The sequence below is a fragment of the Pantherophis guttatus genome, chromosome 6 (assembly GCF_059756535.1).
Source record: "Pantherophis guttatus breed Tessera chromosome 6, ASM5975653v1, whole genome shotgun sequence".
Lineage (NCBI taxonomy): Eukaryota > Metazoa > Chordata > Lepidosauria > Squamata > Colubridae > Pantherophis > Pantherophis guttatus.
This window is the reverse complement of record NC_142068.1, coordinates 103,880,856-103,952,944: the sequence shown is the minus strand read 5'-3', so window position 1 is coordinate 103,952,944 and position 72,089 is coordinate 103,880,856. Positions and strand designations below refer to the sequence as shown.

At 43.7% G+C, this 72,089-nt stretch overlaps 1 long non-coding RNA gene and 1 pseudogene across 1 annotated transcript; one reads left to right on the top strand and one right to left on the bottom strand.

The window, feature by feature from the left end:
• Positions 1 to 39,850: 39,850 nt before the first annotated feature.
• LOC148113220 (uncharacterized) lies at positions 39,851 to 45,326 on the bottom strand. Its single transcript, XR_015728387.1, has 2 exons — positions 44,710 to 45,326; positions 39,851 to 40,237 (listed from the first exon to the last, which is right to left on the bottom strand). It is a non-coding gene; the product is annotated as an uncharacterized LOC148113220 (long non-coding RNA).
• Positions 45,327 to 61,025: 15,699 nt separating this feature from the next.
• On the top strand, positions 61,026 to 61,628 carry LOC148113219 (uncharacterized; annotated as a pseudogene).
• Positions 61,629 to 72,089: the final 10,461 nt, after the last annotated feature.

Genomic DNA, 72,089 nt, shown 5'->3' with positions numbered 1-72,089 from the left:
TTTTCAAAAATTCTGCATTAAGAACAGACAAAAACATGCATATTGTCCCCCCAGTTGAATACAATACAGCAATAATAGTTTCTCCCCTTTGCAAAATAGGCCCCCAGATGTGTAGTTATAAACTACACATCTATTTGCAACTACTTGACTTGTCATCTATCTGCTGTATATAAAAAATGTAGTTAACAGACAATTCAACAATAAAGTTAAATTTCATAACTTCAAAATTGTCTGTTATCTGCTATTGTATTTCACTCACAAAAAATTTACAGGGACTTCTTATCTACCACAGACCACCACAATCATTATCTCTGATCCATCCAGAATCTGTCTAGGATTAAACATCTTTGTTTGATTCTTAATAATAATACATTTCCTTAAAATTTTAATTAGGAACTTTCCCAACAACTGCTTCCCATTCCCCAAAGTCATAGGACTTCCTGTAAATTGAAACACAATGACTCTTAAGACTTATTTTTCAGTTAAATATTGCAGGTTCATTCCCCAATCTCCCTCAATCTTCTTGATATAATCCATTTTATCAGTCTTCCATTCTGTCCACTTTGAGTCTTCAGGGTCCATGGCCTCTCCAGCCATCTCCAAGCAGCAGACTCCTTCTTCAGGGATGCCAGCAGCAAATTAAGTTCCAGTCCATCCATCCAATTCAACATTTGTTGCATCGCCTTTAAGTTGATTTAAAACCTTGGTTATTTTATCAAACTTTTTAAATAAGGCTTGTAAATTGAAAGACTTTATATTCATTAAATCACATCAACTTAGCTCACTCTAAGATTGTATTAATTCCCATATTAATGACAACATTAAAAAATTGATGAGCAATGGCAAATTGTTATCCATCACCTTCAGGTTTCATAGGAAATATTAAAATAGGTTAAAAATTATTTGAGTATCATTTTGAAGACAGTTTTTATCCACTTAGTTATACCATCCACCCCTCAGGTTTCTAATCACATCACACAATTGCTTGTGAATCCTTTGCTGAAATCCAGTGATATCACCAGAGTTCCCGTAATCTCTTTAGGAAGTGCAATGATGTGTGAGAATGACTTTTGGGATGAGGGGAAGAGAGGCTGCCTAGGGAAGGATCAGAGAAGAGGGGAGAATCTTGCAACTGCATAATGGGAGAGAAAGAAACTCAGAAAGGATCTTCGCTAACTTTTCAGGCTGAGAAAAAAGTTGGTGGGAGATTTGTTCTTTCAGATTTGCAACATTTTGTTAATGTCGCATTACAATCAAGTAGAATTAGAACATTTGGAGGTGTTTTCCATCAGGATGACCAGGGAGAAGATTAGCCTGACAATTTTCTTCTTGATAAGCATGATAAACCATGCTTTCTGGCAATCAACCTGTTCTTTTCAAAGTGTTTATGAATAATCTTTTTTTTTCTCTGTTCATTTTATTTGTCATCTGCTCTAGAATGTTCCCTATAATTGACCAATTGCATCAATTATATTTTCTCTATATTTTGTCAAAGTATTGTAGGAAGTTAGCACCCACCCCTCTCCTGGAAGAGTGAAATATTTTAGGAAATATGAAAAAGGCAGAATATTATATTTCCCTGGGATAAGCATGTTTTGAAGCAGCTCCCATCTTCCTGCCCCCCCCACCCTTTGTCAATGGGCCATTAAGGCTTGGGCCAGTCTATTCTACATAACAAAGATCTACCTCCTTTAGGCAGAGCCATAGTAGGAATTGCGAAAGATAGGATTAGCCCTCTACACAATAGCAACAGAAACTAACACAATGGGACCCATCTAGACGAGGCTCACCACATGGCACCTGGGAAGATTGCATCAGCCAGCAAGACCCCCACCCCCTGGGAGTCTGACAACCAATCAGGATACTCTTTCGTGGCCCCAAGAAATGCAGAGCCAGCAAGAGCATAAAAACCCGAAGATTTACTGTATCACCCCTTTTTCTGTTCAGGAACTCAAGCCATGTGATCCTGTCCACCATTAAACCATCTTTCCAAGCAGTCTCCATGTTTCCAGTGTCTGTTTTCCCCACTTGGAGCAGAACCTAGAAGGATGTTTCTTCCAACAATTGGCGACCCAGATGGGTCTCCAAGCTAACCTAACCAATGGACCAGGCCCAGGTAAGCCTCCCTTGCTAGCAGCAGACCCATTGAGTCTGTGGGTAAGTTTTCCTGGACCTTGGCCATTTGGAACTAGGTTTTAAAGGGGTTTTGAGTTTGAGCTCAAAGGCTGCTTGGAAAGAAGGTGAGTACCTCTAAATTTTAATTTTAAAGTATGGAAAAGCATGGGAAATTTGTGTATGCCTGCATGTGTGTGAGTGAAGGCCCTTCTCCCAATCACAGTTGGATCTTGCTTTCTCTGTGCATTTCCTAGCCGCAGAAAGACTAACAGTCTGGAGAGCATGGGGGTTTTGCCAGAGCACAGGACCTTCTGTTAGGGAAGGAGGAAGTGTGTGTGTGGGATTCCACCTGGAAAACAGTCTGATTTCACCTCTTTGAGTGACCTCTAGCCACCCCTCTGCCTACTGCTAGTTCCACCGAGCCATGACCAGTAGGATAGAGAAAGCAAGGGGGGGTTGCCAAATGTGGAACTTTGTGTTTAAAAGGAATGGAAGCCGAGCGAAAGCCAAGCGTGTGAAGGGGGGGTAATAAATTGTGAAAGGAAATCCCGGTGTGTCCAGCCCAGACACGGAGATAGTGTGAGGAGGGACCAGTACTCACTGCTGGGGTCAGCAGGTCCTCCCGGATCCCCTTTTTGGATCCGAAAACTGTGGCGAGTTCCCTACGGAAGGGGCCCGTACTTCGTAGGGGAATCGAAGTCCTTCCCAGAGCTTTTTCTCTGCAAACTTGAGGCGGGCCACCCGGCTAAGCTGAAGTGATCCTTCAGGCGAAAAGACAGGGTCATGGGTAGCGGTAGTTCGCGGGTGGCAGGAACCCCGATTGGAAAAAGTGCTCGAGGCCTGGGACGCCAGGCGGATGCCATTTTAAATGGCATGGATCGGAAACGAGCAGGAAAATTGTGTCAAAAGTGGGCTTTGCTAAGAGATAACACCGGGAGACAAATTTGGCTAAATAAAGGTACTTAAAAGAAAAGGGAAATATATAAATAGGAATGTTGGGGGTTTTGTTTGTTTTGTTTGTTTGTTTTGTTTGTTTGTTTGTCTCTGTCTTCTATGCAACCACGTGGTATGTTTAAGATTTGTGCCTTCCCTAATTTAACTGAGATTTATGTGGGAATGATCAGTGTGTGTGAAATCTCAGAGTTCTGTTTTCTTCTCTTTGTCTTCCTTGTTTTATGTGTGTGTGTCTAAGTCTTTGTGCACCCTCGAGGTAATTGTAACTGTAAAATGTATCTGATCTCTAGAGACAAGAATTTTAAATTGTTAGAAAAGAAAAAAAAAAGTTGAAGCAATGAATATGGGGGAGAGAGAGAAAAAAAAGAAAGAAAGAGCCTTTGCCCTGTGTTTGTCTGGCCAACAAACACAGATTAAAGAGAGCATTTCATTTCATTTCTGTTTTTTTTCTCCTCTCTCTGTATCTTAAAGTAACAACTCAAGTTTATGAGGAAACATTTTAAGTTTGTTTACAAGAAAAAAATCAGTCTTCCATTTACTGTATGTGTTTAAATGAGTTTACCTGTTCATCTCTTTCCTGAAGCATGTGAATCCAGTTTTTTCTTATCTGGTGTCTCCATTTTGTTGAAACTGTATCATCTGTTTAGTAACTGCAATACTGTTGTGTTCTTTCTTTTCAAACTCTGCAAGCTATCTACCCCCCCCCATCTTTAATCCTGTTACAATGCCTTTCCTGTGAAGATTACCCACAAAAGGTGGGAGGGGACCCTGTTCTAATGTCTTTCAGCCCTGCACAAAGGACTCTGCAACCTGTGGAAGCAGAGCACATGGATCCAGATGCTGCCTCCAGAGGAGACCCTCCATCTGTTTGAACCAGGAATTGGGTTTGAATCCAGCCTCCACTGAAAGTCAGCACAGCAACCAGAGTGGAGCAGACCTTTCCAAGCCTGACTGACCAGCCTTACCACCAAGCATGCTACCCAGCAGACATGAAAGAAAAGACCCTGAGATGTACAAGTAAAGACCAAAAGATTCTTTTCAATTCCCAGAAGACAGCTGGAAAGACTATGGGGGAGGGTGGAAATTCATTGTAAGGTTTTCTTTCTTGTCTCATTTATATTGTAATCAGTTTATTGTAAGAATTGTATTTGAGAGTGATTGCCACAGCAAGTTATGTACACTCTAGATTTCTGTCTGGTGGAGAGGAGAAATATGTCCAAAATGTTTGTATTGCCTGTATTATAAAAGTAGCTGCATACACATGCACACACAGAGACACACACACTATTCAGAATTAGATTGAAACTATTTCCTTCACTTACCTCCACACAAAGCTTCTCCTAGATTGATTTTTGCTCTGTAGCACTAAAAGCCCAAGTAGTCTTACCTCCCTGCTAATTCCATGGGGAAGGAAGCAATACCCCTCAGGCAATTCCCTCACTTGAAGAGATAGCAGAAAAGTGATCTCCAAAACCCAAGCCCTGACTGTGACTTACAAATGATGCTGCCCAGTTGCCCAGTAAAGGAAGATATATTGCACTGGTGGTCTCATGAGTAGAAATCCCAGGGCTCATTATGTGTAACACCAAAAAAAAAAAAAAAGAATGGATATTGTACACTGGCTAACCTCAATTTGGACTCACAAATCCTGGATGCACTAAACTAAGAGCTAGGACAGGTTCAGTAACCAACCCTTGGAAATGGGCAGCCTGCAATTTAAAGGAAAATCATGGCTGTGAAAAATTTTGGGACATGTGTTTGCTTGAAACCTGACTGGAAGCTCACAGAAAGTAATATCTGAAGTCTGAAATTAATTGGCATGGAAAATTGGATACTGTAAAATTCTTACCAGAATTTTTTTCCTGGCTGCTAGACCTTCATGGTTGAAAGCTTTCAAGAGCCTGAAGGAATCCTTTTCTGTTGCCTCTATCAATGCCTCCCCTTTGCATTAGAAAAATTAAAAGCACCCATTAAGGCTCCCTGATCTGATCAATTTTAATCTTTTGCCAAGAACTTGTTTCAAAACTCACGTTTTGAAAAAAAAAAGAGTAGGGATTGTAGGAAGTTAGCACCCACCCCTCTCCTGGAAGAGTGAAATATTTTAGGAAATATGAAAAAGGCAGAATATTATATTTCCCTGGGATAAGCATGTTTTGAAGCAGCTCCCATCTTCCTGCCCCCCCACCCTTTGTCAATGGGCCATTAAGGCTTGGGCCAGTCTATTCTACATAACAAAGATCTACCTCCTTCAGGCAGAGCCATAGTAGGAATTGCGAAAGATAGGATTAGCCCTCTACACAATAGCAACAGAAACTAACACAATGGGACCCATCTAGACGAGGCTCACCACATGGCACCTGGGAAGATTGCATCAGCCAGCAAGACCCCCACCCCCTGGGAGTCTGACAACCAATCAGGATACTCTTTCGTGGCCCCAAGAAATGCAGAGCCAGCAAGAGCATAAAAACCCGAAGATTTACTGTATCACCCCTTTTTCTGTTCAGGAACTCAAGCCATGTGATCCTGTCCACCATTAAACCATCTTTCCAAGCAGTCTCCATGTTTCCAGTGTCTGTTTTCCCCACTTGGAGCAGAACCTAGAAGGATGTTTCTTCCAACAGTATGATGGATAAATTTTTCTCAAACTTTTCCATTCACTTATGAAAATAATGGCAGTATTTGTATCCTATTTAACCATATTTGGAGATTAGGCAATTGTAGAAGAAAGATACAATGTGGGGTAAGAAACAAAGTTCTCTGTTTTTCAAATTCCTGGATGTTCCCATTCTAGTTTCATCCCTTTCTGAAGAAGAACGAGTTTTTCAATATTTCTGACAGAAAACTGTACTTGGACCAAAATGGAGAGATAGCAGCAGATCTGAGCATTGAAAGCTGGTTGGTTCTCCCCAAGGAGGATCCCAAGAAAGAGATTCTGGTGTATTTTGAAAGACAGAGACTTTTTATCAACCAAGATGCTCTTTCACGGCTAAAGTTGCTCAATAAGGTGAGAGAAATTTTTGGTATCTTTTCTGTTTTCCAAAGCCCAAGGTCCCATTTCAAGTGGGCAAAGCCTATAGTCTCCAGGGTGGTTGGCCTTCCATGCCAGTTGGTGTCATCTAATAGTATTTCTTCAACAAACAGGACCTAAGTGGAGTGGCTTTACAATGTTTTATGGAAATCTTTCAAGATCTTACTGGTCAGAGGTTTCTTTCTTCATCACAGTTTAATTTCATATTAAAAATCTAATGGAATAAAAGTTTCCTAAATCGTTTACAGTAAACTTTATTCTTAGTTTTAAGATGAATATATCATCATACTTAAATCTTTTTTCAATTCCATCCCTCCTGACTTTATTAAATAGAAAAGTACTTTATTGTAATATTAAATTCCAAAAGCAAAAGGGAGGAACTAAATGAAGAATCTGCCAATTGTTGCACTTCCTGCATCTGTTTAGAAGTAGTCAGAGATTTCATATTTACCTCAGTGAAGACCACAGATTGCTTGTCTCCATCCATTTCTACCTCCATTTTCCATGGACGGAGAGTTCTAACACATTTTCTTTGCCATTCCTTGTTTTTCTGCTTAGTCCCTGCCTCAGTCCAAATGTGTGGAAAGTTGTCATCCTGGGTTTGTCAAGAGGGCTCGAGAAGGAGAGCCAGTTTGCTGCTATGACTGCGTTCCTTGTCCGGAGGGGACCTTCTCCACTCAGGAAGGTGGGTCACACTGAGGAAAATGGGAGGCTTTGTGGACCTTGATCCATCCAGAACCTTTTCATGAAAGTGGAAGTTGAAAGACAGATTGAAGCTCACCTGGTTTTTTTATTTTTAACCTGCACAATTTCTTATCTAAAAGGAAGTAAATCAAAAATACTTTGAAGGAGGCACTGGGAAAAGATGAAAGGGGTGGGGGGCAGACTGGTCAGGGTTTACTAACAGAAGGGGAAATATCTTTTCTGCTTTTTAGTTTGGATATCTGTTGCCAAGTTCATCTTTCTAGGAACACCTGAGTTCTTTGAAACTTGAGGAATTGTTTTAGGTCCACCTTCTGAAAGACCTTGCAATTCACTGTATATTGGATCCTCCCCTTGAGGATCACTGAGAAGGTGTCACTGGTCCATAATGTGGTGCGGTGAATAGTTATGGGGGGAACTCATTACACAAATACTCTGCCAGTCATGTAGATCAATCAATCAATCAATCAATCAATCAATCAGAAGAGAGCTGGAAGGGACCTTGGAGGTCTTCTAGTCCTACCCCCTGCTCAAGCAGGAGAACCTATTCCATTTCAGACAAGTGACTGTCCAGTCTCTTCTTAAAAATCTCAGATTTTGAAGCACCTACAACTTCTATTCCACTGGTTAATTGCTTTCACTATTAGGAATTGTTTCCTTAATTCCAGATTGTTCCAGATGTTACAGGATACTGTAGGTATCCCCCAAGTCCAGGATATTAACTGCCATGTGGCAGGACTCAGGATGTTTGCCGAAAAAGATTATATGATTCATTATTAACAGCTAATTATGTAGGTTTCTATGAAGATTCTACACATTACACCAGAAACAATTAATATCCTAGGACTTCCCTCAACTTCATATACCTAGCTCCATTTTTAACAAAATTATATGATTCTTATGCTCTTTTTAATGAAATCATTAAGTAATACTTCTTGGAAAATGCCCATGGTATCAGCTGTAATCCAAAGAAAGTATTTCTTGTAAATTAAAAGGACAGAATGTTAAAAGGAATATTGTTTTGGGGTTTTTCAGATACGGAAAAATGCACCAAGTGTCCAGATGAAAAATATCCAAATGACAAACGAGTCCAATGTATCCCCAAAATTATAACCTTCCTGTCTTATGAAGAACATCTGGGCATCATCCTGGTCTCTTTTGCCCTACTCTTGTTCTTAATCACAGACCTTGTTTTAATCATCTTCATTAAATACCGAGAAACTCCCCTTGTCAAAGCCAACAACCGGGACCTCTCCTACATCCTCCTGGTCTCCCTCCTGCTTTGCTTCTTGTCTCCTTTTCTCTTCATTGGTCAACCAAGGAAAGCCACCTGCCTTCTCCGACAAACGATTTTCAGCATCATCTTCTCAGTTGCCGTTTCTTCTCTCTTGGCCAAAACCATCACGGTGGTGCTGGCCTTCCTGGCCACAAAACCAGGAAACCGAGTGAAGAGATGGTTGGGGAAGAGCTTGGCCAACTCCATCATCCTTTCTTCTTCTGCTGTCCAAATTGTCAACTGCTCCATCTGGCTGGGAGTTTCTGCCCCCTTCCCTGACTCTGACCTCCACTCCCAGCCTGGAGAGATCATCCTGCAATGCAACGAAGGGGCCCTTGTCATGTTCTACGTCACCCTCAGCTACATGGGCTTCCTGGCTGCCATCTGCTTCACGGTGGCTTTCCTGGCCAGGAATCTGCCTGGGGCCTTCAACGAAGCCAAGCTGATCACCTTCAGCATGCTGGTCTTCTGCAGTGTCTGGGTGACTTTTGTGCCCACCTACCTGAGCACCAAAGGGAAATCCATGGTGGCTGTGCAGGTCTTCTCCATCCTGGCCTCCAGTGCTGGTCTGCTGGGCTGCATCTTCATCCCCAAGTGCTACATTATCCTTCTGAGGCCAGACCTGAACACAAAGGAGCAGCTTACAGCCAGAACAAATGTAAAAACATGAGACATAACACAAATATGATATTGGAAGAATTGTTAAAGTTTCTTTTATTTGAAAGGAGATATTCTTTCTATTTAGATAGTATGCAGGAATCAAAGAAAATCATATCTGTGCGTTTCAAAATAGGAAATTGTTGAATGACTGGAATTCTTGTAGCTCCCTTTCCTTTCAGCTCAATAAACCTTGAGAAAGAGAATTCTGTGGAAGTCATTCAGAGGAATTTACTGTTCAGCAACAGCTTCTGAATGTGACACCTTATAAAAGATAATTCTGGCACTTGTTCCTACTGACAGCAGCTAAAAGTGTTTGTGTTTGAGAAAGTGAGCAGGAAAAGAGGTCAGAAGGAAGCTGTGAGAACCAAACACCAGCCTGGTTGCCTGATCATCTCCAGGAGAATGCCAGAATGATGTGAAATGCTGTGTTTGACTGGCTTTCAGCTGGGGAGAGAAATCTTCATCACACTTATATAGTTCTTTCTTGATTTCTTGATAAAACCTTTGCAAACGGTGTTCAGCAGAACAGCTCCTTGGATTTCAGTTTGGGATTGTTTTTATTTTGGTATGTAATTCACACAAAAATAAAAAAAATAAAGTAAATAAAAAAACTAAAGTGTATAAGAAATTTCCACTTTATATTTTTTCTTTCCTCAACTGGAGAAACAACATAGATGTATTCAGGCCCTTTAACTTTCTACTCTACAATTTGTACCTAAAGCAATTTCTCTGCTCCTCTTCCAAGCTTGTCTTGTCTGTGAAAGGCTGGAGAAGACGTCCAGAGAAAAGGGACCTTGAGACTCTCCTCAGGAGGAGGTTGAGGGGATCCTGTCTAAAAGCAGCTGCATCACTGACCAGGTCACAAACCTTCAATGCTGCATAATATTCATCCAGGTCCAAGAAGGGGGTGAATAGAGGAGGGGGGGACTTCCTGGTTTCTAGGAAGAGGCACCCATGGAAGCTGTTCTGCTCTCCAACCACACAGATTGCTGATCAATTGGGAATCAATTTTTATCTCTTATAATGGCTCCTAATTGCAAACAGGATCCCTTTGCAAATTCCATTTTAAAGAGCTAAGGAAAGCTCTGATGGATCAGACCAAGGTCAGTCTAAGATTCACAGTGACCACACAAATATCTCTGGTTCTCCCACAAGCAGAAGGCAGAGACTTACGGCTTTGCCCAACATGGAAGAGGCATTTTCCCACAATTTCACTTTCCTCCATTCCACCACACAGTATTGGACAGTTGGCCATCTCACATTCTAGGAATTCCCAATTCTGGCATCCCACATTAATCTGAGAATTTTTTTTGCAGGTTTCACATCCCCAATGAAATAGCACTAAGGCGGGAGTGGAACTCAAGGGTCTCCTGGTGATTGGCCCAAAGTCACTCAGGAAGTTTTCATTCCTAAGGGAGGATTAGAACTCATGTCCCCTGATGATTGGCTGCAAGTCGTCCATTTGGCTTTTATTTATTTTTTTCATATTTTATTTATACATTTTTTAAAATCAACATAAGTGCTTAATGAACAGTGCATTGTCCGAGTCATTTTGCTTATAGTCTAATAATAATGCTAATATTAATAATGGTAATGCTAATGATGATAATAATAATTGTATATTGTTTACTTATTATCACTATTATTATCATTATTATTGTTAATATTTGACTGCATAAGCAAAATGACTGAGATAATGCACTGTTGATTTAAGCATTTGACTTTTATTTGAAGGTGGGATTAAAACTCCAGTGATTGGCAGAAGGTCCCTCAGCTGGCTTTGATCCCCAGAATCTCCCCGGGTACTCCTTCCCCCCCCCCCACACACACTAAAGTCTCTTTCTGTAGTTGCGCCTCCCATCTCCCCTCCCTCCTCGCCCAAACAGGCAGCTGTCAATTAAGCCCCTGGCCTACCCCAGTCTCTCGCGGCCAGGTCGGGCAGGGCCACCACCACCGGCAGGCGGCCTGCCTGAGCTTCCTCCCCTCCCTCCCGCTGCAGTTGCGCTGAGGCCCCCCAGGGTCCCCAGCCCCCTCTTTTGTTTCTTGGGAAGTTGCAGGTGGGGACAGTGATTGAAACAGCCTCCCCCAATTCTAGGCAGCCACATCTGGCGAAGGAGAGGTTCCGTCTGACTTGGGGGAGAGAGGACAAAGACAGGAGACCTGATCCAGTTGGGCCGAAACTCCCCTTTTGTTTGGGTTGAGGTGGAGCCGGTTCCTCCCCCTCCAGACCTTCCTAGCCTCCAGGCACTGTGGAGGCCCCTGAATAGCCCTGACTGCTGGGATGAAACCTTTGGCTGAGGATACCAAGAAAAGAGCAGGAAGACCCCAATGGCGGATCCTCCCCACACAGCCCTCCATTCCCAGGCCTGGTCTGTCAGGCAAGGCCACTCAGGCAATCCCCCTGTGTCCAAAGGCTGGGGAGGGGGGTCTGGATGGAGGGGAAGCAGCTCCCCATTGCTTTCAACACAAGGGAGAGGATGAGGCCGGGAGACTTGTGAGACCTCCTTTCTCTGAGGGTCCCTGCCCATCACTCCAAGCCAGAAGGGGGTGTGTAGGATGCCTCCAGGCCTCTCCTTCCAATATTGCTATAGGTGAGATCAAGCTGCCGCCCCTTTTCTATAGCAGTCCCGCCTCTCCCCCCATTATTCCACCAAGGGATTCAGCAGCCCCCGCCTGCCCCCATTATGTAGAGCTCTCTGCCCGTCTCAATGCTGTTTGTGGTCAGATGAGATTATGAAAAGAAAGTGTGTTTTTCTAGACGTGAAGCGTGGGAACCAATAAAGGAGAATATTTGTAGCTCAGGGTTGACATGAGACTCCTTGGGGCTCGCTGAGCTTCCTTGTTGTCTTACAGACATTTCATGACCCAACTAGGGAACATCAGTGCTACAACTGTGGAAAGTTGGGGGTGAAAAGTTAATTGGCGGTGGAGTGTGGTGTGTCCCCCGAGGTGGGAGGGTGAAGGGGTGACGGCAGGTGAAGGTTCCGTGCCATGGCTCCTTTAAAATCAGTGATGGCAGTTTTTTGTGGGACGAGGCTTCAGGGTCGGTGAAGAGGGTACGTGGCTGGGATGGCTTGTTCCTGCTGCCCCCATGTGCGACAGCTGTATGTCCAGGCAGGGCGAGGGGGGAGCAGGGAGATGCAGTGGCAGGAGAGTTTTGTGGCGAGGGACAAGTGTGCGTGGCGAGGGTGCGCGATGTTTGTTTGGTAGTGACAGAGTGTTTGGGCTGGAGGCGTTTGTGTCTGGGTGTTTGGTGGGGGAGTTGGGCATAGGTGGGATGCTGGTTGTAGGATGTTGTTTTTGTGGACGCATGTTGCGTGTGGGTGAAGGAGAGCAGTTGGAGGAGGAGGAGGGGAGGGTGCTTAAAGCCAGGGAAGGAACAAGAGGGAAAGGGAGAGGAGCGGGCAAAGCGCCCGAGAAAGGTGGCAGAGGAGCTGCATGAGAAGCGAGTTAAAGAGGCCAAAGATCCACCATTCTCCCGGAGCGTCTCCGGTGCTAAGCAGGGATGTTGAGGGTCTCTTTTACTTCCCCACTACTCTGCCAGAATCCCAGCTCCTCCTTTCCCTTCGCTCTGCCCAACAGTTCCCAAACTCCCTCACTAGGACAGCTCCCACTTGCTTTCCCAGCCCACCCCGCTCATTCAGCTAGACCGCTGCCTTGCCTTCCCCAGAGGGACTCGTCAGTCTCAGAGTCCTTTGTCAGGGGCATCGGTGGCAGCTCGCAAGTCTTCTGGTCCCGGTCTCTCCCCAGCCCACTAAGACAACTCCCACTTGCCCCTCCACAGCCAACCTCCCCCTTTTAGCCAGAGCGCTGCCCTGCCCTCCCCAGAGAGACTCCTCGGTCTCAAAGGTTAGAGAGTCCTTTGTTGGGAGCATCCGTGGCAGCTCCAAGTCTCCTGGTCCCGGTCTCTTCCCAGCGTTCCAAGAGACGGGCAGCTGGTTCCTCTCCATCTGGACCCTCCCAGCCTTCATGTTAGATCGGCGCAGGGAAGCAAGATGCGACCAGCTCTGGTCCAATTCAGTACTTTATTTAAGCACAAGAAAAAGACGAGCGGCTGGGCTCTTTAAATACGCTCCGGCAGGCTCAGCCGCCCAATGACAGCTCTTTGAATTTCCCGCCGGAGGATTAGCCAATCCCCGGCGGATGCCCTTATAAGGACATAACACTCCTCCCACCTTAGTCCGAAAAATGTCCATCACAATCGATGTACGTGACGAAGTCACGCAAGTAGGCGGGATGCCTGCTTGCCCGAGATGACCTGCGCAGTTCAGTCTGAGCTTCGCTGCCGGCCTGTGCAGGCGAAGCTCCTGTCTCTCCCGGCTCCCCGGTAGGGGTGGCCGGGGCGCCGGCCGTCGAGTGTGCGGGATCCGTCCCAGCACCTCCGGCCGCAACATCTGGAAGTTCGTGCTGGAGTCGCTGGTCCTTCCCTCGCCCGGAATCTCTGGAACCTCGCGGCTGGACATCGCTGCTGTCCGGTGGGTGCCGTCCGAAGCCCGGTAAATCCGTTGGTGTTTCTTTGGACTTCTGTGGCTCCCATCGCTGTCGCTGTCTGGTGTGGTCAACCTCGCCGGGGTGGTGTTCGTCTCCGCGGCTGGGTTTGTGCCGGTCGGCTTCGCAGGGTTGGTGCTGGCCGACCTCGCCGGGGTGGTGCTGTTCGACCTGGTCTGGGTGGTGCACGCCTCCCCTGCCAGAGTGGTACTGGCCGACCTTGCAGGGTTGGTGCTGGTCGACCCGGCCCGGATGCTGGTTGGGGTCTCCCTTGCTGGTCGGTCGCTGGCCGGCTCGGGTTGCGTGTTGTGCACCTCCCTCGTTTGGTTGTCCCCGGTCTACTTGCCTGGAGTGGAGGTCTCCCTGGCAGGGTTGTCGTTGGTCGCCTTTGCTGGAGGGGTGCGATTCTTCCTCCCTGGGTAGGCTCCAGTCTACCCCTTGCCTGTTGTGGCGGTCCCTCTCCCTGGAGTGACGGGTGCCCACCTCGCTGGGTTGGTGTTGCCATCCCTCATGCTGCAGGTCCCGGTCTACCGCTCTGAATCGCCGATGGGTTAGCGCATGGTAATGTGCTTGGCCGGCCTCGTCGGGGTGTCGGTGGTCTGCCTCGCCTGGGTGTGGTAGGCCTACCTCGTCGGGGTGTCACAGGCCTACCTCGCTGGGGTGTTGTAGGCCTGCCTCGCCGGGGTGTTGCAGGCCTACCTCGTCGGGGTGTTGCAGGCCTACCTCGTCAGGCTGGTTTCCTTTCGATCCCCTCCACCTTTTCCGGAGCTGGTCGATGTGACGTCTACAGACCTGTCCATCTTCCAGCTCGACTCAGTAGGACTTCGGGCCGGTTGTGCTCTCTATTCTCCCCTTTAGCCACTTCGGAGAGCCATTGAAGTTTAGCGCAAACACCGGGTCTCCTATGGCGAAGGCGCGGAGTGGCTGGCTGGCCGTTGCTGTCACCTCGGGGTTGTACTGGGGGTGCAGCCAGTCCAGGAGTGACCTCAGGCGTCTGCCCATCAGTAGCTCAGCTGGACTCTTCCTGGTGGTGGCATGCGGGGTGATGTGCTGTGTTAGGAGGAAGTTGTCGATCCTCTCTTGCCAGTCGCCCGGACCCATCTTGGTGAGCGTCTCCTTGGTGAGTCTCACCATGCGTTCCGCTTGACCATTTCCAGCTGGCCTGTAAAATGCGGTGAGGGCATGGCGGATGCCCTGTCCTGCCAGGAACTCTTCCATGGCCTTGGAAGTTAGTTGTGGGCCATTGTCTGAGACCAGGACATCTGGCAGCCCGTGTGTTGCGAATAGGCGCCTGAGTGCCTTGATGGTGGCTTCGGAAGTGGTAGATGCCATGGGGATGACCTCTAGCCACTTGGAGAAGGCGTCCATGACAATTAGGAGGTAGTGCCCCTGCATCGGACCCGCGAAGTCAATGTGGATCCATGCCCATGGGCTGCTGGGCATCTCCCACTCTGACACTGGGGCTTGGGAGGGGGCAGGACGTACCTCTTGGCACGGGTCACATCTGGCGACCCACTCTTCAATGTCCTTGTCCAGGGATGGCCACCAGACGTAACTCCGTGCCAGTCCTTTCATTCTTATGATGCCAGGGTGTCCGTTGTGGAGCGTTTCGAGCGTCTTCTTCTGTAAGGCGCTGGGAATCAGCACCCGGTCTCCCCATAGGATACAGCCTTTCATGGTGGACAGCTCCTGCTGCTTCCGTGCGAAAGGGCTGAACTTTTCTGCTGGTTTCTCTGCTGGCCAGCCTCGCAGGACCCAGGATCTCACTTGCCTGAGTATGGGGTCCCTCTGGGTGTGGGTGGCCACGTCTGCTGACGTCACTGGGCAGTCTTTGTCGATGTCGATGTGGAGGAGACTGATGGTGGGTGCGGGGTCTTCCACTGGCTCCTTGGATGGGCATCTGCTCAGAGCGTCCGCGTTCCCGATGGTTTTGCCAGGTTTGTGAATCAGTTTGTAGGAATACCTGGCAAGGAAGATGGCCCAGCGTGTCATCCTGGGCGACATGTAACCGGGTGTGGGCTTGTCACCCACTAATAGTCCCAATAGTGGCTTATGGTCTGTGATGACCGTGAAGCTTCGGCCATACAGGTATTCGTGGAAGCGCTTGATGCCAGCCACAATGGCCAAGGCTTCCTTGTCCAGCTGGCTGTAGTTCCTTTCGGTGCTGGACATCGTTTTGGAAAAGTAGGCAATGGGTGCCTCTGATCCGTTGGGGAGCTGGTGGCTGAGGACTGCTCCGATCCCGTAGGGTGATGCATCGCAGGTCAGCAGCAGTGGAAGTGTCTCATGATATTGTATGAGCACACTGTCTGAGGAGAGGAGCCCTTTGATGGTCTTAAAGGCCGTTTCTTCCTCTGTACCCCATCTCCACGGGACCGCTTTCCCCAGCAAGCGATGGAGTGGCTCAGCAGCTGTAGCCTTCTGTTTAAGGAATACAGCATAAAAATTCAGTAAGCCCAAAAAGGCTTGAAGCTCTGCTTTGTTTTGGGGGGCTGGAGCTTCATGGATTGTCCTAACCTTTGCTTTGGTGGGGTGTATGCCAGTGCCATCTATGAGATAGCCCAGGAACTCGACCTCCTGGACCCCAATGATGCATTTGTCTCTCCTGACTCTCAAACCCTTCTCCTTGAAATGCTGCAAAACCTGTTTTAATCGCTCAAGTAGTTGGGTTTTAGAGTGCCCGGAGATCAATACATCATCAAAATACGGCACCACCCCTGGAATGCCTTGGAGAAGGCGTTCCATCATCGATTGAAAAATGCCTGGGGCTGCGCTGACTCCAAATTGGAGACGGTTGCACATGCGCCTCTATGGGTGACAATAGTTTGCGCCTCCACAGTTTTTTCATCCACTGGCAATTGCTGGTAAGCCTGGGCCAGGTCCAGTTTTGCAAATATTGTCCCACTCCCAAGTGAATGCAGCAGATGTTGCACCACTGGAACTGGGTATGCGCTCTGCGATAGGGCCTTATTGATCGAACATTTATAGTCGGCGCAGATGCGCACAGATCCATCATGCTTCATGGGGGTCACAATGGGCGTCTCCCATGCAGCATGATCGATTGGTTCCAACACGCCCTGGGCTATCAGCTTATCTAGCTGAGCATCTACTTTGGGCCTCAGGGCAAACGGAACTCTGCAGGGCTTAAGTCTAATGGGGGTAATTGCCTTATCAAGATTAAAGGAGATGGGCTTTCCCACAAATTTCCCCAGCTTACCGTCGAAGACTTCCTTGAACTCTTCGAGGAGGGTGTCGAGTTCGTCCTGACGAATTTGGTTAACCCCTACTATCCCGAGCCCTAGTGGCTTGAACCACTCCATGCCTAACAGGGTCGGGCAGCTGTGCTCGATGACAGTGATGGGGAGGTCGCCTTGGAATTCTTGGTAGGAGACGTGGAGTGAGACTCTTCCCAGGACTCCGATGTGGTTCCCTCCGAAATCCACCAGCCTGGAGTGCAGGGGTTTCAGGTCCTTCTTGCGGACGTCTGGCTTGATGCGCTTTAAGTTTTTCCAGTCCGTGATGGAGTAGATGGAGCCAGAATCTACTTCCATGGAACATGGGGTTCCCTCCAGCAGCACGGTCACGTGGCACTTGGTGGCAGTGTCGTCGTCATCGGAGAGGTGTATTGTAGTTTGGTGCACTGCTCTCCTCCGGTTTCCATCGCTCTCACCCGTCTGGATTGGTAGGAGGACCGTTTGGATGTCCTCACGTTGTCCTCCCGATTTTTGCGAGGTCGGTGGCTGGAGGGCTCTGGGGCTGGTTCCTCGGCTCTGCACGCCTCTGCCATGTGCCCCCTTCTGTTACAACGCCTGCAGGTTGCGTCTCTCCATTTGCAGCTGGCTCTGGCGTGGTCCCCTCTGCAGCTGGCGCAGCGCTCTCCCCGATCGCTTTTCCGAGCAGTGTCTCACTTGGGAGGCCTGGAGACCTTGTGCACAGCCGACTCTTCCTCGGATTCCGATCCAGCTGTGGAACCCTCGGATGATGATTGGGCAGCTCTGTGAATCTTATGGATTCCTTTGGCCCGGATCACTGTGGCTGCTGCTTTTTCCGAAATTTTGGATGCTGTAGCTTCCTCCACCACATCCTTGAGCACGAGCTTTTTTCGGCTCAGGAACTTCTTCTGCAGGCCTCTGTCCCTCATGCCGAAAACCACGCGGTCAGTGATGGTGTTGTCCACATGGTCAAACTTGCAGCTGGCTGCGATTTGGCGCAGGGCGGCCACGAACTCCTTGATGGTCTCCCCTTCCATCTGGTCTCTCTGGTGGAAGGTGAACCGGTTTGCCACTGGTGTTCCCGTCAGGGCGTAGTGGTCCTGCAGGATCTGCAGCAGATCGGTCCATGGCACTTCCTCGATGTCCCGTGGAGCCACCAGGTCGATGGCCATGTCGAGGACTTCTGAGCCACAGTTGGCCAGGAAAATGCCCTTCTTGCAGTCATCGTCGGCATCCCTGATGTTGTTGCCTCTCAGGTATTGCCGGAATTTGACCACGTAGGATTTCCACTTGTCCTTCCCTGGGCAGAAAGGAGCAAGGGCTGGCAATGTGACTTCAGCTGTTGCCATGCCTCTGGAAATTCCTACAAAAGTGACTCAGCTGCTAAGTGACTTAGCTCTTGAGGTTGGCTTCGCGCCACGAGGTTCGTTGCTTGGTTCTAGTCCTTCGTCGCCAGTGTTAGATTGGCGCAGGGAAGCAAGACGCGACCAGCTCTGGTCCAATTCAGTACTTTATTTAAGCACAAGAAAAAGACGAGCGGCTGGGCTGTCGAAGGTCTAGTTTGGTGAAAACTTTTCCTTTAGCTAGGTGGGCTAGCATGTCCTTCATGATGGGGAGGGGGTATAAGTTGTGTACGCAAACTGCGTTGAAACTTCGAAAATCGACCACCAGTCTCATAGAGCTGTCCTTTTTCTCTTTAAACAGGACTGGCGCCGCTACCCTTGGTTTTACTGGCTCAATAAATCCCCTTCGTAAGTTCTTGTCTATGTAGTCCCGCATTTCCTGCATTTCATGGGGCGTCATGGCATACATTTTAGGTTTGGGTAGTTTCGCTCCCGGGATAATCTCGATGGCACAATTGGTCTCACGGGGGGGGTAGAATGTCACACTCGGCCTCGCTGAATACCTCTGCAAGGTCTTGGTACTCCCCTGGGATCTGATCTGCATTACAAGCGCTGGCGGGTGCGGCTGCCAATTGCTTCGCTGTACCTTTTGGGAGGGACCCTTGTGTTGGTGGTGTTTTCTTCTGCAGTGGCAGGCGGCTTTGGGGTCTCAGCGTGGGAGGGAATTCTTCTGGTCAGGGCGGCAGGGGTTGGGGGCCCTTTGCTATCCTCAGCCTGCGGGTCCCCTCTTGCCACCAAATGATTGGGCCCCATTTGTCCAACCATGAGAGTCCCAATATGACTGGGTCTGTCATCTTGGGGGCTATTATGAAGCGGATCATTTCCCAGTGATCTGCTAGTTCCAGTCACACGGGTTCAGTCAAGTGTGTGGCGTACGCTCCCCCCACTAGGAACCCATCAACTTGCTCAAAGCGAATTGGTTGTTTGAGCTTTTTAGCTCGGATCCCCAATTTTAGAACTGTGGGTAGGTTAATTAGGCACCTTGTACTACCAGAGTCTATTAGAGCTTGGAAAGTCCCTTGGGCCCCTGTTTCGGGGGCTGTTAGGCGTATGGGGAAAAGAAAAGGATGGACAGGTCCACTCACCATCGGGTCGTCCTTGCCTTCGTCCTCCATGTCATAGGGTTCGGGGACTGATCTCCCTCATCTGGGATTCCTCTGGTTTCAGTCAGGTGAGCGAAAAACTCCGGGATTTGGGGAGCTTTCCGTGGTACATGGGTGGCGCGCTTGGGCCCTTGTTCCGGTCATGCTTTGGGCAGTGGAGCTGGTCCCAGTCTAGGGGTTCCACATCTTGCTGCTATGTGGCCACTTCCCCCACATCTGTAGCATTTCAGTGGGTTCCGTGGGACAGTTGGCCTCTGGGTGGGCTGTGATGTTGGGGTTTCTCGTCTGTTGAGTGGCCCCTGGTCCGGTCGGCCCCTCTCCTTTCCATCTGGTGGTTTCGACATGTCGTTCGCCCGTAGCCCTCTGTCGACTTTTATCGCTACCCGGAACCATTCAGAGAGTCGGTTTGGGATGTCCCGATAAGCAGTCACTTGGGAAATTATCTTATCTAGGCTTGTTCTAAAAAAATACACCAGCAATCGCTTTGGTAGGGGAGGCAGTGTCCCAATGACTCTCCTGAATTCACGGATATGCTCTCTGATAGGCTTCCCCTTCTGTATTAGGTTTCTTAGCTTGTCTTCCACATAGGGGACCTCCTCCTCCTCCTCATAATGGGCTCTCAATAGTTGCAAGAACCCATCTGCATCTTGCAGCTGGGGGGCCCTGTTTTTGTAGAGGGATGCTGACCACCTCTTTGCTTCTCCCTCCAGCCCTTCCAAGATAGCATTCACTAGGGCTCTGGGGAAAGGGTAGAGGTGTCCGAACCACTCTATGTATATCTTAGCTGAATCGAGGAATTGGGCGAGATTGTCTGGGTCACCATCGAACTTCCCTCTGAACTGGGGTGGTTCCTCTCTCTCTACCCTCTCCTCTCTGTGCTGAGCTCTGTAGGGCCGGCCTTGGTGTTGATAGTCCTCTGCCTCATCTCTCATCCTGGGGTAGGGAGGTGCTGCCTCATCTAGGCTTTGCTGCTTGCTGGGAAGGGGAGACCCATGGATGCGTCGTTGGGCTCCTCTTCCTCCTGCTGTGGAGGGGGGAAGGGCTGGGCCTTGGCCTACAGCTTCTTGGATCAACAGCCCAGACTGGTTCTCTCTTTTCTTTGGGTCTGCAAGATGGCCCCTCCCCCTGAAGGGTGGCACGGTCAAATTTCTCATTCAACTCATCTTTGGGGCTTTCGAGTGGCTTCTTTAGAATTTCTTGGTGCTTAGTTTGTTTTCTGGCTTGCTCCCATTCCCATAGCCAGTTCGCCCTTCCCAATTCACTTAGGGGTTTCCCTTTATCTTTCACATTTGGAAAGGGAAATTCAGCCTCAGAGGCTTTTGGCACAGTCCCCGGGTACTTATCTGGCTCACGTTTCTTTGCTTAAGGTTCTGCCGAGGGGGAAGGCAGGGAGAGTTGAGCCTTCGTATTTTCCAAACTGGCTGGGATCACGGCCAGTTCTCCTCCTCCCGTTGCTTGAAGCAGGCTTTCCTCTGAGAGCTTGGCTTCAGCCATAGTGTCCGGAGATAACCTCCAGTCCGACCACACGTCTGGGAGGGAGCGGGATGATTTAAAATCAGACAGCCTGGCTGTCACTGCGTTATTTTATTTGCCAGCTGAGCTCATTATTTCTGGACTGTCAGACTCTCCGTAGCTTGCCAACTTCTTATCAGTAAGCTACGTGTTTCCGTATCCACCCACATTCCTTTCACTTCCTTCACACTTTTTCCTTTGTTCTCTTTCCAGCAAGGTCTGGCTGAGATAGCCGGCAAGAATTACTTTCAAAAATGTAGCAATTAACTTTTCTTAGTTAGTGAGGTGTTTTATTTTCTTTATAACAAATAAATGAGTTTTATTAGAAACCTTCCTTCGCGTTTCTTTTTTGGAATATTGCAACAAGGAATAAGCCTCGATTCATCTCCTCTAATTAAACCAGGGTGATTAGTCCCAGAGCCAAACATAGGATTAATAAATGCCCTGACATCTGGTAGCAGAGGATGGTTTCGATCCATCGACCTCTGCTACCAGATGTCAGGGCATTTATTAATGATCCTGGAGTTTATTTTCCCAGAGATGATACTGCTGATGCCACGCAGATTGATGATCAAGATTCCACTGGTTCTTCTCAACCCGATGTTCCGTCTTCGCAAGCCACGGATGCTGACACTAGCGACGAAAGTGAGGACGAGGACGAAGCAGAAGAAGACTGGACAGTTGTTCCGAGATGTTCCACGAGGGCCACAAAAGGAATCCCTCCACAATGATATTCTTGGCAACTGACAAAAGCACCCTTGCCTTTGATTTGCAATGTTACACTTCCACCTGATAATTTCACGCAAATCAAGCAGCTCCCTGATTCAGAGCAAGACAAATGGTATGAAGCAATGCAGGTTGAAATGGACAGTCTAAAGAAACTCAAAGTATTTACACCTGCAAAACCTCCAGCAAACAAAAAGGTCATTGGTACTCAATGGGTCTACAGAATCAAAAAGAAACCAAATGGTGAGTCACTGTACAAGGCCAGACTTGTAGCTCAGGGTTTCGCTCAACATTATCCTGAGGACTACACAAATACTTACTCACCGACAGTCAGAACTGAGAGTGTAAAAATTGCTTTAGCAACTGCAACTATCCTTGGTTTAGAAGTTTTCCAGTTTGATGTTGACACGGCTTATCTACATGCAGACCTAGATGAAGAGATCTACGTGAGAAGTCCTCCAGGATTCCGACAGCAAGAAGGGGATACCTGGTTCCTAAACAAAAGTCTCTATGGTCTGAAACAATCTGGTTTAATGTGGTATTTATGTCTTACTGACAAACTAAATTCAATGGGCTTTATTAAGTCTGAAACTGATGAGTGCGTGTTCACAAAAAGATCTAACAATGCATATGAGACAGTTCTTGTTTATGTTGATGATATTGTTTATATTGGTCCAAATAAGCAAATGAGTGAAATTTTTGCCAAAGCTTTGCAGAGATACTTCACATTGAAATCATTGGGTCACATTAGCACTTATTTAGGTGTTCAGATTGAAAAAACACAGAAGGGGTTTAGTCTTTCACAAGAGGATAAAATTGAACAAATTTTGCATCATTGCAACATGAAAGATGCTAACACAACAAAGACACCCATGCAAACAGATTTTCACAACTTGACACAAGAAGCAAGTCCTGAGTTCGAAGATCAAACACTTTATCGTTCAGTCATTGGGTCACTGTTATACATTAGTAGTTGGACTAGACCCGACATTGCACTTAGTGTTAATCTCTTATCTCGACACGTAGGTAAGGCAAAACAGTTTCATTGGACATGTATTAAGAAATTACTGAGATACTTAAAATACACTAAACACATGAAATTATTGTTAGAACCAACACATACTGATTATGCAGAATTATGTTGTTATGCAGATTCTGATTGGGCAAGTGATAAGAAATCACGTAAAAGTACTTCAGGTTATATGATGTTCTTAAATGGATGTCCTGTTTATTGGCAAGTACGTAAACAGAATTTTGTTTCTTGTTCATCTACTGAAGCTGAATATGCTTGTGTTTCAGATGCATGTAATTCCCTAACTTGGTTTGATGCTTTAGTCACAGATATCTGGACACACCCGATCCGACCGATCACCGTGATGGAAGACAATGAATCGGTGGTTTATATTTCTGAATCTCATTTCACAGGTTCTAGGTCCAGACACATTGACATCCGTTATCAAAACATAAAACATTTAGTGAAAAAAGGTTTTGTCAAAATGCAATATGTATCTACACATGATCAAATTGCTGATATGCTCAACAAACCACTTCCAGCAGCTCAACACGAGTATCTGCGTATGAAGATGTGCCTTATTTGATGATGTACTGATATTCGCTCAACTGGCAAAGAAAGGGAATGTCACTGCATTATTTTATTTGCCAGCTGAGCTCATTATTTCTGGACTGTCAGACTCTTGGACTTGTCAACTTCTTATCAGTAAGCTACGTGTTTCCGTATCCACCCACATTCCTTTCACTTCCTTCACACTTTTTCCTTTGTTCTCTTTCCAGCAAGGTCCGGCTGAGATAGCCGGCAAGAATTACTTTCAAAAATGTAGCAATTAACTTTTCTTAGTTAGTGAGGTGTTTTATTTTCTTTATAACAAATAAATGAGTTTTATTAGAAACCTTCCTTCGCGTTTCTTTTTCGGAATATTGCAACAAGGAATAAGCCTCGATTCATCTCCTCTAATTAAACCAGGGTGATTAGTCCCAGAGCCAAACATGGGATTAATAAATGCCCTGACATCTGGTAGCAGAGGATGGTTTCGATCCATCGACCTCTGCTACCAGATGTCAGGGCATTTATTAATGATCCTGGAGTTTATTTTCCCAGAGATGATACTGCTGATGCCACGCAGATTGATGATCAAGATTCCACTGGTTCTTCTCAACCCGATGTTCCGTCTTCGCAAGCCACGGATGCTGACACTAGCGACGAAAGTGAGGACGAGGACGAAGCAGAAGAAGACTGGACAGTTGTTCCGAGATGTTCCACGAGGGCCACAAAAGGAATCCCTCCACAATGATATTCTTGGCAACTGACAAAAGCACCCTTGCCTTTGATTTGCAATGTTACACTTCCACCTGATAATTTCACGCAAATCAAGCAGCTCCCTGATTCAGAGCAAGACAAATGGTATGAAGCAATGCAGGTTGAAATGGACAGTCTAAAGAAACTCAAAGTATTTACACCTGCAAAACCTCCAGCAAACAAAAAGGTCATTGGTACTCAATGGGTCTACAGAATCAAAAAGAAACCAAATGGTGAGTCACTGTACAAGGCCAGACTTGTAGCTCAGGGTTTCGCTCAACGTTATCCTGAGGACTACACAAATACTTACTCACCGACAGTCAGAACTGAGAGTGTAAAAATTGCTTTAGCAACTGCAACTATCCTTGGTTTAGAAGTTTTCCAGTTTGATGTTGACACGGCTTATCTACATGCAGACCTAGATGAAGAGATCTACGTGAGAAGTCCTCCAGGATTCCGACAGCAAGAAGGGGATACCTGGTTCCTAAACAAAAGTCTCTATGGTCTGAAACAATCTGGTTTAATGTGGTATTTATGTCTTACTGACAAACTAAATTCAATGGGCTTTATTAAGTCTGAAACTGATGAGTGCGTGTTCACAAAAAGATCTAACAATGCATATGAGACAGTTCTTGTTTATGTTGATGATATTGTTTATATTGGTCCAAATAAGCAAATGAGTGAAATTTTTGCCAAAGCTTTGCAGAGATACTTCACATTGAAATCATTGGGTCACATTAGCACTTATTTAGGTGTTCAGATTGAAAAAACACAGAAGGGGTTTAGTCTTTCACAAGAGGATAAAATTGAACAAATTTTGCATCATTGCAACATGAAAGATGCTAACACAACAAAGACACCCATGCAAACAGATTTTCACAACTTGACACAAGAAGCAAGTCCTGAGTTCGAAGATCAAACACTTTATCGTTCAGTCATTGGGTCACTGTTATACATTAGTAGTTGGACTAGACCCGACATTGCACTTAGTGTTAATCTCTTATCTCGACACGTAGGTAAGGCAAAACAGTTTCATTGGACATGTATTAAGAAATTACTGAGATACTTAAAATACACTAAACACATGAAATTATTGTTAGAACCAACACATACTGATTATGCAGAATTATGTTGTTATGCAGATTCTGATTGGGCAAGTGATAAGAAATCATGTAAAAGTACTTCAGGTTATATGATGTTCTTAAATGGATGTCCTGTTTATTGGCAAGTACGTAAACAGAATTTTGTTTCTTGTTCATCTACTGAAGCTGAATATGCTTGTGTTTCAGATGCATGTAATTCCCTAACTTGGTTTGATGCTTTAGTCACAGATATCTGGACACACCCGATCCGACCGATCACCGTGATGGAAGACAATGAATCGGTGGTTTATATTTCTGAATCTCATTTCACAGGTTCTAGGTCCAGACACATTGACATCCGTTATCAAAACATAAAACATTTAGTGAAAAAAGGTTTTGTCAAAATGCAATATGTATCTACACATGATCAAATTGCTGATATGCTCAACAAACCACTTCCAGCAGCTCAACACGAGTATCTGCGTATGAAGATGTGCCTTATTTGATGATGTACTGATATTCGCTCAACTGGCAAAGAAAGGGAATGTCACTGCATTATTTTATTTGCCAGCTGAGCTCATTATTTCTGGACTGTCAGACTCTTGGACTTGTCAACTTCTTATCAGTAAGCTACGTGTTTCCGTATCCACCCACATTCCTTTCACTTCCTTCACACTTTTTCCTTTGTTCTCTTTCCAGCAAGGTCCGGCTGAGATAGCCGGCAAGAATTACTTTCAAAAATGTAGCAATTAACTTTTCTTAGTTAGTGAGGTGTTTTATTTTCTTTATAACAAATAAATGAGTTTTATTAGAAACCTTCCTTCGCGTTTCTTTTTCGGAATATTGCAACAAGGAATAAGCCTCGATTCATCTCCTCTAATTAAACCAGGGTGATTAGTCCCAGAGCCAAACATGGGATTAATAAATGCCCTGACATCTGGTAGCAGAGGATGGTTTCGATCCATCGACCTCTGCTACCAGATGTCAGGGCATTTATTAATGATCCTGGAGTTTATTTTCCCAGAGATGATACTGCTGATGCCACGCAGATTGATGATCAAGATTCCACTGGTTCTTCTCAACCCGATGTTCCGTCTTCGCAAGCCACGGATGCTGACACTAGCGACGAAAGTGAGGACGAGGACGAAGCAGAAGAAGACTGGACAGTTGTTCCGAGATGTTCCACGAGGGCCACAAAAGGAATCCCTCCACAATGATATTCTTGGCAACTGACAAAAGCACCCTTGCCTTTGATTTGCAATGTTACACTTCCACCTGATAATTTCACGCAAATCAAGCAGCTCCCTGATTCAGAGCAAGACAAATGGTATGAAGCAATGCAGGTTGAAATGGACAGTCTAAAGAAACTCAAAGTATTTACACCTGCAAAACCTCCAGCAAACAAAAAGGTCATTGGTACTCAATGGGTCTACAGAATCAAAAAGAAACCAAATGGTGAGTCACTGTACAAGGCCAGACTTGTAGCTCAGGGTTTCGCTCAACGTTATCCTGAGGACTACACAAATACTTACTCACCGACAGTCAGAACTGAGAGTGTAAAAATTGCTTTAGCAACTGCAACTATCCTTGGTTTAGAAGTTTTCCAGTTTGATGTTGACACGGCTTATCTACATGCAGACCTAGATGAAGAGATCTACGTGAGAAGTCCTCCAGGATTCCGACAGCAAGAAGGGGATACCTGGTTCCTAAACAAAAGTCTCTATGGTCTGAAACAATCTGGTTTAATGTGGTATTTATGTCTTACTGACAAACTAAATTCAATGGGCTTTATTAAGTCTGAAACTGATGAGTGCGTGTTCACAAAAAGATCTAACAATGCATATGAGACAGTTCTTGTTTATGTTGATGATATTGTTTATATTGGTCCAAATAAGCAAATGAGTGAAATTTTTGCCAAAGCTTTGCAGAGATACTTCACATTGAAATCATTGGGTCACATTAGCACTTATTTAGGTGTTCAGATTGAAAAAACACAGAAGGGGTTTAGTCTTTCACAAGAGGATAAAATTGAACAAATTTTGCATCATTGCAACATGAAAGATGCTAACACAACAAAGACACCCATGCAAACAGATTTTCACAACTTGACACAAGAAGCAAGTCCTGAGTTCGAAGATCAAACACTTTATCGTTCAGTCATTGGGTCACTGTTATACATTAGTAGTTGGACTAGACCCGACATTGCACTTAGTGTTAATCTCTTATCTCGACACGTAGGTAAGGCAAAACAGTTTCATTGGACATGTATTAAGAAATTACTGAGATACTTAAAATACACTAAACACATGAAATTATTGTTAGAACCAACACATACTGATTATGCAGAATTATGTTGTTATGCAGATTCTGATTGGGCAAGTGATAAGAAATCACGTAAAAGTACTTCAGGTTATATGATGTTCTTAAATGGATGTCCTGTTTATTGGCAAGTACGTAAACAGAATTTTGTTTCTTGTTCATCTACTGAAGCTGAATATGCTTGTGTTTCAGATGCATGTAATTCCCTAACTTGGTTTGATGCTTTAGTCACAGATATCTGGACACACCCGATCCGACCGATCACCGTGATGGAAGACAATGAATCGGTGGTTTATATTTCTGAATCTCATTTCACAGGTTCTAGGTCAAGACACATTGACATCCGTTATCAAAACATAAAACATTTAGTGAAAAAAGGTTTTGTCAAAATGCAATATGTATCTACACATGATCAAATTGCTGATATGCTCAACAAACCACTTCCAGCAGCTCAACACAAGTATCTGCGTATGAAGATGTGCCTTATTTGATGATGTACTGATATTCGCTCAACTGGCAAAGAAAGGGAATGTCACTGCATTATTTTATTTGCCAGCTGAGCTCATTATTTCTGGACTGTCAGACTCTTGGACTTGTCAACTTCTTATCAGTAAGCTACGTGTTTCCGTATCCACCCACATTCCTTTCACTTCCTTCACACTTTTTCCTTTGTTCTCTTTCCAGCAAGGTCCGGCTGAGATAGCCGGCAAGAATTACTTTCAAAAATGTAGCAATTAACTTTTCTTAGTTAGTGAGGTGTTTTATTTTCTTTATAACAAATAAATGAGTTTTATTAGAAACCTTCCTTCGCGTTTCTTTTTCGGAATATTGCAACAAGGAATAAGCCTCGATTCATCTCCTCTAATTAAACCAGGGTGATTAGTCCCAGAGCCAAACATGGGATTAATAAATGCCCTGACACTGGCTTTGAAGGAGTTTTGGCTGTCTGTCAGGTTTCGTTGCTATCTTAAATAAACTTCATTCTCAAACGCAAGGTCTCTAATGAATCTTTTTTTTTTATTTAAGAATAGGAGAACAACATCCCTGAACTCGGTGTGCAGCCAAAACTGGCACCTCCTTCCAAACCCCTCCCTTTCCGTTCCTCAACCCCAATATCTCATTGGCCATCATGCAGATCCATCTCTTCATCCCAAGCACTTTCTTTTCACAGGAATTTCCCCCCTCCCTCTATCACCCAGGTAACATTATCTACTGAAGAGCAGGGAACTAGGTAAAAGTTTATCTCAGCATTAAAGCAAAGCTTCTCCCTCTTTTTTTTTTTTTTTTTTTTAATATACTTTATTGAGTTTTTTAAAAAGGTTTTTTTTAAAAAAGAAAATATCAAATCTCAGGTAACATCTGAGGTATCGTGCAATTACATATATACAGTATATACACAGCAAGTATCTTCAAACCAATCATTGTTATTAATCGTTATTAGAAATAAGTATATCCTTATAATCATATTCTATTATTCCACCATTTGTACCACCTTTGCCATACTGCCTTGAATTTTGAATTTTCCTCATCTTTAAGCATACTGGTTAATTTCGCCATTTCTGCACATTCCAAAATTTTATTTATTATTATCATCTCTGGAGGAACTTGTTTATCCTTCCAATATTTTGCGAAGGTTAATCTGGCCGCTGTTATGATATGTATTATTAGTTGTGCCTTATCCTTAGAGAGCCCGTCTCCTGTCATTCCCAGTAGGAAAATTTCTGGAGAGAATTTTATATCTTCTTCCACTATTTCCTGCAGCCAAGTTCGTATTTTTGTCCAGAACTTCTTTGTCTCTGAGCAAGACCACCACATATGAAAGAAGGTGCCAATCTCCTTTCCACACTTCCAACAAATTCCTGAGGCATTAGGAAATATTTTTGCTAATCTAGCTGGGGCTAGATACCATCTGTGAAGTAGTTTGTAGTGGTTCTCCCTATAAGTAGCTGATTTAGTAAAATTATAATTTCTATTCCAAGCCTCCTCCCAATCATTAAAATTTAGTCTGTGGCCAATATTTTTTTCCCAAATGTTTAGTTGGTTTCTCGCTATCCCTTCTGCTCTGTCTTCGCCTAATAAGAGGTTATAGAATCTGGTTAACATTTTCTTTTCAATCCCCAGCATAATTTTATCTAAATTATTGTGCTTCGTCTCTATCCCAAATTGATCCCTATCTTTTTGATATCTAGAGCTTATCTGCATGTAACTCCACCAGTCCAAATTAAAGCCTTGATTGTTTAGTGTTTCTCGAGATCTAAGAGTACCATTTCCATCTAATATGTCTTTATACGTGCCAAATTTTCCAATGTCTCTTTTATTAGCAGCAAGCAGCGCCTCCATAATTGAGAGCCAAATCGGAATTTTGGTATAAAATCTTTGTCTGATTTCTTCCCATGTTTGGACCAGAGTCTCCCTTAATTTGTGTCTGTGAAAATGAAGTTTCTTTTTGTTCTTTGGGCCCCATAGATAAGCATGCCAGCCTGCCTGTAGATCGTGGCCTTCTAATGTCAGAATTCTTTTATTTTGTAATGTGACCCAATCTTTAATCCATACTAATTTGGCCGCGTTCTGATATAATTGCCAATCCGGTAGTCCGAAACCGCCCATGTTTCTTTTCCCTTGCAGCGTTTTATATGCAATTCTTGCCTTCTTCCCTTCCCACAGAAAATCTCGCACCTTCCTTTCCAAATCTAAAAAATATTTTTTATCCAGGTTCACCAGAATGGTTTGAAACAGAAATATGATTTTGGGAAGAATATTCATTTTAATAATTAATTTACCTGTAAGGGATAGTTTTAGTTTCTTCCATTTATCTATATCCTGCTTTATTTTCTGTAGTAATGGACTGTAATTGTCCTCTTTTAAGGAGGAATACCTTACAGTGATCCAGATTCCTAAATATTTTATCTTCTTTGCTATTTGCAGTTCCAGGGACTTTTCTAACCGCTTCTTGTTCATCTCCTCCATATTTCTTACTAAGATTTTGGTTTTAGTTTTGTTAAGTTTAAAACCAGCTACTTCACCATATTGTTGTATTTCCTGGAGTACCTTGGGACCAGATTCTAAGGGATCTTCCATTATTAAGGCCACGTCATCCGCGAAGGCTTGTATTTTAAAAATTTCTTTCTTAATTTGTAATCCTTTAATTTCTTTGTTGTCTCTAATCTTTCTTAATAGAATTTCCAGCGCCATTATAAAGAGTAAGGGGGACAGGGGGCATCCCTGTCTGACTCCCTTTTGTATCCAGAATGTCCGTGTCTTATCCCCGTTTATTAATATACTTGCTCTCTGTGTGTTATATATATTTTCAATCATCTTTCTAAAATTTGTGCCGAATCCCATCAAATCAATTTGGTTAATTATGAATTTCCAATTTAAATTGTCGAACGCCTTTTGGGCGTCCAAAAATGCTAGCGCCAGCTGTTTTTCCGGGTGCTGTTCATAGTATTCTATAACATCTATTATTGTCCTCACATTATCCCTCATTTGCCTCCCTGGGAGGAATCCTTTCTGATCGCTATGAATCCAGCCATTTAAAAAAAATTTTAGTCTCTCCGCAATTATACTAGTAAATAATTTATAATCTGAATTTAACAGAGAAATCGGCCTGTAATTTGCTATCTGTTTTGGGTCAGCACCTTCTTTCAAAATGAGGGTAATATAGGTTTCCTTCCAGGAGTCTGGGATTCTTGTACCGACTAGTACCTCGTTGAATATGTCCAACAATTCTAATAGTAGTTCTTCCTCAAATTTTGTGTATATTTCCCCCGGGAGTCCGTCTGGACTGGTGTTTTATTTTTCTTTATTTTAGCAAGCGCAGATTTAAGTTCTTCCATTGTGATTTTATTATTTAACATTTCTCTCTCTTCTTCTGCTATCTGTGGCAAGTTAGCTTCCATCAAATATTGTGCAATTTTGTCTGGGTCAATCACTTCCTCTTTATATAAGGCTTCATAGAATTTTCTCGCTCTTTCTAGCTTATCCATTTCTTTTGTCAGAATGTCCCCATTGATGTCTTCTAATATAAGAATCTGATTTTTTTCCTGTTCTTTTTTTAATCTATATGCTAGCCATCTTCCCGACTTATTGGCGTTTTCAAAGTGATAGTGTTTTATCCTCTTGATTTTTTGTGCCAACTCTTTCTGATCCAGAACATTCAGGTTATGTCTTGCCATCATCCATTTTTGTTTGGCCATCTCGTCTCCCGGGTTTTGTTGTAATTTGCTATCTGCTTCCTCTAAATTCTTATTATATTCGTCTCTAACTTTTCTTTCTTCCTTATTTTTAAATGCCGTATATGAAATCGCTACTCCTCTCAAATACGCCTTCATGGTATCCCATACAATTTCCTTCGCCGTATCTTGCCTGCCGTTCTCAATGAAAAAGTGCTTAATTTCTTCATTTAATTTTATTATGAAATCTTTTTCATTCAAGAGGTTAGATCTTAGACTCCATCTTTGTTGTCTCCTCTTGTTAACGTAATGCCAATGTATTTCCAGAAGTTTATGGTCTGTCCCAGAATTTATACTTATATCTGCTTTCTTAATTTCTAAACCTAATTTTCTAGTAGTCCATACCATGTCAATTCTAGACCAGGAATTCTGTGGGTTTGAGAAGAAGGTATATTGAGAGTCGTAAGGATGTAAAGTACGCCATATATCAATTAAATTGAGTTCATCTCCCTCTTTCATTCATTCATGTCAGCGCTGAAGGAGATCATAATTTGGAACGCTGACAATAGAAACATGAGCGCAGCCCTTGCCATCCAGAATGAATGGTGCTGTTGTGGCGGTGGGGGAGGGGGCGGCAGAAGCGGGAAGAAGTGGTGTTTGCGATGGCTGGAAGCTGTGGGAGTGAAGCACTACTTTCATTTGCATGGCAACAGCATTCCACCTTGGTATATTTGTGCCAGCCAGTGGTGCAAGGCAGCCCTCCTCTCCTGCTGCCTGGGACTTAGAGTGGTAAATGGCGTCTGATCCAGAGAGCAGCTGGATTTTGCTCTCTAATCCAGACGCCAGATCGGCCCCCTGCAAGCTCTCGTCTCTTGAGGAGCGCTCCCTGAAGCGGGGCTGGAAACTTTGGTTGGGCTCCTTGAGAGAGGAGAGCTTGCAGGGGGGTTATCTGGTGTCTGCAATGGAGAGCAAAATCCAGCTTCTTCTCTCCGCTGTAAGTGCGGCATCAGGATTCCGCCTTGGTATATTTGCGGCACAAGGCAGCCCTCATCTCCTGATGCTTGGGACTCAGAGCGGTAAATGGTGACTGGTCCGGGGAGCAGTTGGATTTTGCTCTCCATTGCGGATGCCAGATCGGCCCCCTGCAAGCTCTCGTCTCTTGAGGAGTGCTCCCTGAAGTGGTGCGGAAAAATTTGGTTGGGCTCCTCGAGAGATGAGAGCTTGCAGGGGGCCGATCTGGCATACGCAATGGAGAGCAAAATCCAGCTGCTCCCCAAACCTGATGCTGTTTACTGCTCCAAGTCCCAAGCGGCAGGAAACGAAGGCTGCCTTGCATCGCAAATATACCAAGGCGGAATCCTGATGCCGCACTTACAGCAGAGAGAAGAAGCTGGATTTTGCTTTCCATTGCAGACACTAGATCGGCCCCCTGCAAGCTCTCGTCTCTCGAGGAGCCCGACCAAAGTTTCCAGTGCCACTTCAGGGAGCGCTCCTCGAAAGATGAGATCTTGCAGGGGGCTGATCTGGCGTCCGCAATGGAGAGCAAAATCCAGCTACTCCCCAGACCAGTCACCATTTACTGCTCTGAGTCCCAAGCAGCAGGAAATGAAGGCTGCCTTGTGCCGCAAATATACCAAGGCAGAATCCTGATGCTGCACTTTCAGCAGAGAGATGAGGGCTGCCTTGGCCATTGGCTGGCACAAATATACCAAGGCGAATGCTCATGCCGCACAAGTTCAAGCAGTGCTTCGCTCCCACACTTCTTCCGGCCCTCAGTCTCTCAGGGAGATGCTTGATTTCCTCTCAGCTCCAAGACACTGGCTGGCCCATGAGATGAGAGAGAGAGAGAATGAGAGAGAAAGAGAGAGAATCAGAATGAGACACAGAGAGAAAGAGACAAAGAATGAAAGAGAGAATGAGAGAGAGAGAATTAGAATGAGACAGAGAGAGAAAGAGACAAAGAATGAAAGAGAGAGAAAGACAGAATGAAAGAGAATGAGAGAAAGAGACAGAGAGAATCAGAGAGAGAGAGTGAGAGAGAGAGAATGAGAGACAGAGAAAGAGACAGAGAATGAAAGAGAGAGAATCAAAGAATCAGAGAGAGAATGAGAGAGAGAGAGACAAAATGAAAGAGAATCAGAAAGAGAGAATCAGAACGAGAGGGAGAGAGTGGGGAGAGAGAGAGAGAAAGAGGGGAAGAGAGAAAGAGAGAATGAGAGAGAAAGAGTGGGAGAGAGAGAAAGAGAAAGAGGGGGAGAGAGAAAGAGAGAAAGAGTGGGGGGAGAGAGAAAGGGGGACAGAGAGAAAGAGAATGAGAGAGAGTGGGGGGAGAGAGAAAGAGGGGGAGAGAGAAAGAGAGAAAGAGAGAGTGGGGGAGAGAGAGGGGGGAGAGAGAAAGAGAGAATGAGAAAGAGTGTGACAGAAAGAGAGGGAGAGAGAGAGAGAAAGCGAAAATGAGAGAGAAAGAGAGAATGAGAGAGAAAGAGTGGGAGACACAGAGAGAGAGACAGAGAGGAGGAAGAGTGCCTGAAGGACCCCATCCCGTACTGGGAGTCCAGGTGCTTCAGCAAGCGGCGCACTGGATTCATATTAGTGGTCCACAAAATTTAAAATTATGAAGTTGGTGGTCCCTGAGGTCCAAAAGGTTGGGGACCCCTGGCCTAAGACCATTGGAAAACACATATTTTTTTTATTTTTTTTTAATAAAAAAGTTTTTATTTTCTGATCAAACAAGTATACAATATAAACAATCATTCAAACTATCATCAAGAAAAAGAAAAAGAAAATCAATCCTTGGTAAACTCAATCTTCAACCCCTCCTCACCACCCCCCACCCCCGACTTCCCAGAACAGAAAACAGGGCATAGGTTTCACCAAACATTCGCTAAAATAAACTAATAACTGCAAGATTTAATAACTCCCAATACCCCTTAACTCCCCTTTTACAATTTCATCAGCCTCCCTTTTTATAGACTCAAAGTAGCGTATAATCCAATAACTCTAAGAGTTTTAAAGCCATTAACAAATATTAAACATTCAAACCTTAAAAATTCTCTTAATATATCAGTAAAGTATTCAATTCATTTGCAAAAACATTTTTCCCCCTCCTACTTTTCTCAAAGTTCAGATATTTTAAAATCTCATAACAAAAAATAAACCTTAGATATTCAGTAGTTAAATTTCTACATTTTTTAAGGTTCCTAAATTTTCCCCCTTCATTATTCCTCCCTCCAACTTTTAGAATTTTAAAAGATAATCATCAACATAATTAACCATTAATACATAAACTAGAAAATCAAAAAGGATTAATCTTACATTCAACCATTAATGCATCATATTTAAAAATCAATATTTAACTTTATACTTTTTCCCCCTCAGTAGTTATAACACCTAAAACATAATCATTTTTAACCATGAGTAAGTTCCTAAATTTTCCCCTTCATTATTCCTCCCTCCAACTTTTAGAATTTTAAAAGATAATCATCAATATAATTAACCATGAATACATAAACTAGAAAACCAAAAAGGATTAATCTTACATTCAATCATTAATGCATCATATTTAAAAATCAATATTTAACTTTATGCTTTTTCCCCCTCAGTAGTTATAACACCTAAAACATAATCATTTTTAACCATGAGTAGAACAACTGCAAAGCCAAAAGAAAAGGTTAATCTTCCATTCTTGCTTTCTTTTTATATTTTTTCCAGTCTTTCTGCATCCCTCCTACTTCTATTTTGAGGAGGTTTTTCATTTTAATTTGAGGTTGATGTAACTGCGAAGATTGTCCCCTTTTTTAAAAAATTTCCTCTGATTTAGAGCCCCCAAATCGCCTCTTCTTGCTTATATAAATCAGTTCATTCCTTCGTCTGTAGGACCAAAGTTTGTCAAGAGTTTGTGAAAAAAAGTTCAGTTGTTTCTTTTTTATTAAATGTATAAATACCACTGGCAAATCTCCTTCATCTTCTAAAACTTCGAAAGTCTGATCATTTACTACTTTTTTCCAAACCAAGTCGTAATTTTGAAATATTCTATCAATTTTTTGAAAAAAGAGCAGAGAATAAGCTCGAAAATTCTTGAGAAGATTCTTCCACCTTCTCTGCTGCAATCAGAATATCTCCTGAGTTGTCATCATGCTCCGTACTTATTTTTGTCTCCTCAGTCATTTCTGTTGTTATCCCTTTAAGAATTGCTATTTGATTACTTATAGCTGCAGTATGATTATTCATGGCTTCTTTTATAAATTCTGTAAATTCTGCATCAAAATCCTTATAGCTCTGTAAATCAGACAACTGTTCCATTTCTGACACCTCCAAATAGCTTCCAGCACTTTCAGGATCTTCTTTCTTAGAAGCCATTTTATTTTTAAAAAAGATTTTCTTTCTTCCCACAACCATAAAATCATAAAGTCAGAGCCATCCTTTTAAGCAGCTTTCAGCAATTTCTTTATAAATCACCAAACGAAATAATCTTTTCCCAAACCGCTCTTCAAAATCTATTCCAACAATTTAAAGCCAGTCTCTGAGCACGAGTCTATTAGCGAAGACTTTCCTTTCTAACTTTCACTTTTAAAATCGCAACAAAGAAACGCCATCTTTACTTCCAGCTCAGAAAAACCAATTAGAAACATTGTATCCCCGGAGTTAAGTATTATACTTGCAAAAAGCTTGTCTCCTGCTTCTGTTCCGCCTGCTTTTTTGAAATCATTTAATCTTCTGTTTGACAGCAGAAATTGGACGCAACGCCTAGCTCTGTAAAAAAAACAGAGTCCCCCCGGATCCGGAGCTTCAGTGGGCTGAACGGGGAGCTCTCACCCTCCTAACCCCTGGAATTAATCCAGGGGTTTTCGGGGAGCTCTACCCTCACCCACCTGCTCTCCTCCCCTTCTTTTCCCGAAGGGGAGATTTTCAAGCCGTTTGACAGCTGATTAAGGCTGTCAGAACGGCTCAACGGGATCGCGGGGGCGGCGGTCTAAAAAGACCGTCAATGGCGCTGCGGAGCCAACCCGGAAGTCGGAAAACACATATTTTTGATGGTTTTAGGAATAACTTTATCGTTGGGGGTCACCACAACATGAGGAACTGTATTAAAGGGTCGCGGCATTAGGAAGGTTGAAAACCACTGCCTTAGCTGCTTGCCTTGCTTCGCTTGCCTGAATCCATTCCATCAGCAAGCAACTCCCTGTCTGCAATCAAGCAGGCAAGGAGTTGTGGACTTCAACTCCCAGAATTCCTCAGACAGCAAAACAAAGCTGGCTGAGGAATTCTGGGAGTTGAAGTCTACAAGTCTTAAAGTTGCCAAGGTTGGAGACCCCTGTTCTATTGGGTAAGTTTTTTCCCCTTTGAAAGCTTTAAAAATAATAGTTAATTGGGGTTTTTTTTTAGTTGTTCTTTTTTAGACCTAGTCATTTAAAGTTTAGGAAGTTTTAAATTTAGCTTTCATATAAAAATAAAAATAAAATAAAATAAAATAAAATAATATTTGTGCAGCTTTCTGAGATTTAGTGTGTTTTTGTAGTGTTTCACTCTAACTACACAAACACACAAAATCTCACAAAGCTGTATGTGGAATTTTGTGTGTGTAAAGTGTGAAAGTTGGGTTTTTGGGCTTTTTGTGGCTGTGTGAGGTTCCTGATTGTTGCAGGGGCCATTTTGGGTCTAGCACAGCTGCTTTTACATTGTGGGTGAGCCAGTTAATGTTTTTTTAATTTTTATTTGGTGTGCGTTGGAAGAGGGGTAGTCTTATATGGCGAGTATAGCCCAAACCCTATATTTTAACAGGAAAATTCGGGGGTCGTCTTATACGCCCAGCCGTCTTATATGCTGGAAAATACGGTATATCTGTTATAATGCCCACTCTTTGAAACATTATCCCTGAGTGAATAAATTGGTCAAAACTGTTGCCCGTTTGTACCACAAGAGGTTCAGATGGCTCATCTGCATCTGCTTTGGATACTTCCTATAAAGTAAGTAAGTTTGATGGATCCTGGTTTACCTCCCACGGCTGCAGCCTTGGAGCCCCCAACCTCTCTTTAAATCCCTTCCTTCCTCTCCTCCATCTGGAGGAATAGGCAGCCCTCAAGGCCTGGGCCAGAGTCTTCATGAAACTGGAATAATGCTCAGAATATGGGATCCGTTTTCTGTTCCTTTTCTTTTGGGTCTCCAGTGGGGCTTTCTGGGTGCAATTTTTTGCGGCCTTTGACAGAAAAGACGTTCTTTGAAAGAGAACAATGGAAATACTGACCTTGAAACCGGGGTTCCATAAGGAAGTGGGGTTCAAGGGCATACTCTTTTGGCCTTTTGCTCTTCTGATAAGAAAATTTCCAAACACTATGGATGTATTTCAAAAGTCTGTCCCTCCTCATTAACGCATAACCCAAGACTGTCATGATCCAGACTTTCCCTTCAACGGGTCCTGGCAAATGCATAAGTATTAAATGGAAAGGAAGAATTCTGTCCCAAATGGGATCATGTTCTATGAAGTGAACAAAGACATTGACTTGTCTCCACTTAGAGAGGGCATCCTTCAGGGATGCTGCGTGTCCAGTTGTTGAGAACAGTTGTGATATAACCACACAAATTCCATTCCTGACAAGCATAGGAGTAAAAATCCTCATGAAATTATCTCCATTTTCTGTGTCTGAAGCAAAGAGGCCAAACAAGGTCCATCTGAAATGCAGGAGCAGTTGGACAATTGCTGGGTACTGGAATCCTTCTTTGGGATGCATCTGGTGGAAAAAAGGGAAAATTGCTTTTATCACTCAGAGCCTCTGAAGCAATTTCAATCCTGATCTGAAAAAGCAATGAAGAATGCTGTGTTATATTGGGGGTCAGATCCTGTTCAAAATATTAGCTTTTAATAACTCCAACTTGGTTCTCGTGAACATAGTACAATAATTTATTGTTGATTAGCCATTAAGCCATCTGGTGCTTTGGAAAATAAGTTGACCTCCTCCTCTCTGTGGCAGCCTCTCAAATACTGGAATACTCCTATCATGTCCTTCTTTTCACTAGATTAACCAAACCCAAATCCTGCCACCGTTCTTAATATGCTTTAGACTCCAAGCCTTTAATCATCTTAATTGCTCTTCTTGGCACTTTTTCCAAAGTGTCAACATCTGTTTTGTAATGTGGTGATCAAAACTGGATGCCGTATTCCAGTATTTGAGGTGTAGCCTTACTAAGGCTTTATAAAGCGGTACTAATACTTCAGGTGATTTTGATTCTATGCCTTTGTTTATATATCCAAGGATTGTATTAGCTTTTTTGGCTGTTCCCGCGTACTCCCTCTGAGTTTGTTAAAATCAGCTCTTTTAAATTCCAAGACACTGATTTGATTTTGTTCTATTGTTTGTGTCTGCATTATATTGAATTCTAATATGACATGGTCACTCTCGCCCAAGGTTCTGGCAACTTCAACTGCCTCTTCTCTATTAGTAAGAATTAGGTCCAGTATAACTTTTCCTCTAGTTCCCTCCTCTACCTTTTCGATGACAAAGTTGTCAGATAGGTTGGTCAGGAATGTGTTCAATCTCCCACTCGCTGCAGAGTTTGTCTCCCAGTTGATAGCAGGGTGGTTTAAGTCTCCCATTACTAACTACATAGATTTGTTAATTGATTAGCAAAGAGTTCATCTATTTCTTCTGCTTGGTTGGGGGCCATGTAGTTTATGCCTATAGCAACGTCATCCTTCTTTCCTTTTAGATTGACCCATATAGATTCTACGAGGTTTCATCCTTGATTTTGTGGATTTTTCTAGAGACGTTGTGATCTTTTATATATAATGCAACTCTACCTCCTCTTTTATCAAGTCTGTTTGTTTTGAATAGTTGGTTTCCTTCCATCAGTACATTCCAGTCATGAGTTTCATCCCATCATGTTTCAGTAAAGGCAACTATATCATGCCTACCTTCATGTACTAATACTTCAAGTTCATCCTATTGGTTCCCTAAACTTTGAGCATTCATGTATAAGCATTTGAGTCCTTTATGGGTCTTGGCTATATTTCTTATATCTCCTGCTTCGTAACTGGGATTTCCGTTCTTTCCATCACTCTCTATTTCAGCCTCTATGATGCTGGCTTGCTATCGGCTGCCATAGTAATGGTGGTGGGGGGAAGGTTGGCATTTGGGTGGGGGATGTGAGCTGGAGAGAGATGCCCTATGTGAACAAATAGAGAGGATTGCTCCCATGTTCTACTGCGCAGCTGTATGGACTTGTTTATGCCCAGTCAAGGTCAACCGTCTCAGAATACCAGATGGACGAAAACACCTGAAGATGCGGCCCACATGACACCAATTGGGATGGGAATTGGACATTTACCCTGGGTCTTTGGGGGAGGGATTTGGGGATACCTTCAATATAGAGCCTGAGTGGCGTAGGAGGCTAATGCCTCCTACTAAGGCAGCATTTAACATCCAGCTGCCTGCAATTACTGCAAGTTCAATTCTCACCAGGCTCAAGGTCGACTCAGCCTTCCATCCTTTCTAAGGTGGGTAAAATGAGGACCCGGTTTGTGGGGGCAATAAGATGACTTTGTATAAAATATACAAAAGTATGAAGGCTATTGCTTAACGCATTGTAAGCCGCCCTGAGTCTCCAGAGAAGGGCGGCATATAAAAATAAATAAATAAAAAAAATATGTAACTTTCATGCCTTTTGCTTCAGATCTTGCTTTTCTTTTGTAGCTATCAGTTCAAACTCAGTAAAAGTACCTTTCTCTACAAACATGGTGTCAGGTATGCTTCCTTCAGTATCCAGGAAAGAAAACCCCAAACTCAAGCATTTTGAAGAATCTGGTACTTTTACTGAATATGAAAAGATTAACATCCCAGTGAAAAGCTGGAAGTGATCAAAACGCGCGAAATGCATCTACTAAGCTTCTTCCCCCCCTCGTGTTTATAGTTTCTCAGCCAATCTAAAGGTCTTCCAAAGGTCAGGTGGCAACACGTCTGGCAGCGTCATCCATCAGGAATGTCGAGACAGTTGGTCGGCCATCCCCTTCCGAAATCCAGTTTCGATTCCCACGAAGTCCCCTCCTACAAAGACAAACCCCCTCCTGCTCTCTTCCCCCCCTTTGCTCCATACCTAATCCCTCCCCGTTTCTTATGGCAGCTAAAGCAGGAAAGCTGATGCTGACATTCGGCCCCTCTTGCAGAAGAGACGTTAGTCCTAATTAAAAGGAAAAAGAGAAAGAGAAACAGAATATATACAATGATCAAGGTTTATCAGGGTATTTGGCATAGAACTGTTGTACTTTCTTGGGAGCTCGGACATCCCGTTTATTTACCCATTCAGCCTGAGATAGTGGAAAATGTTTCCAGGCAATCAGATATTGGACTTTACCATGGTGTTTTCTAGAGTCCAAGATTTCCTTAACCTCAAAATGTTGCTCCCCTTCTACGAGGATGGGAATTGGAGGGTTGCTATGATCAACCCTTAGGGGAGATGAGTGTTCAGGTTTCAATAAACTAACATGAAATACAGGATGTATCCGTCTCAAGGTTTTTGGTAATTCTAATTCAACTGTCACTGGATTTATCAGTCTGATCACACGGAATGGTCCTACATACTTAGGCCCCAGCTTTTTAGACCTCTGGGTGGTTTGTAAGTATTTGGTAGACAAATAGACTTTATCCCCCACTTTGTAAATGTGAGCTGGGGACCTTTTCTTATCGGCTTGTGCCTTATGAGCTCAGTGTGCCTCATCTAATGCCTTCCGAGTCACTGTCCAGGTGCTCCTTAATTGTTCTATCCAATCTATCAAAGAGGGATTTTGGGGATCATCTTGAGGTAACTCGGGAATGGGTACAAAATCCTGGCCCGATGCAACCTTAAAAGGGGTGAATCCGGTGCTACTATGCACAGAATTGTTATACGCCACTTCTGCAAATGGCAACAAGTCTACCCAATTGTCCTGTTGGTAATTCACGTAACATCTAAGGTATTGTTCGAGCACCCCATTGGTTCTTTCACAAGCACCATTTGTCTGAGGGTGGTGACTGGAACTCAACCCCTGTGCGGAGCCTATCAATCTTAAAAATTCTCTCCAGAAACTGGAAGTAAATTGCACACCCCTATCAGAAATTATTCTTTTCAGAGACCCATGTAGTCGGTAAATCTGCCGAATAAATAACTTTGTGAGGGTTTTTGCTGAAGGGATCTTTGAGCAAGGTATGAAATGTACTTGTTTAGAAAACAAATCAGTTACTACCCAAATGACAGTGCAGCCCTCACTGTCGGGTAAGTCCACCACAAAATCCATAGATATTTCCTTCCATGGGGCGTTCGGTCTAGCCACACTTTGCAGTAATCCAGGGGATTTTCCTGGAGGTCTTTTAGCCGAGGCACATACTGGACAGCTAGCTACATATGTCTGTATGTCCTTTTTTAGTGCAGGCCACCAAAACTGTCTCTTAACAAGATGTAAAGTTTTGACAAACGCAAAGTGTCCTGCGGCTTTGGCCTCATGCGCATATTTCAATACAGTTGGTCTTAATGTGGTCGGAACATACAATTTTGATCCAACCCAAGCTAGTCCATCGCGGAGTGTGCATTCATTCGAGTGGATTTTAAACCACTCGTCAGCTTTTAGTGCTACTCGTAACTTTTCGAGTAAATCCCCTGAGAGTTCTGGATCGGTTTTACTCTGCGCTCTGGTAGTGACAGGTGTTGCCAATTGCGTTAAGGGGATCATTGGTTGAACCAGTTCCTTCTTTATGCTGTTGTACTGTGGCAATCTGGAAAGTGTGTCTGCCATGAAATTTTTTCCCCCAGGCAGGTAACGTAAAGTGAAATTGAAACGCTTGAAATGTTGGGCCCAGCGTGCCTGTTTGGGTGACAATTTGCGTGGTGTTTTTAATGCTTCTAGATTCTTATGGTCAGTCCACACCTCGAAAGGATGTTTTGCCCCTTCCAAAAATTGTCTCCATGTTAACAGCGCCCATCTAACTGCAAACGCTTCCTTCTCCCATATGGCCCATCTCCTTTCTGTTTCAGATAGTTTACGGGATGTGTAAGCACAGGGTTGTAATATTCCATTCTCATTCTTTTGCAAGAGTATCGCTCCTACGGCAACGTCGCTAGCATCCGCTTGTATTACAAAAGGTTGTTCTATGTCAGGGTGTTTGAGCACAGGTTCAGCTGCAAACAGCCGTTTCAGTTTTTCGAAAGCGGCCTGACAGTCCATAGTCCATTCTAGTGGTTTCGAGGGTTTGGGTTTTATTTCCCCTTTTGTTTTGAGCAAGTTTGTAATTGGCAGTGCGATTTTTGCGAAAGAGGGGATAAATTGTCTATAAAAGTTAGCAAACCCTAAGAAACTCTGTAACTGTTTACGGGTGCGTGGTGCGGCCCATTCCATTACTGCCCGGACCTTTTCCGGGTCCATCTCTATTCCCTCATGCGATATACGATATCCAAGATAGTCGATTTTGTCTTGATGGAATTCACATTTAGAAAGTTTGGCATAGAGTTCAGCTGCTCTGAGTTTATTCAAGACCGCTCGAACCAATCTTATATGGTCGGCCATGTTGTCAGAATAAATTAGAATATCGTCCAAATAGACCAACACCCCCTTATATAGATGCTCATGCAACACTTCGTTGATCAACTGCATGAATACGGCCGGGGCCCCCTGTAGTCCAAAAGGGAGTACTCTAAATTGGAAACACCCCAGTGGGCAATTAAATGATGTCTTCCATTCATCTCCCTCTTTTATTCTCACTCGGTAGTATGCCTCTCTTAAATCAAGTTTGGTAAAAAAATTTCCCTTTCCTAAATGGGCCAACATGTCCTTCATAAGTGGGAGGGGATAGACATTTTCCACGCAAATGGCGTTCATGTTTCTATAATCAACAACTAATCTGAAGGATCCATCTTTCTTTTCGCGGAACATTACTGGCGCTGCTACTTTGGGTTTGGCTCGTTCGATAAATCCCCGTTCTAAGTTTTTGTCAATAAAATTCCGCAATTCCTCCAATTCTCGAGGTGTCATGGGGTATATTTTTGGTTTGGGAAGCTTCACCCCTGGGAGTATTTCAATGATGCAGTCAGTGGCCCTGTGGGGAGGCAGATTATCAGAAGCTTTTTCACTAAACACTTCCTTGAGGTCCCAATATTCCTTCGGAATTTTCTCTTCTCCCTCAATATAGTTAATGGCTACTGCAGCCCCTTCTGGTCTTATGTCGTCCCTTAGGGAGGGGCCTTCCTTTTCCGGAGGTGGTTCTGCCGTACGGATGCGCAGGACCCCCGTTTTCCAATTTACTCGTGGGTTCCATTTTCGAAGCCAGGGCAGTCCTAGAATTAGGGGCCTTTCCATGCCAGGGGCTACAATAAAGCTGAGCTTTTCTATATGATTCCCCAACTGTAGTTCGAGGGGTTCGGTCATAAAACTAGCTGGGCCCCCCCCTGCAATCGACCCATCTAATTGACAAAATGCAATGGGTCTTTTTAAAGTTTTCAGTCTCAGTCCCATTTCCTCCACTACTTTGGGGCTAATTATGCACCTAGTGCACCCCGAGTCCAACAGGGCTAACAATTGCGCGTGAGTTCCTGTGGAGGGCACCCTTACTTCTACGGGGATGAGTAAGGGTTCTTCCGTGTGACTCACCCGTTCATCGGTGTCCGAGTCGGAGTCTGTCTCGCTGTCGTCATTGTTGGTCGGAGTTCCCAACTCACGCTGGTTCCGGGGAGTGAACTCAACGACTTCTCCTTTCAGGGTGGTGCCGCGGGTTTTGGCGGCTATTTTATCGCTTTTCTTTTGGCTGGCCCCGGTGGCTTTTGGCGGTGGTTTGGAGAAACATTCGGCCGCCCGGTGACCCTCCTTCCCACATTTGAAACAGGTGAAGGGCTTTGACTTGGGTTTGAATTCGGTCTTCCCGCCAGTCATCTTGGCCGCCCCCTTACGGTAGAGAGAGGATGACTGGTCCCCCATCCGCCTTCCTCGGAGTTCGCTCCGTTTCAGCTCGATCTCCACATCCTCAGCTACTATGTACCATCTATCCAAATCATCGGGGACCCCCATGCTCCTGCAATCTCGATATATCTCATCATTCAATCCATCCTTGAAACTCTCCAAAAGCGCCATTTCTGACCAGCCTGTCATATAAGGTGCCAGTTCACGAAACTCTTGGATATACTCTGCCACCGGCCTCCGGCCCTGCTGAATGCTCTTCATTCTGAGTCTCGCCTTTCGTTCAGCTAAATGGTCTTCAAAACGTCTTCTAAGGGCCCTCATGAACTGGTTGTAATTTCTCAGCAGGAGGGAGTTGTTATTGTGGAGAACTACCATCCACTCAGCCGCCACTCCCTCTAGGGCATTCGCAACGCTTCTGACTTTAGCCGCATCTGTTTCGTAGTCCTCCCCCCAATCCTGCATGTGGTTCCACACTTGGGTCAGGAAAAATCCCAAGGTTTTAGGATTTCCATCAAACTTTCCAGGAAGGGGGGGATTTTTGGCTTTTTACGTCTGCGGGGGGGGGGGGGCTGCAGGGCTGGGGTTCTCTGGCCGGCTGCATCTCTTCCTCGAGCTGCCGAAGCCTGGGATGTTCCCTCCTCAAACTCTTCCTCTCCCCCGCAGGCTGTCTCTTCTGCCTCCCCCCTGGGGTCTGCTTCCCCCTTCTCCACAGGAGTTTCAAAAGACTCACGGTTTTTTCTGCTTTCTTCCACATCACGGATAAGCTGCAAGGCTTGATCTATCATGAGACGTTCCTTCTGCTGTTGCATCCACACTGCCTCCCTTTTTCGGGGTCTGGAAGTCGTCACTCCCCGGGGATTCTCCCCCCAGTCCGGCAGTCTGCCCACACCTTTGGACCATCTAGCTTCCTCCGGTTCCAAACGGAGTTTTTCCAGCCATTCTGCAGTTTCTCTTTCCGACTGGAGGGCGGTTGAACTCGCTGCCCCCATCTTCCCTTCGTCATCACTCCCTCGATCTGACATACTTTGGATTTTCAGTCCCCTCGGGTTTTGTCCGGGATGACTGAGATGACTTCCAGCTTAATGTCAGGTATGCTTCCTTCAGTATCCAGGAAAGAAAACCCCAAACTCAAGCATTTTGAAGAATCTGGTACTTTTACTGAATATGAAAAGATTAACATCCCAGTGAAAAGCTGGAAGTGATCAAAACGCGCGAAATGCATCTACTAAGCTTCTTCCCCCCCTCGTGTTTATAGTTTCTCAGCCAATCTAAAGGTCTTCCAAAGGTCAGGTGGCAACACGTCTGGCAGCGTCATCCATCAGGAATGTCGAGACAGTTGGTCGGCCATCCCCTTCCGAAATCCAGTTTCGATTCCCACGAAGTCCCCTCCTACAAAGACAAACCCCCTCCTGCTCTCTTCCCCCCCTTTGCTCCATACCTAATCCCTCCCTGTTTCTTATGGCAGCTAAAGCAGGAAAGCTGATGCTGACACATGGAGTTGGGGTTTTCCTTTCTTGGGTTGTGAGCGGAGGCATGCCTGACACTCTACTTTGTTATGTTTTTCTTTTTTTATTTCTTCTTTCTTTTTACTCCCTTCTTCCTTATGTGATTGGTTATCTAGTAGTTTTTGCTTGGAATTAGATTCTAAAAGTTGAGAAGATTGACCTCCCCTCCCCCTTCAATTTTAGTTGAAAGCCCTTCTGATAAGATGAGCCAGTCGTTTTTTAATATTTTTTTCCATTTCTTGTAAGGTTCACTCCACCCCTTGCCAGTAGCCCCTCATGTAAAGAAAGAAAGATATCTACCAGGTAGAGAAACATACACACAAACCTTCATGTAGAGAAAGAAAGATATCTGCCAGATAGAGAAAAATATCCATCAACCTGTGGGACTTTGTAGGTGCCTACTAATGGTGATATTTGGGTGGAGATCTCCTTGTTAGCTCCATCCAGAAAAGCCAGGAGGTTCTCCTTCCTTCCACAGCCGTAGTTGGGGACATTGGCTTCTCCAGTGGAGAGCATGTCCAGCAAGGCATCTGAAGTGCGTAAAGGGTTCAAAGAGTTGTCATGGAGGTTGTAGCCAAGTGTCAGATTGTGCAGGAGCTGGGAATTCTCACTAAGCAGTTGAAAGGTGAAAATGAAGTGTAGGATATTTGTAAAACCAAAAGAAATACTCCTGTAAAAATAAAGTTCATGTTATCATCATCATCATCTACTGTAATAACAAAATATCTTTTTTAAAAATTCAATTCTCTTTGTCTCCACAATCATACTGAGTCTTAAGTAGACTCTATTGATCCAAAAGGAATGATCAGTATTATACAAATGTAGAAATGGGCTGTGTTGAGGAACAACTTTAATTTCAATCATTACTTTAAACAAAGTTCACTATTCAAGTAATGAATTCAGGATTTAACTGGGAGAGGAAAATAATCTGAAGTTATTTCAGTTTTTTTTCAAGTCCCATCTTTGAATTTGAGTCTCTTCTACAAAATCAGACAAAAGGGAAAGCCATGGAAATCAAAACCATTCAGGTCCTGCAATAGAGATGTAACTGAAATAAGAAGAAAAGGAGAGAACTGCAAATAAATGGACTGGAACTCAGTTGCCCTGAAAGACTTACAGATGAGAATGACTAGAAGGATCTCTGTTGAAAGGCAACGTTATAGGCAATATTGCTCTTTCAGTTGTGAATATACCAATGATGTGATCTCCTGGCCTGTAGTAGCTCCATGGTTTCTTTCTGTCCTGGTGCTCGAAATTCAGCGGGCATTTCCTTCTCAGCTTCCCAGAGACCGCCTGGGACACCAGCAGCATCAGAAGCGGAAGCAGGAGGTCCATAATTCTTGCGGCTTTGTTAATCCCCTTCCCGTTTCTAAACACAAATAACAAGAGGAGTTGGAAGAATTCAAAGCAGTCTCACAAGAAGGAATATCCAGTGCCTTTCCTGACTCAGAGACAAACAAAGCTTCATCTGGAAAAAGGAGAGAAAGTCCATTCAAGAGCACAGCCACTGTCTGAAAACTCTTGCCACACAGAGCCTGACCTGAGGCATTTATCCTTTTCTGATACAAGATGCCTTCCAGGTTGCTTCACTTTGATGCTTACATTGGAGAAGTAGCAGAAAAACCTGTGAGTGAAAAGCCACAGATACACCCCTGGGGACACTGTTCCATAGTGGTCGTGGTGCTTCCTGTCAGGACAAGTCTGGAAAGAGATCCTGGAGGGAGATAGTTGAAGAAGAGGGGAATTGACTTCTCCTGTCCTTCAACATGGTCTCTTGTCTCCAGAGACGGCTGGGGAAGGTCGCCCAGAGCTATGGAGCTTTGTGACACTCTGGGTTGATGTCACTTTAGTGCTGCCTGCCTTGTAATACCAAGGAAGCAATCAGCACCCTTGAACCTTGCCTAACGTTGAGAGTTGGGCCTCTTTGTGCTTTTCTTTTATATCAAAACTCCATATAGCTCAAACATTGTCTCTCCTTTGAGACAACTATGGCCTGGATGACTGAGAGTCCCCATAGACAGAACTCCATCTACCGATCCTGAATTGGACGTAATGTTAAAATTCCTTGTGCCTGCAGTGAAATTTCCACTCCCATCTGTTCTGCCTCAGTATGAGATCATTGGTGGCTCTCGGTTCAAGCTGTTGCTTTTGAATGCCTGGTTGATGCCTAACAAGGCTGCTCTCCTCCATGATGTTCTTCTGCCATGTCTCACTGAAGCTGGGTTGTGCCCAGAGGGGAAGAAGTACCTTCTCTATTGGGAATGTGCCCACCACAATTTCTGAGTTTGCCCCGGGGAAGACCCCAGGGGAGAGGAGGAGGTCCTCAGTGGTCCATTATGGGGTCTCTGGAGTTGGCACCTAGACCTGCGTTTTCTCTCAGGGTGACTGCGAGAACATTTCCCCAGCCTGGTGAAGCGTGTTGTGTGAATATGGTCCTTGCAGGAAGAAAAGCATCCCCAGCTTGTTTCAGTTATAAACTGTTGTCCAGCTTTTCTCTGAAGAATTCATGTACTTTGGGACACCCGTAATTCACTGACCCACTGGCCAATAGATTCAACTTCAGAAAACAAACCATGGTTAAATGTTGCAAGTGTGAATGCAGCCATTGGTGAAGTGAGCATGTTTAGTGGGTTGTGTGGATATGACCAGAGAGAGTTTGTAACTTCACACACACACCCCAGTTTCTCCCCCCACCACAACCAGCCCCCTGGGGACCCAGAAGAGGATCGGAGGGGAGATCCTCCCCCATCCAGGTCTGGCTTTGGGAATCAGGAGCTCAGCCAACTGCAGCGGGTGCAAGAAGGCCATGGATCAACTTCAGGATTTAAACAAAGATCAAATTTATTAAAGGTGCCAAAAAAAGAAGATTTCACAGACAGAACTGTCAGGGTAAATGTCTAATCCTCCCAGGCAGGGGCTGGCACCTCCCCATATCCCATCATACCCCCTTACCTCAGACTCCTCCCCTGGTGTATAAAAGGGTCCTACACGTGGGCATCCAGCAGTTCCAGATGTGTACCTGCAAAGGCAAGACAGAGGTTAGTGACCTTTACCCTGAATGGGCCTAGGACCACTCCAAGCCTAGAATAAAGAATTGATGAAGAGATACCATTGTCTCCTGTGAGTTATTGGGTTAGATCCATCCAGCATTAACAAATTGGCAGCAGAGTTACCCATAACTCTAAAGAATGACTGAACAAGCTGCTTATTCTGAAAAGAAGAGCAGAGTAAACACCAGGGCATTTACCAAGAGGATGGCTGCTCAACTGACACCCAAAGGTGCCATGCCAAGAGCCACCCCAGCTGAGAGTGGACAGGACATCAAGCCGGACCCACTCCTCTGCAAAGAGAGACCACGGGAGGAAGCAGATGATCATGACAGAGAAGAGCCACGAGAGGAAAACGAACTGAGAATGGCCCTGCTGAAAGTGATGGAAGCGCCCATCAGCAATGGAGAGCTCATCGCGAAACTCCAAGGCCTCCTAGAAACCCATGGAGCAACGATGAGCACCCAAGAACAAATCCAAGAAGACGCCAGTCCGGTAAGGGAAAGGGATTCCTTCGCAGAGGCACTGGACATAGACGGGCTCAGTTTTGTGCCAATTTCCCAGTGGCCATCTTGGAATGGCCAGCAACCAATAGGAGGCCGGGATTTAAATTTAATGGCGGGAACCAGCCAAGGCCCTGAAACTAATGAGGGGCACCCCGAAAATAGCTATGGGGAACAGACTCAATGCAACAGGAGCTCGCCTACCAAGCTCGAAATAGTAAGCCGCCCTGAGTCTTCGGAGAAGGGCGGCATATAAATCAAATCAAAAAAAAAAAAAGCCATGGAGACCCTAGTGGCAGCATTTGGCCCCACTTTCAGGCCTCCTGCACCAGCCACAGGCTGCAGGGAGGCCTCCAGCAACCAGGGAGATCCCAGGCCTGCCACCGAAGCCGCAACACCTGCCCTGCCACTCACCAGAAGAGGGACACACCTACACGATGGACACGGGGCATCAACTGCCTATGGACAGACCTCGTGGCAGGATTTGAACCCGCCATCCTTCCTACCGCCGGAACGGGACCCGAGGGAAGAAAATCAACCCAGCTACTCACCGACGCTGAGACATCCGCCAGGCTTCCCTGCACCTCCGAGGACCACCGCTCACCAATCCGGACCAGCCGCCACTGCCGCCGTCGCTGCCGAGCCACCGATCTTCGGGAGTCCTTGGTTAATGACTGCGAGGCCTCCGCAGCCTCCATCAATGTCCGCCAGGGATCCAGCCGCCCAGCAGCGATCCAAGATGCCCAGCGAGGGACCCAGGCAGACCAAGGGTGAGTCCAGCACCCATCTGGCCGGCCTAGGCCTGGGCCTAGGAGCCACGACCGCGAGCTCCTCACTCGACGACTTCCAGAGACAAATGAGCCTCACGCATGCCCAGTTTTCACCTACAGAGAGAGAGGGAAGAAACATAGAGACACATCATTACAGAGTGGGAAGAAACATAGAGACACATCAGTACAGAGTAACAACATGCATACCCATGCCTTATTGTGAGTTCCCTCACTCACAAAACCATGGACAGCTACCCTCTGTAAATAACCATTCTAACAATTCTGGGGCTTTACCTGTCAACTTTCCCAAACTACAAATAGATGGAAAAAATTTTCTAGAGTGGAGTCAGCAGCTGCAGGTAATATTTATGAAAGAAAACTTACTTTTCCTAATCTCAGACCCACCCCAGAAACCTTGGACTTTTGAAATTGACTGTAACCACCGCAGGGCTTTTTGTATTTTGTTAACCAGTATTTCTCCCACTATGTACCCAAGCATAGGGAATCACATGATGGTGCATGAAGTGATGCAAAAACTTTATAACCTTTTTTACAGCAGAAGTAGAGCAACCACAAATAAAATTTTCAGAGAATTCCATTCTGCCAGATTTAGACCAGGTGTCCCCATGAGTGAACACCTGTTAAAACTTAACGCAACCAGGACTGAATTAATGCATAGGGGCGAAGCAATCATTGAGGAGAGTATGATGAGTATAGTCATAAACTCTTTAGACAATAGCTGGGACAACTTTGTGATGCAGTTGGACAGCCTCAGTCTGGAACACTTAACATTAGACACACTCACTAACCACCTCATTGCAGAGGATAATCTAAGGAGGGACCGCCACATATCAAGAAGGGACCCCAGACCTACCAAAAGGGTTGAGTTCCAGGACAGGGGGAAGGTTACCCCAGAGTGTTTTTCCTGTGGATCCAGGAATCATTTAAGGAGGGATTGCCCCAGAGGTGATAGGGACAGGGGATATAGAGAGAGAAGGTCACCAGACCGCAGACATTTCAGGGAACGGGGACGTGGGTGGTCACCCAACCCTAGAAAAAACAATGAACGCAGGGATGCTTCCAAGGATAGCAACCCAGGGACCATGTACGGCTTCAGGCATGGTAAAGTGGACCCCAAGCAGGGGACAAATGAGAACATGTGGCTTCTGGATTCAGGAGCCACTAACCACACAACCCCAATCTATTTACCTCCCTCGTAGAGACAGACTTCAAGATCAGAATGGCTAACCAGAGCACAGCCAAAGTCATAGGGAGAGGGAATGTACATATACCAGGGGTTGGGAAAATAGAGGGGGTACTGTACATGCCAGAAATACCCCACAATGTCTTAGCCATCGCAAAGCTCACAACAGACACAGACACAGAGGTAACATTCAAGGAAGGCAGGGTACAGTTACTCAACCAAGGAAAAAGGGTTGGCAAAGTAACCACACATGATGGACTACCATACTTTATACCCAGTGAGAGCAGCAAGGGAAGTATAAACACAAGCATCACCCATGAGCAGGGGGGAGACACTGAAACTAGAGGGGGACCCCAGGGGGAAACAAACACTGTGTCACCAGGCAAAAACAAGGTATCCGTGGGAAAACCCATCCACAACAATTGTGCCCACCTCCTTCACAGAAGGCTAGGACATATCAGCTTCCCGGTTGCAGAAAAAAATGCTAGAATGTACAGAGGGTTTGAAAGTAAAGAACTGCAAAAATTATTTGGAGTGTTCAGTATGTAAGTCTTCAAAAATTAAGGTCAAAGCGAAGCCCAAAAGGTCAGAACGCACAACTGACCACCCATTTCAGCTAGTACACATGGATTTAGTGGGAACACTGAGGCCTTCCATTGGACACAACAAAAGGTTTTTCCTAACCATAGTAGATGACTACAGCAGGTATGGCTATGTATACTCTCTCAAGCATAAAAATGAGACATTCCAAAGGTTCAAAGACTTTTATAAAAGGGTGGAACTGCAACATGGGGCAAAAATCAAACAGATAATGACTGACTGGGGTACAGAATTCATGGCCAAGGACTTTGCAAAATGGTTAAGGGAGAGGGGCATATTGCATTTTAACTCTGCCCCGTTTTCCCCATTTCAGAATGGGGTTTCAGAACGAAAAAACGGATTGCTCCAAACGATGATGAGGTGTGTATTGGAGGACGCTGGAATGAACCAATCATTCTGGTCAGAGGCATTACACTATTCTAATTACACACTAAACAGGTTGTGGTCAAGCTCAATCAATAAAACCCCATACGAACTAATGTACAAAAGAAAACCCAACCTAGCCCACCTACATGTATTTAGTGCCCCAGCTGACGTCCACATTCCCCGACAGCTAAGGAAGAAAGGAGAAAAGGTGTCAAAAAGACTAAGGTTCATGGGCTATGAGCCTGGGACAAAGGGATTCAGATTTGTGGACTGCAATAACAAATTCATTGTATCCAGGTCTGCAGAATTCCATGAGCACTCGAATTAGTCAAGGCTCCATTGCAATGACATTTTCCTTGGCAGAGACATGCAACCACATAACCAAAGTGACAAAGAACTGACCACCAGAGGGCCAGAGGAAACTGAAACAGACAGACCCAAACACCAAGAACTGAGAGCCGAGGAATGGAAAGAAGGACACCCCACACTGAACCTAGATAGCCTCACCGAAAAAGAAGCCGAATGCCTGCATGAAGCAGATACGCCTCCTGACAGACCAGCTAGATCCAGTAGGAACAAATTACCAAAGAGACTAGAGGACTATGTCATGTCCATACACACAGAGCATTTCACACCCAGTTCCTACGAAGAGATACTCGGCCTCCCCCAGGAAGAGAGAGAAAAGTGGAAACAAGCCATGGAAAAGGAGATGGAGAGCCTCCGAGACCTACAGGTATACTCACCAGCTCAAGTACCCAAGAACAAAAAGCCAGTTGGGGCCAAGTGGGTGTTTAAGGTCAAAACACTCGAAGACAACAAAGCACTCTACAAAACAAGGTTGGTGGCACAAGGCTTCGCCCAAAGGCACCCGGAAGACTACATCGACACCTACTCCCCCACAATCAGGGGTGAGAGTGTCAAGAGCGCCCTAGTAATTGCCACCATCCTAGGGCTGGAAGTATTCCAATTCAACGTGCAAACCGCATATCTACATGCAGAATTGGATAAGGAAATCTATGTTAAGGCCCCAACAGGATACAACAATGGGAAGGACAACACATGGCTTCTGAACAAAAGTTTATATGGACTCAAACAGTCTGGCAAGAGGTGGTACGACTGTCTAGCCAAAGCTCTCAACACCATGGGCTTCAAAGCCACCTCTGCAGACAAATGTTTTTTCACAAAGAGGGGGGAGCATTTGAAGGCATTCTTGTGTATGTGGATGATATATTGTACATAGGGAAGCAAAGGACCAAATGCGATAAATTTGCCACCGAGTTAGGAAATCATTTCTCTCTGAAGTCACTAGGGAAGATAGACAAGTACCTAGGAGTGCAAGTAATTAAGATTGACAAAGAAGGGCATGACGATACAGATCCTAAAAATTATAGGCCAATTTCATTATTAAATACAGACTATAAGATATTTGCTAAAATTTTGGCAAATAGATTAATGACAGTCATGCAGCAAATGATTCACCATGATCAAACTGGTTTTATAAATGGTAGACAAATGAAGAGTAATGTAAGGCAAATTGTTAACTTATTAGAGTATTTGGGAAGGAACAACCAGGTCCCCGCAGTGCTTGTGTTCTTGGATGCTGAGAAAGCCTTTGATAGATTGAATTGGCAATTTTTACTAAAACTAATAGAAAGGATGCAATTTGGAGAACAATTTGTACAATCTATTAAGGCAATATATCAAAAACAAACAGCGCAAATAATAGTTAATGGTGGTCTAACAGATGCTTTTAACATAGAAAAAGGAACAAGGCAAGGCTGTCCTTTGTCCCCGTTATTGTTTATTTTGACGCTGGAAATTTTATTAAACAAGATACGCTTGTGGATGATATTGACATATTGGTCAATATCATCCTGAGGATAGTGGCAGATCTCTGCATTGCCGTAATTTTGGGACATGGAAAGAGCCTCAAATTGATGGTTTTGAATTATCTACTTTGAAACTTCTTTTTGTGTTGATAAATATATTATAATTATCTTGAATTATAAGGCAAGAGAATCACATTGGGACATGCAGAAGATCGGGTTGTTACCCAATACGATGATGGAAATTAATAATCCTGATGAAACCCACAATTATTATTATATGGAATATAATTATAATGTCACTCGGGTGGTTGTTTTTACTTTTATATATATAAGAAGATGTTTACTACTGATGGGGGCAGATATGATTGGAGATCTTGAATAAACTGTTGCATCAGCAAGCTATGTTACCCTATTATGGATGTTGGTTTTAACAATCCAGTGGAAAGACTTCAAGAAGATATTATATGGACTATAAATTTAAAGTTATTGTCTTTTCTTTTTTTATTTAGATATAATGGAATATATATATATATATATTTTTAAGTAGTGTGGGCAGTGAATTAAAGATATCAAGAATTGTTGTGTATGGTAAATTTGTAAGACAGTGGGTGAATAAGCTAGCTACAGACTGATTAGTTTAAGAAAAGGGATTTTTAAGTGATACATTTAGGGGAGTGGAGGAAATGGATAGAGTGGAATAAATGTTAAATTAGATTTTATGGGGAGCCCGCTTTGAAATGTTATTAAAGTAGGACTTATCGTATAGTTTTAAAGTGGAAGGCGGTTTTGAATTGTTGCAATAATGTATAGATATAAAACACTATTATGCTAAATTAGAAGTTATTTTATAATAGTTATAGTATAATGTGTTTGTTTTTTTTTGTTTTTTTCTCTTCTTCTTTTCTGAAATGTATGGATAAAGGGGGATTTATAATACTTTTAGTAAGTAAAGGTCAGTATTTTGAGGAGGGAGTAAGTAATCTGTTATGAATTAGGGTTTTTTTTTGTTACGAAGAAGTCACAGGGGGGGAAGGGTGGGGAGGGGGGGTTAGGGAGGGGGGGAGGGGGGGGAAAAAGGGGGAAAAATTTGTATTTGAAAACCTTTTCAATAAAAAAAAAAAAAAAAACAAGATACGCGAGATGAATACAATTAAGGGAATTAAAATTAGACAGCATGAATACAAGGTACGAGCATTTGTGGATGACCTGGTTGTTACCTTAACCCAACTGGTACAATCGATTTCAGCCTTGATGGATATAACCTGCTTATATGGACAAGTATCTGGTTTTAAAATAAATGCAGCTAAAACAAAAATAATAGCTAAAAATATGGTTAGGAGCCAAAAAGAAGAGATAAAAAGGTTAACAGGATTTGAAGTAGTTAAAAAGGTTAAATATTTGGGGGTCTATATTATGACTGCAAATACGAAATTATATCAGTACAATTATGAACCATTATGGCACAAAATACAGAAAGAGTTGGACAACTGGAAAAAACTACAACTGTCTTTGCTGGGAAGGATAGCCGCTGTAAAAATGAATATTTTACCAAAATTTCTATTTCTTTTTCAAATGATACCTATACTTAAAAAAGATGAGAACTTGAAGGAATGGCAGAAGGGCATAAGCAAATTTGTGTGGGCAGGGAAGAAACCACGAGTCAAACAAAAGATATTGCAAGATACTAGAGAAAGAGGTGGTCTTAAGATGCCCAATTTAAGATTGTATTATGAAGCTGCTGCCCTCTCAGCAATCACAGATTGGATAAACTTAACGGAGGAAAAGATATTGAATATTGAAGGACATGGTTTGGTTTATGGCTGGCATGCTTACTTAGTGTATGATAAGAAAGTAGATAAGACTTTTAAAAGTCATATATTAAGAAATGCTCTATTGCGTGTCTGGAAAAAGTATAAATATAAACTAAATGATAGGTTACCAATATGGACAGTACCCAGACACGCGATAGAGAACATAAATTTAGAGCAAAAGCAAGATAAAATTACATATAAGGAACTCCTTTATAAGGAAGGAGTCAGACTACAGTTAAAATCCATGGAACAGCTAAAAGAAGAAGGCATTATTAAGACTTGGTTTCAATATGGACAGCTGCTGGCCAGATGGAGAGAAGATCAAAAAATTGGTATTTTGCAGCAGGATGAGAATTTGATAAAGCAAATAAGAGATGAAGGTCAAATGCACATAAAAAGGTTGTACAATGCATTACTGGCATGGTGGCATGGTGCGAAAAGGGGGTTGAGGGGTTTTTTAGTTAAATTATTAACCAAAATTTTAAGGGGACCCGGGAGGAAGGGAGGGGGTTGTAAAAGTGGACCCGGGGGGGTTCAGATAGCAACTGAGCGGGGTGATGGGTCGATTGGCTGCAACAGAGGGGTCGTGAAAGGAAATTTAACCGGGGAGCAGGGGGACGATAGGAAGGGCTGTGTAATTGAAACAATGAGTGGGAGGGGCAGGTATGACGGGTGCAGGGGGCCATATCATGTGCTGTCTACAAGTAATTACGCACCCCGGCCACCAATGCGCGACTTGTGTCCTGGGTTGTGCAGAGTCTCAGGCCCAGGGTCCGCGGCTGATGTTGTGTAATGCCAGGTCGGTCGTTAATAAAGCCCCCCTCATTTGTGATCTTATTTTAGAGGGGGGTGCGGACCTGGCAGGTATTACGGAGACCTGGTTGGGCCAAGAGGGGGGGTCCCCCTCATTGAAATGTGCCCACCAGGTTTCCGTGCATTTCATCAGCCAAGGGCCCAGGGGAGGGGTGGGGGAGTGGCGGTGATTATTAGGGAGAGTCTTTGTCCGAGGGAGACCACTGTTCCTCAGATAGCCGGATGTGAGTCCCTCTTTGTGAAGTGGGGCCGTGGGGTGCAGATGGGTTTGCTGACTGCGTACCTGGCTCCCTGCCACGTGGCAGCGACCCTGCCCGAGCTACTCGACGTCATTGCCAGGGTGGCGGTTGACACCCCCAGACTTATTGTCATGGGGGATTTCAACCTTCCGTCTGCGGGTGAGGCGTCAGAGGCGGCTCGGGAGTTCATGGCTTCCATGACGGCCATGGACCTGACCCAGTTAGTTCAAGGCCCAACTCACATAGGGGGACACACTCTGGACCTGATTTTTGTCTCTGGTCAGTGGTTGAATGATCTTGGTAGAGGGGATCTAGACATCAAACCCTTGTCATGGACAGATCATTCGCTCCTTCACTTAGACTTTCCTACCGCTTTCCCCCGCCGCAGGGAGACGGAACCGACCAAATGGTTCCGTCCCAGGCGCCTGATGGACCCTGAAAGGTTCCTGATGGAGCTTGGGCCGTTTCCTGAGACTCTGGCACACGACTCGACTGAAGAGCTGGTGGCCGCCTGGGAGAGTGCAGCCGCCGGAGCTTTGGACCGCGTCGTGCCTTTGCGGCCTCTGACCCGATGCCGATCTCAATTGGCTCCTTGGTTCTCTGAGGAGCTGAGAGAGATGAAGCATCGGAAAAGACGCCTAGAGAGCATTTGGAGGACTAGTCAATCCGATTCCGACCGGACACAGGTGAGGTCTTATATCAAGACCTACCTAGTGGCGATAAAAGCGGCGAAATCTAACCATTTCTCCGCTCTTATCGCATCTGCAGAGAACCGCCCAGCCGCCCTGTTTAGGGTGACCCACTCCCTTCTTCGGGGGGGAGTGCGGGAAGATCCCTTGCAAGGCCGCGCTGAGGATTTTGTGCAATTCCTGCATGATAAAGTCGCTCGGATTCGGGATGGCTTGGACTCCGATTGGATGAGTCCAGGGGAGGAGACAGGGGCAGGCCTTGAGAATATTATCTGGGAGGAGTTTGATCCTGTGGCTCCCGAGGATGTGGACAGGGTTCTGGGTAGGATTAGTGCCGCCACATGTTTATTGGACCCGTGTCCCTCCTGGTTGGTACTGGCCTCCCGGGAGGTTACACGAGGCTGGCTCCAGGGGATTATAACTGCTTCTCTGAGTGAGGGTGCCTTTCCCGCCGCCTTGAAAGAGGCGGTGGTGAGGCCCCTCCTCAAGAAGCCTTCCCTGGACCCGGCTGAATTAGCTAACTACCGTCCGGTCTCCAACCTTCGTTTTGTGGCGAAGGTTGTTGAGAGTGTGGTGGCACGACAACTGCCCGGGCACCTGGATGAAGCTATCTATCTAGACCCATGCCAGTCGGGCTTCAGGCAGGGGCATAGCACAGAAACGGCATTGGTCGCGTTGGTGGATGATCTCTGGAGGGCTCGGGACAAGGGTTGCTCCTCTGTCCTAGTCCTATTAGATCTCTCAGCGGCTTTTGATACCATCGACCATGGTATCATGCTGCGGCGGTTAAGAGGGTTAGGAATAGGGGGCACCGTTCTGCGGTGGTTCTCCTCCTTCCTCTCTGACCGCTCGGAGTTCGTGTTGGCAGGGGGGCAGAGGTCGACCTCGAGGCATCTCGCATGGGGAGTGCCACAAGGGTCGGTCCTCTCGCCCCTTCTGTTCAACATTTATGTGAAGCCACTGGGTGAGATCATCCGTGGTTTTGGGGTGAAGTGTCATCTGTACGCTGATGATACTCAGCTGTACATTTCCACCCCAGACCACCCCAACGATGCCCTTGATGTGATGTCTCGCTGCCTGGAGGCCGTGCGGGTCTGGATGGGAAGGAACAGGCTCAGACTCAACCCGTCCAAGACCGAGTGGCTGTGGCTTCCGGCGTCCCGATATAGTCAGCAGGTGCCATCGCTGACTATTGGGGGTGAATCTTTGCCCCCCACAGAGAGGGCTCGCAATCTGGGTGTCCTCCTGGATGCATGGCTGTCTTTAGAAGAGCATATGACGGCCATGGCCAGGGGGGCCTTTTATCAGGTTCGCCTGATCCGCCAGTTGCAGCCCTTTCTGGACCGGGACGCCTTGCGCACGGTCACTCATGCCCTTGTCACCTCCCGGCTGGACTATTGTAATGCTCTCTACATGGGGCTCCCCTTGAAGAGCACTTGGAGGCTCCAACTGGTCCAGAATGCGGCTGCGCAGGTGGTTATGGGCGCAACTCGTTGTGCCCGCGTGACACCCCTCCTGCGTGAGCTGCACTGGCTCCCAGTGGTCTTCCGGGTGCGATTCAAGGTGTTGGTTACCACCTTTAAAGCACTCCATGGCATAGGACCCGGGTACCTTCGAGACCGTCTTCTGCCACCAATAGCCTCCCACCGACCAGTCCGCTCCCACAGAGAGGGTCTCCTCAGGGTGCCATCAGCCAAGTTATGTCGGCTGGCGACACCCAGGGGGAGGGCCTTCTCTGTGGGAGCCCCAGCCCTGTGGAATGAACTGCCCCCAGAAATACGTAAGATCTCCGACCTCCGGGTGTTTCGTTGCGCATTGAAGACCCTGTTGTTCCGCCAGGCCGGGCTATCAACTTAATAATTTTAAATTGGGGTATTTTAAATTTTTGGGGTTTTAAATCGGCCAAATCTATTTAATTATTTTAATTTTTAATTATTGTTGTGTCTTGTGTTTTTAAATTGGCTGTACACCGCCCTGAGTCCTTCGGGAGAAGGGCGGTATAGAAATAAAATAATAATAATTATTATTATTATTATTATTATTATTATTATTATTATTATTATTATTATTATTACTGGAAATAGATTCAGAAACAGAGTTAGTCAAGGATTGTATGATAAAATGGGCACAAAATGTAGGTGAACCAATAATGATGGAAACATGGGAAAAGATATGGGTTAGAAATGTAAGATTTACACAAGCACAAAATTTAAGGGAGAATTTTTACAAAATGTTTTATAGATGGCATTTAGACCCAAAAAAACTAGCTTGTATGTATCCAAATTTACAACCCAAGTGTTGGTGATGTGAGTGTGAAGATGCTACATATTTTCATATATGGTGGACATGTAAAAAGATTAAGGCTTTTTGGATAAAAATATGGTGGATTATTCAAAATATTTTGAAGAAAAAAATTAAATTTACACTACAGTTTTTTCTGTTGGGAATAGTTACGGATTGTACTGTAATAGAGACTAAGCTGGTTTTGAACTTAATAACGGCTGCCAGGTTACTGGTGGCACAGTACTGGAAGAAGGAAGATCCACCTACTATTGAGGAATGGACATTAAAAGTTGTGCATTTGGCGGAAATGGCAAAAATTTCATCATATCTTAAAGACCATTCAAATGAGAGATATATATCGGAATGGAGAAAATGGATTGATTACATACAGAAGAAGTATCTGAATAAGAAGATTCATATAGCTTATGAATGAAATAATATTAAGTAGTTTATGTTTGTTTTTTCTGAGTTATAAGGAGTTAAGGACCTAGGGAGAATATGAAATGTAATAATTTGTTAGCACATTTTAGTTCTTGGTTTGTGAATGCTATACCCTGTGCTCGTTCTGGGAAGTCTAGGGAGGGGGGTGGGGGGAGGGAGGGGAAGGGCGGGTGGAAGGGGAGGGGGGTTGAGGGGGGAAGGGTGGGGGTGAAAATGTTTGTATTTTTCATAAGGAGGCTCCAGCTGGTGCAGAATGCGGCCGCGCGGGTGATTATGGGAGCGACTTGGCGCTCCCACGTAACACCTCTCCTTCGCGAGCTGCATTGGCTCCCGGTGGTCTTCCGGGTGCGCTTTAAGGTGTTGGTTCTCATCTTTAAAGCGCTCCATGGCTTAGGGCCAGGGTATTTGCGAGACCGCCTGCTGCTACCGATAACCTCCCACCGGCCAATACGCTCTCACAGAGAGGGCCTCCTCGGGGTGCCGTCGGTCAGGCAATGTCGGCTGGTGGCCCCCAGGGGGCGAGCCTTCTCTGTGGGGGCACCCGCCCTGTGGAATGAGCTGCCTCCTGGAATACGATTGATCCCGGACCTCCGGACCTTCCGTAAAGCCCTGAAGATGTTTTTATTTCATCAAGCCGGCCTAGCCTAAATGGTTTTTAATTGGGATTTTAAATTTTATGGATTTGGGGTTTTAAATTGGGTAGCCAATGATTTAATTCTTTTAATTATCTTAACTTTTGCATTTGTATGTTTTTTAATTTTGGCTGTTCACCGCCCTGAGTCCCTTCTGGGAGAAGGGCGGTATACAAATTAATTAAATAAATAAATAAATAAATAAATAAATAAATAAATAAATAAATAAAACTTTTCAATAAAAAAAAAAGATTGATAAAGGCTTACGGATCTCACAAAGAGATAAAATCATGGAACTGTTATCCAAATGCAACATGTCAGAGGCAAAACCCTGCGAGACACCCATGCAACCAGACTTCATAAGGAGCATGTACAATGAAGCTGAACCCTTCGTTGACAACAAGCTGTACAGGTCGACAATAGGCTCGCTACTCTACATCGCCAATTGGACGAGGCCTGACATCGCTCTGGCCATCAATCTACTGTCCAGACATGTGAGCAAGCCCACTGTCCTGCACTGGGCAGCCATAAAAAGACTGCTCAGGTACCTGAAACACAGTGCCAATGCCCAGCTGTGCCTCGAACCAGACCTGTCTGAGAAACCCAAGTTAACCTGCTATGCAGACGCTGACTGGGCCGGGGATGCCAAAAGTAGAAAAAGCACTTCCGGGTATGTAGTCTTCTTAAACAATTGCCCTTTACATTGGTATACGGGAAAACAGAAGCTGGTGGCCACTTCTACCACCGAAGCCGAATTCGTCTGCTTATCAAAAGCTGCAAATAACCTAGTGTGGTTCGATGATTTACTTACTGACATCTGGGCTGAGCCAACATACCCCATAGTCATACATGAAGACAACAAGGCGGCTATAGAAATATCAAAGGCAGATGCCGTGGACAGAGATCAAGGCACATAGACATAAAATATAAACACATTAGGCAATTCTCAGAAATGGGGTTCATTAAAGCCATATACTGTGACACTGAACAACAAACAGCAGACATACTTACAAAACCACTACCTCAAAGGCAACATGCATATCTCACATCAAGAATATGTGTATATATGTAGATCATGTGTTTTATGTGCCTAATGTGTATGTTCACAAATATCATATGTCTGCCGTTAATTAGACATTTAGAGGGGGATTTGTCAGGGTAAATGTCTAATCCTCCCAGGCAGGGGCTGGCACCTCCCCATATCCCATCATACCTCAGACTCCTCCCCAGGTGTATAAAAGGGTCCTACACGTGGGCATCCAGCAGTTCCAGATGTGTACCTGCAAAGGCAAGACAGAGGTTAGTGACCTTTACCCTGAATGGGCCTAGGACCACTCCAGGCCTAGAATAAAGAATTGATGAAGAGATTCCATTGTCTCCTGTGAGTTATTGGGTTAGATCCATCCAGCATTAACAAGAACACAGTTAAAAAAAGATAAGAAAAAAACAAAGAACCCTGAAGCAATTCAACTACCCCAAACCCTGCTTTTCCTCAGGCCTCTGAGGTTCACTCAGTCGTTGGAAGCTGAATATCTCCCCGTGTCCCCTCTGAGACCCAGGCCTGGGAAGCGCCACTGAACTGGGGCTCCTGGAGTGTTTCCTGGGGTGGGTATCCCCAGAGACACCCGAAGGTCTCCTGAATGGCCCTTCAGGGAGCCTCAGATGAAAGGCAGCCTTCCCTCCAGGAGCTGCTCCTGCTTGGAAAACCTTCCTCCTCCTCCTTCTCCTCCTTGGGCTGGTGGCCTCATCCTTCTTTCTGCCTCACCTCAAAGGGAGAGATTTCCTTTAAGGTTACTAACTTCGCTTTCTTTCTCTGAATAAAGAAATTTTTTTTTTAAATTTTTTAATTTTTGTCCCAGCTGAGAAAAAGGTTGGTAAGAAATAAAATAGTGTTATCTCATTTTTCTCCCCCAGCCTCTTTGGGCTTTTTAAATCCAGAAATCACTTGGGGTTTCTTCTTCCAACCAGAAGTCCATCTAAACGTCAGAGCTTCCCCTGGTTGTCTCACATATTCACTGCATGACCTTCATGGGTGCCATGGCATTTTGGTCTCAGGAAAGGGGTGGGTTGTTGTTGTTGTTGTTGTTGTTGTTGTTGTTGTTGTTGTTATTTGTTACAGTTGAAAATACCTATAAATATCTGTAAATATGTAAATATGTTTGCTTGTGTATATGTCATTGTGTGGTGTCATTGTGTCACTTATCATTGGTCACTACTTACCATTAGCCCCGCCTCCTCTGTATATAAACTCTCGCTCCCCTCAGATTGATGGCTGTCTAAATGTGTTCCTGAGGAAGAAAATAAATATTATTGTTACAAGAAAGTCTACAGTCTCTTATATTGGGCCTAACCAGGATAACCAAACTAGTAACAGATTGGTAGCAAGAGGATGGTTTGGTAGGCCCAACCGAACATAAAGATGCAAGACTCACATAACGACAAAAGAAGACCTGCCACCAGATACATAACGAAAAGAATGGCAGCTCAACTAACTCCTGACAAATATACACCACTTGAAAATATTAAGAAACAAACGCAATTACAAGAAAATGAACTGCTAACACAAAACGAACAACCACTAGCTGGAGCAGAACAAACTTTCTCAACACCAAACAAAGAAGATGAGGTAAAAAGAAAAATACTAGAATTAATAGAAACAACTACAGCTGAATCAAATCTGCTTGTGAAAATCCGCAGCATGATAAACAACCACGGAACAGCAGCAGATAACGAAAATAACAAACAAGAAAACTGCAAGGTAAGAAATTCAACCCCTGACTTCAAAAATGACACCAAAGATGACGACAGCTTCCCGCCTTTTTCATGGCAGCCATCTTACCCACCTAATACCTCTAAAATGCCTGACCAATTACTAAAAGAATTCCAAACCTCAAACTACGAAATAAAAAACAAAACCTACCAAGAAGATGACTCCCCGAGTCCAAAAACAAATAAAAAACAATTATTTAAACAAAACAAAGCTCAACCTACTGAAGTAGAAATAGACAATGCTATACAGGTGCTAACTGCAGCACTCGGGACTAAACTAACAATACCAAACAAACAACCAGAAAATGAAATAGAAAATTCTAAACTACCATCTACCAAAGGCCAAAAAGAAATAGACTGTCTAAAGAAAGGCCTAGCCACCCGAAGAAAGACAAGCTGGCAATCATACTTACCAACCGAAGAGCAGCTCCCTGAACAACCTGGCTCCATTGGCAATGGCGGCCCGCCTCAAGCTCCACTTACTGACGACCTCAGAGAAGACTCCCCGACGAGCAGAGCAGCACCCCAGGCATTCTTCAGTAACCAGAGGCCCTCCGGAAACAAAGCAGAGCAACAGAAGGCCGTCTGGGACTTCACCCCAGGAGCTGCAGACACAGGAACCTCCCTCGCCGACTGCTGGAGAAAAATGAGGACTGAGCATGCCCAGAACGAGCCTGCAAAGAAAGAAGAAGGAAACATAAATACAAGTCAGCGCAACATAGAGATAAGTAAATACAGACATACATCTACCATACCCAGGCCTTATTGTGAGTATGCTAAGGTCTTAAATCATGGACAGCTACTAAACATGAATAACACTTCACAACACTCAGGGACAATACCTTCAGACTTTATAAAGTTAAGATTAGATGGAAGCAACTTAATGGAATGGAACCAGTGTTTACAGATTACATATTTGAAAGAGAATGTTTTATTTTTTATTGATAACCCACCAGATAAGCCTTGGACCTATGAAATAGACTGCCTCCATCACAAAGCATATTATATATTAATTGTCTCTATTTCCCCAAGTATACTTCCCAGTATAGAGCATAATTTAACTGTATTTGAAACATACCAAAAATTATTCAATTTGTTCTATAGTAAAAGTGTAGCCACCACCACAAAAATTTCTAGGGAATTCTATTCTGCCAAACTAAAACATGATACCTCCATGAGTGAACATATCTTGAATCTAAACGCAGTAAGAGCAGACCTTATCCAAAGGGGGGAAACCATTTCTGACAACACCATGAAAAGCATTATAATTAATTCATTAGATCACAGCTGGGATAATTACATTACCTTAATAGATAACCTAAGTATAGAGCAAATTACCTTAGAAAATCTTACCAATAAGCTTATTACTGAAGATAGACTTAGAAGAGAGCGATATACACAACTAAGGGAAGGTAGAAATCAAAGAAGAACTGATTTTAGGGTCAGAGATAGGTACCCACATGAATGTCTCATATGTGGATCTGAAAGACATCAGAGTAGAGATTGCCCCAAGAATGCAGGATACAGTGACTCATATCAACACAAGGATAGGAGAATACATTTCTTAGACAGAACTTCCCCAGATTACAGGTATAAGCGAAGAGAATCACCACACCCTAGAGAAAGACAAATGAACAGAAATAACCCTAAAGAAAATAAAAAAGGATCACTATATGGAATAAGAAACAATAACACTTTGATGTCTGATTCACTCAACACTTGGCTCATAGATTCTGGAGCCACATGTCATACAACTCATAATAGAGAAATATTAAGCAACTTCACTGAAAAGAAATATTACATTAAAGTAGCAAACCTAAATAAAGTCCTAGTGAGGGGAATGGGAGACACGCATATAAAGGGTATAGGAAAAATAGAGGGGTACTATTTGTGCCCGAAATTCCAAATAACATATTGGCAACCCTAAAATTAAGTATAGAGAATGGAATAGAAACCACTTTCAGAGGTGGAAAGGTATTTATGACTAAAAACAACAGAAACATAGGTAAACTATTTACAAATGATGGACTAACATACCTACTGCCACAAGATAACGAACTAGTCTATGCAAACTATCAATTAAGAAACGAAAAGCCAAATTCAGATAGCCATGATGAAAGTAATAATGATAATGCATCGACCACTGATACTAATATGTCTGAAAATTTAAACAATGGAAGACCTATTCACGATAATTGTAGTCACTTACTCCACAGAAAGCTAGGACACGCGAGCTTTCCCGTCATACGAAAAATGTTAGAATGTTCCGAAGATTTAAAAATAAAGAACTGTAAAAATTACTTAGAATGCTCTGTGTGCAATTCATCCAAAATTAAAAACAAACCAAAACCCCAAAAAGCCACTCGCACCACACAATCAATTTTTCAACTAATTCATATGGATGTAGTAGGCCCATTAAAACCTTCAATTAAATATAAAAAAAGATACTTTCTAACCATAGTCGATGACTACAGTAGATTCGGTTTTGTATACACCCTTAATCACAAAAGTGAGGTTTTCAAAAAATTTAAGGAGTTCTTTAAAATGGTAGAAACACAACACAATACTAAAATTAAACAAATAATGACCGACAGGGGGTCAGAATTCCTATCCAACAAATTTTCAAATTGGCTAAGATCACAAGGAATATTGCACTTTAAATCTTGTCCATTTTCCCCATTTCAAAACGGAGTTTCTGAAAGAAAAAATGCTTTGCTACAAACCATGTTAAATGTGTGTTAGATGATGCTGGCTTAAACCAATCATTCTGGGCTGAAGCCCTCACTTATTCCAATTACACTATAAATCGCTTATGGTCCAGTACAATCAACAAGACCCCATACGAACTCATGTATGGAAGGAAACCAAAAATTGGGCATTTACATGTATTTGGTGTATCTGCTGATGTATATGTCCCCTCACAATTAAGACGCAAAGGAGAGAAAGTATCCAAGAGACTGATATTTATGGGGTACGAATCAGGAACCAAGGGATATCGCTTCATTGATAAAAATAACCACTTCATTGTATCCAGATCTGCCGTGTTTCATGAACACATGAACTGGTCAAAATTACATCTCAATGAAATTTACCCAGAATCAAAAAATATTACGCACACGCACGCAGAACATCATACATCAGATACGAACCCCAAATCCACATTCACAAACAAAGTCAAATGCCCCAAAATAGTTAATGATGAATGGAAAAAAGGACACCCCACTTTGAAGGTAGATCAATTAACCGAAAAAGAAGCTAAATATATGCATAGCGATGAACATCCCCAGAATAGGCCCATTAGATCCAATAGGGGCATAATTCCTAAAAGATTAGATGATTACGTACTGTCTATTCAAGCCAAACACCTGACTCCCAACACATATGATGACATATTTAAGTTACCCCTAGAAGAAAAAAGTAAGTGGGAGGAAGCAATGAAAAAAGAGATGGACAGTTTGAGAGAACTAAATGTATATACACCAACAGACCTACCCACTGAGAAATCTCCCATTGGCACTAGGTGGATCTATAAAATCAAAGAGCTAGAGGATGGTAAATTCCTATACAAAGCCAGATTAGTGGCTCAAGGCTTTGCCCAAAGATTTCCGGATGACTATGAAGACACATACTCCCCAACCGTTAGATCAGAAAGTGTGAAAACAGCACTAGTGTTAGCTTCCATTTTAAATTTGGAAGTATATCAATTTGACGTGCAGACAGCCTATCTGCACGCTGATCTAGATAAAGAAATTTATGTGAAAGCACCCCCAGGAAAAGATACAAAAAAGGGAGAAATTTGGCTATTGAATAAGAGCCTTTATGGACTAAAACAGTCTGGTAAGCGATGGTATGAGTGTTTATCAAAGATACTTAAAGATATAGGCTTTGTAGCTACTTCATCTGATTTTTGCTTTTTTACGAAAAGAAATAATGATTCTATTGAATATGTTTTGATTTATGTTGATGATATATTATATTTTGGACGTGACAAGGTTAAATGTGATAATTTCGCTGAACAACTAGGCAAAAATTTCAACTTAAAAATATTAGGAAAGGTAAATAAGTATTTAGGAGTCCAAATTGACAAAACAGACAAGGGGTTCAAATTATCTCAGAAAGACAAGTTTATGGAACTCATACAAAAATGTAACATGATTAACTCAAAAATTTGTGATACTCCCATGTCATCTGATTTTTATAGGAATGTGTACAATGAGTACGAACCATTCAAGGATAACACTTTATATCGATCAATTATTGGGTCCTTATTATACATATCTAATTGGACCAGGCCTGATATCACCCTTGCCGTAAATTTGTTGTCAAGACATGTAAGCAATCCTAACTTATACCATTGGGAGGGAATTAAGAGGATTTTAAAGTATCTGAAATCTAGCATTGATGTGTGCCTATTCTTAGAACCATTCATTTCTGAAAAACCAACTTTGACCTGCTACGCCGATGCTGATTGGGCTACTGATTCAAAAAGCAGAAAAAGCACTTCTGGATATGTTTTTCTTATAAATGGTTGTGCGGTGCACTGGTACACTGGCAAACAGAACTTAATTGTCACTTCTACAGCGGAAGCCGAATACGTTTGCTTATCCAAAGCGGTCAATAATCTAACTTGGTTCGATGATTTGTTATCTAATGTGTGGGATGAACCTGTTTATCCAATTATTATCAATGAGGACAACAGGGCAGCAATAGATATATCAGCTTCCGAAGCAATAGGTCAACGATCTCGACATATCGATATCAAATATAAACATGTGAGACAACTGTCAAGTATAGGATTCATTAAAGCTGTTCATTGCGATACTAGTGAACAAATTGCTGATATCCTCACTAAGCCATTACCAACCAAACAACATGTGTATTTGACTTCCAAACTCAGCGTACCTGTATAATCTTAATAACCCACCATTAGTTAGGTATTTTAGAGGGGGATTTATTACAGTTGAAAATACCTAACCTGATATCTGTAAATATGTAAATATGTTTGCTTGTGTATATGTCATTGTGTGATGTCATTGTGTCACTTATCATTGGTCACTACTTACCATTAGCCCCGCCTCCTCTGTATATAAGCTCTCGCTCCCCTCAGATTGATGGCTGTCTAAATGTGTTCCTGAGGAAGAAAATAAATATTATTGTTACAAGAAAGTCTACAGTCTCTTATATTGGGCCTAACCAGGATAACCAAACTAGTAACATTATTATTATTTAATCTTTAGTGAGATTCACAGCCTTTGAGGCTGGTTAATAGCTCAGCAGCTCGAGTCCTAACCAAGGACCTAGGAACTGTTAAGGTATCGTCGGAGGATGTAAGCTGTTCCGAGTAAGGTGGATTTCTTTTTTTTGGGTGGGGGGAAATATTTTTTATTTATTTTTTCAAATTTAAACATAAAAACATAACTTTCAAGAGCAAAAATCTCGATCCAGTCATAGATGGTTACCACGCTTACATTCCTTTCACAAGCTCAATTCACAATTTCCATTACATCTTTTATAAATAAACAAAAAAAGAAAAAAAAGAAGATAAAAAAGAAACTCAAAACTTAAGAAAAAACCAATTTTACCTCAAATTTCACATTTTCATCTATATAAATCCATTATATCTATCCAAAATTAGTTTCAAATTCACTTTCACTCATTTTTACATCTGCATAACAATTCTAACCATATCTTTATTCTTCTTTACCTTATATCTTATACAAGTCATATCAAAATAATTTTTACAATATTCTAACCTCTTGTTAAGTGTTTACCTTACAATTTTATCACCATTTATTCTTAGTTTCAATTCAATACCACTCCATTTTTATTATATTTTATAAAACAACATTTTATCTAATTTTAATCCTTTGACCCTTATCCTCAAATCAGTTTACCTTAGGTTTTTTTTTCCTCCCAGTTTACATATTACACAGATTTCTCTCAAAGGCATATTTTATTTACTCCAATTTCTAATATATTTTCCACTATATCTCCCTCTAATATTTAACTATCTTCCAGCTTGTTCTATTTGATTAATTCTCAGCTTGATCCCCTCCAAAACACCAACTATTTAGTTGATTTTAGAATAGTTCCTCAATCTCCTCCAACTCTCCTCCTATTTGTTTGACTGTTCCCAGCATTTTGTGGGCTGATTTCCAGCATAGTCTCCTCCTTAACTCTCTCCATTGTTTGGCTGATTTCCAGCATAGTCTCCTCCAATTCTCCTCCTATTTGTTTGGCTGTTCCCAGCATTTTGTGGGCTGATTTCCAGCCTCCTTAACTCCCTCCATTGTTTGGCTGATTTCCAGCATAGTCTCCTCCAACTCTCCTCCTATTTGTTTGGCTGTTTCCAGCATTTTGAATTAATTTCCAACGTATTTCCACCGAGTCTCAAACTCTTATCTAGTTGGTATCCATCCCACACATTTTAACTGTAATATAATTATTTGTTTTATATCATTTTTCCATCCTGCTCTTTCAATTTAAATCTCAGTATATTTCATAATAGTCATCATTTCTAACTTGTATTACCTTAATTCAAGACTAATCACTAGCATCTCTGTATCTTGTATTTTGTTCAATCAATCCTTATTCATCACCTATATATATATAGGCTTTTAAACTTTACAGTTCAGTTAGTCACATTTAAATTTATCCACTTTAATTCTTCCTTTTCTTCCTTTTCCTCTCTATCCAAAGTGCTCTATTTCAAGGTTCATCAGTTCAAAGTAAAGAATTTCTGTATGTCCCTTTAAAACTTTTAAAATGTCCGATCCAAGCATAGTGCATCAGCTTCCTATCTTTGTTAACTACGCCACACCTAGTTTTGCCAGTCTCCATTGTTAAAATCCAAAATGTTCTTTCTTTCTTCTTTCTTAAAATCATCTGGGACAGAGTAGGAATCTCCAAAATCCTTATATCCAATATTAATTTCAATAATCCAAGGTAAAAAGCCAATTAACATGTTTCTTTTCCACCCAGAAAGGGAAATCTCTTCAAACCACTTCCCTGCTTAATCACTGCAGACTCCATGGCTATTTTGTAGCCATCCATCTCTATCTTCATTAGCTTCATTTTCTTTTAGAGGCATTAATTCTCAGGAATATCCATTTCTCCTCTCCACTCCAGTTAAAGGCACAGTCAAATTTCAGAAATTTATTAATACCAAATCATCCAGTTTAAGTTTACTGCAACAAAATTCAATTTGGGTCTTTTACCCATTTTTTTTTTCCTTTTCAATCTTTAAGCCTTGCAGTCCAACAACCGCTTTTAATTTTGGGGTCTTATTTTCCAATAATTCCAAATAGGTATGTTATTGCCTGGGTTGGTGTCACTCACCCGGCTTCTTGATTTTTGCTCTTTCTTCATCTTCTTCCTCCAGCACAATCCTTGTTCCCAGTTGCCACAGTTTCAGAGCAGCCACCATGGCTGCCGTCCCGCTGCCGCTGGCGTGAAGGAGAAGCCTCCGGCCCCGAGGAACCTGCCTGTTCCTCTCGGCCGCCCAAGGCGTTCCTTCTTGTCTCCCTGTCCCTACAAGACAGGGGAGGTCCGCAGACTTATCAGCCGGAGCTTAGCAGAGGGGATTTGGCAGGGCTCAGCGGAGCTCGCCATTTCCCCGTCTGTGTCCCCGCGGCGCCAACTGGAAGTCTCTCCAAATTTAGAATTTCTAAATAGCGGGGTAGCCCTTTGGGTATTGCTCCAAGGGCTCCAATTACAATCGGGACAACACACAATTTCTTTTTCCACAGTCGCTCAACTTCAATTTGCAAATCCCGGTACTTTGTGATTTTTTCTTGCTGCTTATCTTCAATCCGTGCATCACCAGGTATTGCAATGTCAATGAACCATACTTTTTTCTTTTCAACTATTGTTATGTCAAGTGTGTTGTGGACCAAGTGCCTGTCAGTCTGAATCCTAAAGTCCCACAAGATCTTGAGTTTCTCATTCTCTAAAACTTTCTCAACCTGATGTTCCCAGTGGTTTTTGCTGTACTCAAATCCAAACTTCTGGCACAATTTCCAGTGAATGATCTTAGCAACATGGTCATGGTGTTATAGGTAGTCAGTTTGTGAAATTTTGCTGCACCCACTGATCAGGTGGTCGACTGTCTCATCTTTCTCATTGCATAGGCGGCATTTGCTGTTGGTGGTAACATGTTGAATTTTTGCCTTCATGCAGTTTGTGGCTAGGGCTTGTTCTTGAGCTGCCAAAATAAAGCTTTCTGTTTCTTTTTTCAGTACTCCTGATCTTAACTAGTTCCAAGTTAGTTTCTGGTCAGCTTTGCCTTCAATATATTTCAAGTATTGGCCATGCAGAGCTTTGTGTTTCCAATTTTCAGCTCGCTGCTCAATTACTTCTTTCTTATATTCTGCTTTTGTTTTAGTTGTCTTTAAAAGGCCTCCATTATTTACTTCCTTAATCATTGGTTCTTCACTTTTCTGGATGTAATCATTCAAGCTGCATTTTTCTTCTTCCACAGTCTGCTTTACTTGTAGGAGTCCTCGACCACCTTCTGCTCTAGGTAAATATAATCGGTCAACATCTCTTTTAGGGTGCAAGGCATGATTCATTGTCATAAGCTTCCTTGTTTTTCTGTCCAAATTGTCTAA